This window comes from Camelus dromedarius, chromosome 18, assembly GCF_036321535.1.
Source record: "Camelus dromedarius isolate mCamDro1 chromosome 18, mCamDro1.pat, whole genome shotgun sequence".
In the NCBI taxonomy this organism is placed as follows: Eukaryota; Metazoa; Chordata; class Mammalia; order Artiodactyla; family Camelidae; genus Camelus; species Camelus dromedarius.
The window spans coordinates 5881311-5952692 of record NC_087453.1 but is presented as its reverse complement, the minus strand read 5'-3'; the positions used below and the strand labels follow the sequence as shown (position 1 = coordinate 5952692).

The 71382-nt window shown below is 44.8% G+C and overlaps 2 protein-coding genes across 2 annotated transcripts; one reads left to right on the top strand and one right to left on the bottom strand.

Moving 5' to 3' along the window:
• Window positions 1-28762: 28762 nt before the first annotated feature.
• LOC105098859 (1,25-dihydroxyvitamin D(3) 24-hydroxylase, mitochondrial) lies at window positions 28763-44384 on the bottom strand. Its single transcript, XM_010991619.3, has 12 exons — window positions 43762-44384; window positions 43360-43550; window positions 42117-42210; window positions 40180-40276; window positions 38004-38095; window positions 37274-37385; window positions 35831-35976; window positions 32602-32768; window positions 31681-31759; window positions 31005-31202; window positions 30754-30907; window positions 28763-30193 (listed from the first exon to the last, which is right to left on the bottom strand). Exons 1-11 carry the CDS (start codon window positions 44017-44019, stop codon window positions 30797-30799), a joined length of 1545 nt encoding a protein of 514 aa, XP_010989921.1. The 5' UTR covers window positions 44020-44384; the 3' UTR covers window positions 28763-30193; window positions 30754-30796.
• Window positions 44385-60532: 16148 nt separating this feature from the next.
• On the top strand, window positions 60533-69341 carry PFDN4 (prefoldin subunit 4). The gene is made up of 4 exons (XM_010991617.3): window positions 60533-60765; window positions 66559-66666; window positions 67413-67553; window positions 69158-69341. Exons 1-4 carry the CDS (start codon window positions 60742-60744, stop codon window positions 69287-69289), a joined length of 405 nt encoding a protein of 134 aa, XP_010989919.1. The 5' UTR covers window positions 60533-60741; the 3' UTR covers window positions 69290-69341.
• The last annotated feature ends 2041 nt before the right edge of the window (window positions 69342-71382 follow it).

Sequence of the window (71382 nt, the reverse complement as noted above, 5' to 3'; positions counted from 1 at the left end):
TCTGTGATCTGCATGCTTTTGGATAGGAGACCTCCCTGCCAGGGCAATCCCTAGAACAGCCAGGTCTCAGGTTGGACTCCAGTTGCACGCGTAGGTAAAGGGGGCACGAGCCGAGTCCAGGGACCAGCGGTTTTGAACATGGGGGTTTGTTAGAAATGCAGTCTCAGGACCCGCCCAGACAAGCTGGACCAGGGTATGCTTTGTAACCAGATCCCCAAGATTCTGCACAATCGCTTTCTCTTTCTCCTTTTCACCTCCTACCCGTCGCCTGCCCTTGGCTATCCCTTTTCAGCAACAGTTCTGACTGTGAACCCCCAGAGTGCTGGCTGCCAAGGCGGGAAAGGACCAAAGAATGGAGGAGAAAAGACCTCTCCACTTCGTGTCCAGAAAGAACTTGTTAAGAATGGTGTTCCTCACTTGGAACTGAAATGCTCTCTGATTCTGCTGGCAGGGAGCCGGGGCGGTGGTGACTGCAGCGGGCAGCCGACAGTTTCTGCCCGTGTCTCACGCTGGGGATCTTGAGCCACAATGTGCGTCAGAACCTTCTGGGGACTTTGTTGAGCACAGTCTCTTGATTCAGGAGGTCTGGCGTGGGCCTGAGAAGTTTTAACAAGTTCCCGGTTGCTGGAGGCTGACGGTCCAGGAGCTACACTTTGAGAACCACCGACACATACTTTAGATTCTAAATCATCCTCGTGATGCTGAGGTGTGAGACTCAAGCTGCTCACAAGTGAAAACCAGTGACGTACAAAAAGAGCGGTGGACAGCGAGAAAGATGCGGGTGATCGTGTAGAGTGACCTCGACTTGGGTTTCCAGACGCTGCCCCGCTGCCACCTTCTCTGTGAAGCCTTCGGACATGGATACTTCAGCCCCAAAGGGTCCTTCCCTCCTCGTGGCCTGCAGCTCAGGGCACACGCTGTCCTGTGTTGTATGTTTAGCTCCTCGGAAAGAGCAGACCCTTCCCCTGGCCCCAGGGGAATGAACTGTGATGGGTCTAAACTCTGTTTCTTCTCTGGCAATGACAGGTTGTCGCAGATCAGAGCCCCAAGGAGCAACAGGTGGCACAGTCAAAAGACAGTGGTTTAGGAGGGGTTTGCTTCAAATAGGACATTTATAGAGTTGTGAACAGATGGGGACTCCAAGGGATAGCGAAGCGATGAAGACCAGCAGCAATGGAGCTGCTACCTTCCTTAGGCGGAAGGGATCAGACGAACATCACAGAATTTAGGAGAGAATCAAGTCGGGGGGACCCTCTTGAGAAGACAAAAGTCCACAGCCAGCCTGAGGTCACGCCCAGAGAAGACACCTGGGGGACTGTCCCCGTCCCCATCACTGTGTTTTCCCCCTCCGATCTTCTGCTGTGGTGCCCCCTTGGCTGCACCAGTCAGGGAACACGGGAGCCCTGTGGCCCTCACAGGTAGTGCTTACGGGGCTCCGTAGGCTGTAGACACAGAGGATACAAAGCTGAGGGAAGCGGAAGACGTCCAGCTGACTGGGCTGGGGGTGGGCAGGAGGCCCAGCCTGGCCAGTGAGCTGTGCGGGAAGCTCTGCTGGGCGCTCCCGGGGCAGACCTTCTTCCCTGACTGTCACAGGAAGGAGGCCCTTCCCCTTCCTTTCGGCTTGGGATGCTGTTGAGAGGATGTGCGCTTTGGGCTTCTGCAGCCGACCTGTGGCTATGAGGGGGATGCCAGGAGACGGGAAAGAATGCAGGAGGGGAGGTCGGCAAGGCGCAGAAGAGGCCGGGTAGACGAGGCGGGGTCGTGCGTGAATGTCTGCTGCTTCCACCCACGTGGGACTAACCTCTCCATCCTCTCCGCCTGCCGGCCTCAGTCTGCTCCACATTGTAGCATCGACGATGCTGCATCCAGCCTCACATCTGTTTCCCCTCCTTGACTGTGAACACCTTTACTGTAGGAAAATCTACGTAAAAATCTTGAGTTACAGTGAAATTATTTTTTGATGGCTAATTCTGTTTCTCCGCCCATGTCTCCTCTCTGGGACTGAACCACGTGGGCCACGATTTAATGTGGTTTCATTGTGCTGTTTCCATCATCATCAGTACAGACAGTAAGAATCCAATCTATGGTTGACTCCCTGTGATGCAGACTGTACCATGGGGTGAAAGAATTTGGCCTCTGTGTCATGTAGACCTGGGGCCAAGTCCTGGGAACCTTGCTGACTACCTGGGTCCTTACTTGACTTCTCTGAGCAAAATTAGGATAATAATACTGCTCCTCCCACAGTTAACGTGAGGATTAACTGTGTGTGGTACGTTTGTAGCACAAAAACCCACTGATGGCCCTTCATAAATACTTCCCTTTTTCTCTCCCTCCCTTTCTCTTTTCATTAAGGACATAACAAAGCCCTAAGATGAATCTTAGAGATTACATAACAAATAAAATTAAAAGCCCAAATGCCAAGTGAAGTCTCACCCAAAAATACAGAAGTGATGAATGTGAAATTTGCACCAAGCTTCAAGCCGAGTGAGTTGAGAGCCAATGTCCCGTCAGACACTGTGGCATGAATCACTTGGATAAGCTTAAAACGTTAGAGTAAGCAGATTTTTTTTTTGCAAATTCCAGGCAGGCGACTCCTACAGAACCAGGATCAGCACCGGACAGCCGTTGAGCTTTCCTTCGACCTTTGGATGCTGGTTGACACTCTGTTTTCCTCCTGCCGGTGTGGAGCTGCGAGGCCAGCGAGGACTTCCTGAGGATGGATGTGCTCCGGCTGGAGGGCACATCCCCAGGCGGGGTCACTGAGAGCTTCTGAGTCATCGTTTTTCTCCAGGTCACCGAGGGCATGGGTGGTGAAGCGCCCCAGCCTGTAACTGGTCTAGATTGCTCAGGTGAAGAAGCACACCTGTCATCAGTGCCCACAGGCTGGGGTGGAGGTGCCAGCTGGCTGGGGCCCTGCAGGCAACACCAAGGGGATGCTCCAGTGAGGCAAGGATCACCAGGTGCATCAAAGGAGAAACAGCTACCATTTACTGAAGGTCAATTATGCGTCAAGCATCGCAGTAGGTACTGCCTTTTGCAAATAAGGAAACTGAGTCTCAAAGAGGTTCCATAACTTCCCCAAGAGCACACCAGTAGGACGGGATGGCACCAGGGAGCAAGTCTAGACCTACCACCAAACTCAAGTTGCTTCCACAACGTGATGCTGAACACTGGCCGGGAAGATGGCAAAAATATGGCTTAGACGGCCTGTCAGGCTGGTGAAGTAGAACTTCCAAGCAAGAGCCAGGCTGTGCCTTTAATGTTCGTGAAACCTCGGGACTGGCTTCCTCTCTCTGAGCCCTTACATCACCTGAAAATTGGGATGGCATTCTCTTTGCGTGGCAAAACAGCTAATAAAAACTGTAAAGTTCTTTGCCTCTTCCAGAGGCCTCTAGTAGAAGCCTTCCGACCCATCACTAATAAACAGACTGAGACAGTTTTGTGCCCTACAGAGAAGGAGCAGGGCTTTCAAGGAGGCCCAGGAGGATCTTTAGAGGCCAGCAACGAGATTTTTCTAACGATGACTTGAGGTTGTTGATAAAGCAAAACCTCTTTATGTTTTACCTCTGGCGGCCCATGCAATTATTTAGTTCTTTCTCCTCCTTTTGAACCGCGTATACACAACTCCATCACCTGTTCCTGCGGATCTTAATGGTAGCGGTGCTCGGAAGAACCAGAGAAGAGGGTTGTAAGCCAGACTCAGAGTGAGCACCGTCCTGCACAGGGGAAGACACACCGAGACAACAAGACGGCACAATTATTTGAAACCCGTAGGCCAGGACCCTTGTGACAGCAGAAGTCTCCAATTTTAGCTTTCCATTTTTAATATTAAGTTTATTTATAATATCCTTAAGCGATAGAACTAATAAACAAAGATAATGACAGCTAATAGTAGCTGAAGTGCTCACTATGTGCTTGTGACTGTTCTGTATTACTTGTGTTGTATCATCAGGTCCAACCTTGGGAGACAGGTCGATTATTTTCCTCCTTTTTGCAGGCGAGGAAATGGAGACAGAGGAAGTACATTTTCTGAAGTTACGCAGCTTGTAGGCAGATGGTCCAAACCCTCCGTTCACCAGTTCCTAGCCACGTGGCTCTGGCCAAGTAGCTTATCTACTTTAAGCTTTATTAGGTCCTTCACAAGATTGGGATTAATAATAACAGTATCTAAATAAGGGTGGTGGTGAAGGTTCAAGGAGATACTGCAGTTACTGAGTGCAGAGAGTCCCTTCCTGACACAGTCAACACCCAACATACGTTACTGCTGTTTTTAAATGATTATTATTATCATGATGTTGCCCTATGTGTTAGAAGGCTGTTGTCTTAAAAAAAAAAAAAAGGCTGTTGTCTTACTTCAGAGGTGAGTGCTTTTTATATAAAATGTAAATATAATTATGTGTCCATGGGATAAGGGATAAAAGGGATGCTATTTTAAGTTATATGTTTGTATTGTTTTCTTTCCCCCAGCGAATTAAAAATGTTCACTGAGTTGAATGTCCAGCCGTGGGAACTCCCGGAGTATGCAGGTGGCAGCCAGGACTGCAATCACCTTGGAGAGTAACTTGACAAGATCTAATCAAGATGAGGATGTGCATCCCGGTCCTAGCAGATCTGTGGTGCCCAGAGGAGCCCTCACACAGGTGCGCAAGGAGTGTGCACAGCAGGACGATATGAAATGGTACAAAAGTGGAAACAAACTGAAGGTCCAGCGACAAGATGATGGGTAAACAAATTGGGATAAAGTCATCCAACAGAATCTCATACCAAAGTGGAAATAAATGAACTGATGCTCAAATGAACTGTAGCAGCAACGCAAAAGCTCAAAAGCATAATGTTGAATAAAAAGCAAATTACGGAAAGATACATGTAGGTTGAAATCTACACACAATACCATATATTGATATGAATATGTTTATCTACAGTAATCGTATCAAACATGTTTGGAAATAATGGATCCCAAATTCAGGAATTCAGGATAGCCATAATTTCTGGGAAAGGAGGAACAGGGGACTAGATTTGCTGAAAAGAAATCAGGGCAATTCAACTCCACTCTTAATATTTTATTTTTTATAAAAGTAGGACCAAAGTTAAGATTTCACCAAGCTGGGTGGTGAATGCTTTTCCATACGCTTGAAAGGTTTCAGAATTTTAAAAATCGTGTTTTATTGCTTGTTTTGTCTGCTCGCTCCTCTTTTTCTCTTTGTTTTATAGTTTCCACACATTTAACACCTATGCGGAGATGTGCATTTTTCAGAACAGTGTTTTCTTCCTGCTACGAATCTTCCATAAAAGGTTTTGGGGTTATGGATTTCAGTTTTGAGTGTTAGAGCTTGTTTTCTGCTGGGTTCCGATGAGAGGTCCTAAAGTGCAAGCTGCAGTCAGGGTTGGGTTAATTATTCAATACGGCTCCTGCTTGGTCTGTGTGAACCCACTCCTTTCCACACGGGGGAGGGGCCGAGGAGAGGGGCCAGGAGGTGACATGGTTGGCCAGCACTAAAGGCTCCCTGACCCATCAGTGTTTCTGCTGCTTGCTTCAAACATCAGCAGCGTCGATAAGACTTGTTAAGGGAATCAGGTGCTGGTGGAGTTATCACTGACCTACTGAGAGGGAAGGTTCAAAGAGGCCAAGGAGGTTTGTGACCTTCCAGTTAAAGTATGACTTCACCGAAGGGAGGTGAGTGGACAACGAGGGCAAGAGAGGCACCGAGTTCATGGATGAGATCAGTGTCAACGGGGACAAATCCAGCAGGTGACTACGTGCATGTGTGTGTGAATTAAGTGAAGCAGGGTATTAAAATACATGCATTAAATCTAAAGCAGATAACATCGTATACAACATCTTATAAGTTACCAGCACACATATCGTGAAATGTGAGATGGCTTCCAACGTGCTGACACTTAAATGGTGAAAGGACTCAGCTTAAAGAGCTTATATTCCCAGGAAGCCAGGTAGAAACTCAAAGTCATCTCTGTGGATGGGTTGGATTAAAAAAAATTTTTTTTTAATTGACTTGCAGTATGAACACTTAAGAGGGGATCTACAGTGTTACCAGATTTTTAAATGTATAATACCACACTGTTATCTCTAGACCCAACATTGTACAGCGGATCTGTAGAACTTACTCATCTCGCAGAACTGAAATTTTATACCCATTGGGTAGCAACTCTCCATCTTGCTCTCCCCCAGCACTTGGCCACCGCCACTCTATCCTTTGCTTCGATGCCTAGTTTAGATCCCAGACGGAAGTGGATCATGCAGTATTTGTCCTTCTGTGACTGGCTTATTTCACATATCACGATGTCCTCAAGGTTCACCCATGTTGTTGCATATCGCAGGATTTCCTCCTTTTTAAAGGCCACATAATATTCCACTGTATGTACCTACTACATTTTCTTTATCCAGTCATTTATCCGGGTGCTTTGAAAATTTTTTCAACTTTTTATTTTGAAAAATCTCAAGCTGCAGAAATGTTAAGAGGAGTAGCACCATGAGCATCTTTTTACCTTTCATCCGGATTCTTCAAATTGTTAACCTGTTGCCATATTTGCTTCCTCTCTCTACAAGCTATACTATATATGATGTAACATATACAATATGTAATAATAAAATACATACATACATTATTTTTATGCTAAGTCATTAGAGAGCAAACTGCAGGCATCATGCTCTTTTACTCCTAAAAACCTCAACAAGTATTGCCTCAGAACGAGAGCATTCTCTTATTTAACTGCACGTGCAATCACCAAATTCTGAAAATTTATCATTGAGACAGTACTACGGGCAGCATAGGCCATATTCAAATCTTCTCAATTGCTCCCCACCCACAAATGCTATTTAAAGGGCCCAGGGTCATATATTGTCTTATTATGTCTAGTTCCCTTTGTTCTAGAATAGCTCCTTGGCCCTGCCCTGTCTTTCTAGATAGGGACAGTTTTGAGAGTGTTGGCCAACCCTTCTGTAGCACGACTCTCGGTTCGAGTTTGTTTTTGTTTGCTTCGTCCCAATTAGACTCAGGTTAAATATTTTGACAGGAGAACTCCACGAGTGGTGGTGTGTTCATGTCATGGGCATTGTATCAGGAAGCCCATGATGTCAACTTGTCCCTCGATTGGCGATGTAAATTTGGATCGCTCGGTTAGGTGGGGCTTTGAAAATTTTAAGATGCAATTCACTGGAATAAGTTTATTGCCGGGACTGCTTCCTTGAACGTGAAAGTTGCTTTTGAATATGTCTCTCATAGGGAGGGCCCTTCTCTCCTCTTACAGAAGAGATCCAAGTGCCTGCCAGGCCCTGGTTTAGCACCTGACAGGCCACCTCCTACCAACACCCACCCCCGCCCCCAGGGTTTGCCTTCTGGTGGGGACGGACAGACAGTAAACCAGTAAACACTATGAAATAATAAGTCGATTTGAGTTGTGATACATGCCACGAAGGAAATGAAACAAGGAAATGGGTCAGAGTCGGGCAGGGACAAAGTCACTCTGGATAAAACAGAGTCACTGCTCTCCTGGAGTGCCCTTTGCAGTGGGGGAGACCAAGGAAAAGCCAGTGAATAAATGAAGAGTGAGTCAGGGAGTGATAAATGCCATGAGGAGATAAGGAGTTGGTACACATGGAGAGTGTCCTGGAGGGCTCACTGCATGGGGACAGAAAGGACCTGGCTCAGGAGGGGACGCTTGAGAGGAGGTTGGGATGAAGTGAGGACGTGGCTATGAGGCTCAGGGGGAGAGTGGTCCAGGTTCGGCCAGTGCACTGACTCGCAGGCAGGGACCAGCTTGGTGCGACTGAGGCTGGCAAGGGTGCGAGCCAGAGTAGAGGGCGCCAGCTGGATCAGGGGGAAGTAAGAACCCAGAGGGAGCCAGGGCCAGACTTTGGAGGGTTTCTAGGCCATCGTAAGGACTTTGGATTTTATCTTTGTTGGAATGGGAGCCATTGGGAGGTTGAGTAAGGAGTGGCATGATCCGTGCTTAAAAGGATCCCTTCGGCAATTTTGTAGAGAAATTGTTGAAGGGGGCTGGGTGGTGCCCAGGGAAGCGCGGCGGCCGGGAGAACCATGACCTTACTTTGTTTGCCTGTGTCCCCCTCGTGCCTAATAAAGGACTCTCAGCATTTGTTCAATGGATGAGTGGATGGATGAAACTATACCTTTGCTTCTATTGTTATTAATTTTCAAGTATAGAAGTTCATCTGATGGATGGGAGATTTGCACTGTGTTGATTTAGCCAAGGTAGGGCATTTCCCTGAATTTGCTTTCCTATGTGTTTCCAGATCAGGATTGTCTGCAAGAGGAATCTGCACACAATTTAGAAGAGAGAGACTCCTTACTGCGCTCCCACGGTCGGATAAAGTCTCATCTCATCCAAAGTCCCTTTTCTAGATCCCTCATCATGGTTCTGCTTCCCTGAACAAACCCTAAATGAAACAGCCTGAATTTGAGGATTTATCCACCTTGGGGCTTCTTGATCTATTCTAAGTTCTAGGGCGAAAAAAACCCTATTATCTCTAGGTAAATTGATGAAGATAACTGATCAGTCTCTTCGCTACTCTGGTATAAGTCGTGCTCACCTAAACATACAGGAGAGTTTTTAAATGGATGAGCCCAGTTCTCTGGGTTTTATACCTGTTCAGTGAGAGAGCAGTTTCTTAATTGTTTGTCTGCCTAAGAGGCTAGGAGATGTCTCCGATTCGATGTTGTAATATGCGAACCCAGTGACTTCGCAGCGGGTCACGGAGGTGGTGAAGTTCAGCTGGCAATCATTGGCAGACCCTCAGCATCTCCGCCTGGGAGCTGTGACCTTTAAATGAGTTCCTGAGACTAAAGTTCAGTTCCAGTGTGAGGCCAGATCTAAAGAACCCTAATTGTTTGAATTTACGAGAAAAAGGGACGTGGAAGAGGGGAGAGAAGAGGCCACTTGCGATCTGGGCCATCAGGACAGGGGGAGGAGGCCACTGGGTTTTGGGACAGTTAAGGGTCCAGCTCTGTGGTCAGCCACAGCCAGATCCGAAGCTCAGTAACACCGTGTAATTGCTGTGTACCTAGAAGCAATTTACAGCATGTCATCAAGTCTCAGCGCCCTGATTTATAGCACGGAGTGATAACCCCTTTCTCCTAGTGGTTGCAAAGATCAAATGGAATCACATATGGGGGAGTCCGTATAGTGCCCGGAGCCCAGGGCAGTGGGTAAGAGACTGCTTGACCTAGGTGACCTGGGACAAGTCACTCAACTGTTTGGTGCCTCAGTTTTCTCATCTGTAAAATGGGGCTACTAATAGCACCCACTTTATAAAGTGTTCATAAGCATCAAATGAGTAAAGAGTAGTATGGTTAGGGTGGCAAACACTAGATTCAAATTCTGGCTCCAACAGTTAATTACTGTGTGACCTTGGGAAAATTACTTAACATCTCTGAGTCCATTTCTGGTTCTCATTTAAAAAGCGTGGTAATAACAGTACCCACTGCACTGGGCTGTTGTGAAGGTTAAATGACACCGTGGGTGTAAAGCAGTTAACAGTACTGAGCATTACTAAGTGCTCAGTAAATCTGGTTATTTTTGCTGCTACCTTGTCGCCATCCTTAGCCATATTCCAAGGTCTGAGCTAAGTGCATTGCGTGCCTAGTCGCTTTTGACTCTTACAGCCATCCTGCTGGGTAAGTTTTACACTGTTCCCATTTGATGGAGAAGCCACTGGAAGGTTCAGAGCACGGGTCAAGGCTATCTTTTGGACTGTTTGTTCCTCTTTGGACTGCGGAGCTGAGCCCTGATCACTTTCCCACACTGCCTCCAGTGATTTTTTTCTAAGAATATATCTGGAGGAATGAATGAGCTGAGCAGCTCACTCCCCCAGGGACCATTGTTTCTCTCAGACTATTTGATAAGTGCCTCCAGGCAGCCTGGGGTTTGAGCTGCGGTGAACAGGTTGGGGTTATCTCCCAGGACACATTTGAAAGCAGTAAAGGACAGGGAAGGTCTCTTTGTGTTGGGGGTGGGGGACTCTGCCCGATCTTCTCATTCCTACACTGACAGTGGGAATGCTGAGGGGCCTCTCAAAGGAAGAACGCAAACCCCAACCCTTCATATGCATGAAGCAAGACTTTAATGAATACTTGCTTTTTGACCAGGGAGGAGAGCACAGCAAAAGAATGGGACCATTCTTCATGGAGGAATCAACTGAAATTTGTATCAGTGAGGATGCCTGTTGCTAACAGCTGGGAAAATGAAACAGCATCTAAGCAACATAGTAACTGTTCTTCTTTGGGGACTGCTGGTAAGTAAGAAGCAGAGGCTCGGGGCGCTGAGCTCTGTTGATTGCTGAGGCCGACACTGTAGGACAAGAAAGTATTGGGTGGGTGGTTCTTCTCTTGCCGAATTTCACAGCTGAGGAAAACCAGAGAGATTTTACTTTTACCATTTTTTTCTTTTTGGAGGTAAACAAATGGGGACTGGAGTTAAATAAAGGACTTGCCCATGGACCTTAACACATGCTAACCCCCAAATGCGTAGAAGGTGGGGCAAGGGTTTCAACGACTGAGGGAGACCGGGTGGGGGGCAACAGGGAATGGCAGAGAGTAGGGCAAACCAGAGAGGTCCCGCCCTCCTCAGAGGGGATTCCGTTGCCCAGCTGTGGCTAGCTGTGCCAACCAGGAAGCATGCCCACGGGGACAGAGCTAACTTCTGAAGAGACGGGGGCAATTTTTGAAGAGAAGTGAAAATCCCGATTTGGAGGATGCAGTCTCCTGAGTTCTAGAAGCTGTTGACGAATCCAGAAGTTTAAAGCACTCCATGCCAACCAAACAAAGCACTTCTCAGGTCCACATCTGGCTCGAAACCTGCCTGTTTGGGACTTGTGCTGAAGAATCTTCCAGCACCCCACACATTTCCTGGCAGCGTAATTCTCACCTCACGTCCTGTCAAGTGTTGTTTTTTCATTCCAAGGCAGCACTGTTTACTTAGGTCAGGAACCCTCGGTGTGATACTTTCTGAATAAGGGCCTCAAGTAAAGACAGTATTTTACTTGTATTTCCTCCTGACCATTCACCCGTTTGTGCTTGTTCAGCCAGAAATTCAGGAACTACAAAGAAGGCTATTAAGAACTGAAGAACTTTTTAAACTCTCGTCCCGCCCCTATTTTTTCTATTAAAGAATCTTCTTTTTCTAGTAAACTAGAAAGAGGATGTGCAGAGTCCGGGTTCATAAGGTACAGGGGTTTCGCTCAGCAAAGCTCAGAAATAGAACTACAAAAACACAGTTCGGTAAATCTTTAATGCCCAGATACTACTCCTTCCCCTCACAGAAGCAGCCACTGGAACCAGGTCCACCTCTGCACTTAGAACAAGACACTGACCGGGAGGCTAATTCCATTTCTCGTGCACGCTTGACTCTATGCCTCCGTTCCGTCTGAGCATCTTTAGGGCAACAACAAAAAAATAGCAGCATGACATCCAGCTTGGATGTAAGTCTTTCTCCTGAATTTCCAAGCAAACCCAGAGAGTGAGTCAGAGATGAGTCAGAAACCCATGAACTTCAGTTTCGGGTTAAGTCCTTCATGTAAAATGAGGCAATTCCCCCAGATTATAGTTTTTTCCTATTTAGTGAACAAGAGCGTTTACTTTAAAAGACTAATCAATAAAGTCATCACACAGATAACCTCTCTGGAGGAAATGCTGAAATAGCTTCTGTGTTTCAAACAGTTTAAGAAAGAAAGATACATTTTAATAAAATTATGGGGGATAGAAATCTGAGTTTGCACCTATGAAAATTTGGGCGATAAATTAGATACACACGTGCACACACTTCCAAGACACAAGCTAGTGAGCAAAGATTTCGTGTGACTGGTCACAGCAGTCATTTCATGGCCTGACCTTTGTCACCTGTGTGGCTCTAGTCAACTTCTTACTCAATTTCTAGCTGCCTCTGTTCCTTATCTGCAAAGCATAGGTTAATAATAGTACCTCCCTAGGAAAGTCGTGAAGATAAAATGACATACAACATGTAGCACTCTTATCACAAAGTCTGACACATAAGCCAGGTCCATAGTGGTTAAAAATACCGCTAATGCTGCTAACGCTTCCATTGCTAACGCTTCCAGGTACTTTGCTTCCAACCATGGAATAACACAGACAGAACAATCTGATTCCAGAGCTCCGACCCCTCCCTCCAAGCCCATAACCAGGATAAACAGGACAAAATGTATGACCTGTGTCTATGAACAACCTCACCTTGGGAGAGAAAAACGGTGAACCCAGATAATGCTCAGCTCATTAAACATAAATGTTTTTATGCCCATGAAGCCCCATATCCCTAGTTGTATGCGTCCCTATAAAGCACATATTCTCTGTGACATGCCAGTGGGGAGATGGGTGTCTTTGTCTGAGGACGCTGAGGACCCCAGGGAGGAAACACAGTGCCTAGGGGTGCTCAGTGAATGTTGTAGGCAGCTGTTGCTCATAAGATTTTACAGAAACTCTGCCCATAAAGCACAGGAAAGTTTGCTAAATAACCTGGTAGTTTGAAATCAACAAATAGCCCACTAATTCACCATTTCTTCTTTGTTGGGTCTGCTTTTTCGTCATAGTTTCCCACTCAGACTAGGTGCAGCTAAAACGGCAATAAATGAGTCACTCCCCCCCTGTTTCATTTCAGGAGGCAGAGCAGGGCCGAGGCCAGGAGCACGGGTGCTCAGACCGGAGGCCCTGGGTCCGATTCCTGGTCGTGCCACTTTTATTGGTTGGTTAACCTGAGGTTGGTAAGCTGGAGATAATGAAAATAGTAGTGCGAGCTCCTAATTTGGTTGGGAGGACTAAATGCCTGGCTCCAAGCACCAATTCAAGCAACATGAGCCCTGCCAGCTCGAGCAGTTCGGAGAACGAGCAGAGTCTTAAGTTTGAGCGCCTAGCTATGAACCCTGTCCCGAAAAATCCTTGGGCACACATACACCCAGATGTTGATGGTCTCCCCTGCCACCACCTCCCAGGTTTAGAACCTCCGTCTAGGAAACACCCACGAGAGACAGGGAAAGTGTGTTCACACGTGCAAACCACGTCCATCGCTGTCAGGATGCCTTTCGCCTTTTCTGAAGCATGGCACCACCGGCAGGTACACAGGCAGTGTCGGGGGAGCTGTTTAATGGGGCTTGAGAGTTCCATTCTTGTTTATTAGGAAGGAAAGGACAGGATCTTTCAAGCTGGTGATTCATCATCTGGTTCCTTCAGGGAAAGTAAGGGAGGGAGTGACTGGAAAGCACTCCTCCGCGGCTGGAGTGGGGTTTGCGCAGCGGGGACCTGAGGGAGGCAGCCTTCCCCCCCCCCCCCAGCGTCTTCCAGCGCTCCTTACAGGCACTCCTAGAGGGGCCTTCTGAATCATCTCTGTGTCTAGACACATCAAAAGGGGAAAACTGCCTGTTCATCAGGCTCACCGAGCCCGGTTAGGAGACCCAGCAGGCAGGTCTCCGTCTGAATCACTCAGACCAGAGAGCGGGAGTTGAGGTTGACAGGTTCATGGGGCGGCATTCCTCACCCTCACCGGGAGAGGAAGTCAAGCTGTCTCTTGCCAGAGTCGGGCAAGAAGACACTGTTGATCTTGTCTCATCTCCTGGTGCCAGAGCAGAACCCACGAGGGCTTGGAAGACGTCGGTGAGGCTTAAGTCTGGAAGAAGAATGTGATGGTAGGTGCTTGGTGAATACCTGGGGCCTGAATTCAAGGACCCAATTGCTGGGGAAAATTGGCCACTCATTTCAGATACTTAATTAAAAGAAATACATTTACAATCTGATGAGTAGAAAACAGAAATCATAGCTTTGGGTTGTTCTTCAGAAGCCTCATCCAATACACTCTCATGCCTCAGTTCACTGCACTTCATCTTGTGAGCTGATCATCTTCAGGTCAAGGATGAATTCCTGTCCCTACATGAATATTCCAGAGTTGGCCCCAGCGTCCAGGAGGAGAGAGAGAAGGGAAAGCAGTCTCTGTGTTCCCAAGACCAGACACGACGTCCTTGTATGGAATTCCTTGGAGGAGCCACTTTATATGCAACACATTCCTTACCTGAGGTTTTTCAGGACATTCACAGAATATCCTGCGACTCTCCCAACCTGCGTTCAGGAAACAGCACGAGACACCGTGACGTCACCCCACCATCTCAGTTTACGGCAGGCGGTAACCGGCCTTGGGAAGGGGGCCTCAGGGATTCCTGTGTGTGGCGGGCTGTCATGAACCTTTGCCTCAAGAGAAACAGGATTGCTGTCAAATCAGAGTCTTTTTAAGCCTTTAGGTGCTCACTTGGTCTGACACCAAAAAAGTCCTCAGCCCAGAGAAGCAGTGGCAAGTCTTTATCATATTGTTTCCCAAAGTAGTTACCTTACTGGTCTTCAAGTTTCTCTTCCATTGTCTCCAGCACTTACTGCTGGTCAACTGACCACTTTTTGAATTGGTTATTTTTATTAGGTCTTCTCAAAATTACCAGCATGAGGTAATAAACTTTTCCTAAGTCTGTGATGTTGTGAACCCCAGAGTTCAAATCCAGTATTACCTGCGGGTGTGGCTGATGTGAAAGCAGGTCATCTAGCGTGTGACAAAATGCTCAGAAGAAGGGATCTGAGCCCCATCCCCTGTGGACACTTTTCCTCATTCTGACTTTGTGTGTGTGTGTGTGTGTGTGTGTGTGTGTGCACGCGTGTGCGCTGTACACAAAGTTCCTGGTGAGTTTTATCACAACCCCAGTTGGAGATGGTGATTCCTGGGCCATAACTGAACTCAGCAGGTTTGTAACTGGACTATGGGCCCAAACACATGGGAGAAAATCTCTCACCGGTGCACCAGAAGACCCTTGGTTTATGTACTTTGGCAATAAAATGCTTAGCAGAGGAATTCAATGCAGTTCTTTGGTTTCTCTTTCTTGGTTGCTTCTTTTCTTGGCTTGAGCAATGAGTTGGTCTGTTGGTCTGTGTGTGTGTGTGGTTCAGAGAAAGGGCCTAGGATTCCACTCAGGCTTCGTGGAGGAGTGACTCTATCACCTTTCAGCCTGGGCTTCTAGTTCACTCCATTGCTTTACTTCCAAGTTTTTTTTTTTTCCTTCACCAAAAAGCATTTCCTTCTTCTTAGAGGTCATTTTATCAGGGCTCAATGGTAGAATGCTTTGTCTTTACTTAAAAAAATAAAAAGAAATTATCTTGCTGGCTTGGTGCTTAGTGTGTCATTTACCTGCCATTGTAGGAAAAGGGAATTCATTCTTTAAAAAAATTCTTTTTAGGGGGAAATGAGTTCATTTCGGGAGTACCTGGTAGGATGTACTTACTCTGGTTGTCAGAAACAAACATTTCTTTCTTTCTTTCACTTCTTTCACTGACTTGAGAGGTCTTTGTGAAACACTAGCTGAGCTAAGGACATCGCCTGAAGGGGCAGGAAGGTGCCCAGTGAGAGCTGAGATGGTGGAGGCTGGGCTTCCTGGAAGGAGACGTCATCCAGGGGGATGAAGCTCTCAGCAGACACGTGGCCTGAATGGTGACAGAAGCAACACTCTGACCTTTCTCACTTCCCATCCCCTGAATTTCCTGCTGATGCTTGCCTCCCATTGGCTGAATCCAAATGCAGCCACTGGCAAAGGATCTGGAGGTCCGTGGGGTTGAGCCTCTCAGGAATAGAGGAGGGCAGGGTGGATCTGGCTAAGGAAGCCAAGAGATGAATCAGGGTGTTGGGACCCCAGAGAAGCCCTCCCCATAGGCCATCCTTTCCCAGAAGTCTTCTCCCAGCCAGTGGACCCACCTGCATTCACACGCCAGCTTCTTCGGCTTCGTGCGGCGTCTGCCTGTGTGTCTCCTCTCCTGCTCAGTGTCCCTTCTAGTCTCCACTTTTCTTCTCTTCTGTTTTCCTATTCTTCCTCTTCTCTCACTCAGCACCCCTCCTATTCTTGGAGCCTTTCTCAGTCTAACAGAAGCCCTAAACTGCCACTGAAAGACACGAAGAGCTCTTTCATGAACACGCTTTTTTCCAAGTGCAAAGCAGGATTCTTAGGACAGTTATCTTGAAACGAGGAAAACTGCTTAAGACTTTCTTTTCAGGGTAGGAGTATTGGTCTTGAGTATCAAAAAGAACCAAGGATTTGGGTAAAGTTCTTTTAGATAAGTGAGTACTACTTACATCATATAGTAAGAGAAAAAAATTTAAAAAATGAAAACGAAAAGAAAAAAGAAAACCCCCTAAACACTGCAAATCTTTTCTCAGATGATGGTCCTTGATCTATTTTCTCATTTCCTTTAATCGTCTTTTTTGTGTTTGCTGTTTTCAATTGCTAATATTAAGCACTGGTTACACCACTCAAGTGACTCTTGGGACCCATCCCAAGAGCTGTGTTGCAGGTTGGATAAAATGAAGCCATTCCAACTGCCATACACAATGCCTGTGGGCTGATAAAGCTGCCACATAAATCAGCCTATTAAGAATTGTGAGAATAATCAACCCCCGTCCCTGAATAAGAAGATGAATTCATTATTGCTCTGGCAACAATTTTCAAAACATAAACTTATGCCTTTCATCAGAAAGAGGGAAAACTGCTTCTCTTTCAAAACAGGAATTTACTTCCCCAGTTAGGACATCACCCATGTATTTAACGGTCCTACAATGTGCTGAGATATCTTCTGAGGGGACAGTGATTCACGCAGACATGGAATTGGGTTTCAGACCCTTTGAAGTCTAAAGCTGCCCAACTGTGGACATTGAGCAACACACAGTTGGGCATAGAATCCAAACCATTCCTGGGTTGGTCTTTAATGATTAAAAATGCCTGCATGTGATGTATCAACAGCTCATAAACTCGTAATTGGGGCAAGGCTGCTGTGGCTCCAGCTGCCAATCATGTGTTAATATCAGGTTCAGAGTGTCCAATTAGGGTTGAATGTGAAAAAATGTGTAGTAGCAAATGAATACAAGATCACTCATGTTTTGGCGGTATTTTCTTTGAAGCTGTAATGTGTTCTACAAAATCAGAGGTATGGCTTCCCAGATCACATTGACTTCACCAAGTGGCCATATTTCAGAGGCTGAAGAGGAAGTCATGATGGAGCGAAAAGTGGGTGCTTCCCCAGATAAGATTAGATACAGGGTAGGGATGGAGGGTCGGTCAAGTATGAGACTCCTCCCCATCTCATCCCTGATACACCTGAACCCTTATTAATGTGGCCGGAGAGCCATTTCCACACATAAGCCAGGATCTGGTTTCATTGTGCTTGGCTTCCTTCCCAGGAATGAGTGGTGAGTCATGAACGGCAGGTTGGATTCCTCCAAGGCTGAAGGTGTCTTTGTGCAGCCTCTTGGCTGCTGCTTCCTCAGTGTTCCAGGTTACAGTCTAACCGGCACTTCCTTGTTGTCAGGACTTGTACTGTTTGCGTAAGTCAGGATTCAAGCTCTTCTTTCTATCTGCCTCTTTTTATCCACCCATTCATTCAGCAGCTCTATATTATGATCCCACTATGGCCAAGGCACTATTTAAGACACTGGGGAACACAGCAGTCAGCAAGACAGATAAGGTCCCTGCTCTCTTATCTTTTTGTTGAGGAGATATGCAAAGAAGCAAAGAAATAAAATCATTTTAGATAGTACTAAGGAATATGAAGGAAATAAAACAGGGTGATGTTACAGAGTAGCTTAGTGGGAGCAGGGGGTGGCAATACTAGATGATGCCGTTCTCTCTGAATAAGCGATTTTTATTCTGGGTCTTAAAGAACGAGGAGGAGTCAGCAATGTAATGATTTGGAAGGAGCGTGTCTTAGGTAAAGGAATTGCAATTGCAAAAAGTCCTCAGGCAGGAATGAGCTTGGTTTATTGAAGGAACAACAGCATCAGTGGAATCAGTATATGACCAGGCTCAGTGAGCAGGAGGGTGAGGAATAAGAGTTTATGTCAGAGTGCTTCAGGGGCTGGGTTTCATACACCATGGTGAGGACTTGCAGTTTTATTCAGTTACATCCATCCACTTGTTCTTGCACATGCTTCACTTCCCTCCTTATCCATCTTAGGTTTCATGGTTCATCATTATAATCACTCCCTTGATAACACCTTCCCGTTTTATATCAGTTATCTATTGCTGTGTAACAAATGACACCAACATATTTTAGTGGTTTTTTGGGCAGTTTTGTCTGAGGGTCTCATGAGATTACAGTCAAGATGTTAGCCAGCACTATAGTTAATCTGAAGGCTTGAATGGGGCTGGGGGATTCACTTCCAAGTTGACTCACTCCCATGCCTGGTGAGTTAGTCTAGGTTGCTGGCCAGGGGCCTTAGTTCCTTGTCATGTGGGCCTCTCCATAGGACTTGAGTGTCCTCATGACCTAGTGGCCGGCTCTCTTCCCTCCCTACCCCCTGGAGAGAGTGATCCAAGAGAGAGCAAGGTGAAAGTCACAATGTCTTTTATGATCTAGCCTTAAAAAGTCACACATCCCTATTTCATAATCTCTATTGGTCACACAGGTCATCTTGCTTCCTAGTGTGGGAGAGGAGGGACCCCACAGGGTAGCTCACCTTTCCATACCTTCTAAGTATAAACTCAAACTTATGTGGTATCTACTATTTTCATGGGTTTTTTTCCCCAGAGAGTCATTAGAAGACATACATTGTACTGGTTGTGAGCCCATGCTCTGCATTTAAAAAGAATGTTGAGTTCAAAGACCAGATTTACCACTCATCAGCTCTGTGACCTGTGGCACATTTCTTAACCTTTCTAAGCTTCTATCTCCTCATCTGAACAACAGAAAGAATTCTAGCTCACAGCTTATGATCTATGTGAAAATTAAAGTGAGATAATGCTTATAAACAAACTCAGCCATAATGATTTGTCACACAGATTCTCAGTAGATGTTATCTACCACTACCCTGGATCTTACGCCTTTTTTAAAAATTATTACTACCGAATGCAGTCACTCCTTGAAGTGTTTCATAAAGTTTGGTGATATGCTAACACTTCCGGGAAGCCAAGCCTGCAATCCATTTAGATTGGAGGGGTAGGGAGTTTGGTGATCTGGATAATCCCTGATAATGCATGTTCAGGATGCCAGGAGTTCAGACTTGTAATAGAAAATTCCCCTTCGGTGTGGTAAAGATTGGCAGGCTAACCACCTATCCTCAGATGAGCTGTGAGTCCAGCATTGTTCCCGCTCTATAGGAGCACCTAAGTTCAACCCCAGTGCAAAATCTAATCAACCCTCAAAGTCAAAGAATGAGCTGATGATTCAGGTATTTATATCAAAAAGTGTTAAAAGATTATTTGGAACATGGTAAAGGAGAGAAACAGGATTTCAAATCCATTCCAGAATTACATTTCTTGAGCATCTTCTAAGAAAGGAAGCTAACGAACTCTTAAAGATTATTCATCTTTCCAGCTAAGGTTTTTTGAGCGCTTACTGTGTGCCAGATTCTAGGCTAGGTTTTGGCAGAGTAGCTGAGAACAGGACCACCTGCACCCCGACCCTCATGCTGTTCAAACTCTGAGTCAACAGTTAGACTGAGCACACAGCCCTTATTATTGTTTGACAGCTTAATGTTCCACAAGTTGCCAGAAATTGCTCGAAACCTGAGGGATTTCAATCTATACATTCAAATGAATAATAGCATTAGTAGTAGGGATAACATTTGTACCCAGTTAATCAGCCTAATTATTCAATAAGAGATAAAAATGCATTATTAACGTGTTGAGGCAAAATGTTTCCCAAAGCCGTTGTTCAGAACTGAATTACCAACAACGTGTTTTGAGCAATAGTGTCATGATCACAAGTCATTTTTCTCAATTGACTTTCTGAGGGCTGAGACAAGATCTCTGGGAACCGTTCGTATTGCAACACAAATATGTTGGTAATGAACAGATTCCCAAGGCAGTTTCAATACTGGCATGGAGATCCATACCTTCCCTAAGCTTTGCTCCAAAGGCAGGTAAAATTCCTTCTGAATTGGGTAAATGGAATGCATTCTGTAAACTGCACCTGTTGTTACAATTAACTCAATTGCTCCTGTGGTTCCTAATTTGGTCAGCCTAATCTGACCCGACAAGCCAATTCTTTGTTCGATTGCTAATCCATAGTGGAGATTTCAATCTCCACTTAATAACTTATTCCTACATATCTTGAAAAGTTCACGACTGCCAATGTAGGCATTTTTACAGTTGTGTGTACAGGTCTCTAGGGAGACAATAAATATTTGTGGAATGAATGCATGCTCCTTTTAATTCTCATTTCAGTGAATGGAATTTGCATTCAATGCTTGAAATATTACACTATACTCAAATGACATCTCAACAGAGAAAAATTCAAGTGAGAGATCTAGTTCTTGACTGGGATGTTTTCACCCCCGTCCCCCAGGGGACATCTGGCAACATCTGGTGACATCTTTGTTGTCACAACTGAGAGAGGATACTATTGGCATCTAGCAGGTAGAGACCAGGGATGCTACTAAATATTCCACAATGCCCAGGACAGCACCCCACAACAAAGAATTACTTAGCCCTAAATGTCAGTAATACTGAGGCTGAGAAACTCTGATGCACCACGGTTGGTCTAGATAATTCTGTCGAAAAACTCATATAAAAGGGAAGACAAATTTCTTAATTTATCTAAACCTGTTTATTCATTTATATCTGGGGTTGGTCATAGTAATGACTTGTTATCACTGTGCATTTAAAATGTAATAATGTTCACAGAGTCCTGGTTACATTTTTGCCACATAGTAAGCACTTTGGTAAATGACAGTTACTATTATTATTATCACTGTTATTATTATTATGTCGCATGGGACCTTGAGCTCAGACAGATGCTAGTTTAATGCCTTGTGCCACTTGAAACTCTTAAAAAAATTTTTTTAACAAGATAGTCATTTTTACTTTATACTGGACCCTGCAAATTATGTAGCTAGTCCTATTCATACCTGTAGAGTTTTAGAGGTGAGTTTTCCAACTAACTTTTAAGGTACTCATAATACAAAGCTTTTCTGAAAACAGGAAAAGCAAGCAAGTCACCCAGTTCATTTTAGAGTAACTTTTCAAGCTTCCAAGATCTCCTGATCAAAGTCATTCAGAAATTTAGGGGTAATATGTGATTTTGCCAAATCTGTCAGAACATGAGTAACTACCGTGGTCACTCATTACCGAAGAAGTTTGATATTGACTTGAACAAATGAATGGTCCTTTCCTCAAATGAAGTTGTTTTTTAATTTTTTTTTTCCTGGTCCCAGCACGGAACATGTTAGACAAGCTTACCCCAAGTTCACTCTGGGCTGGTTGATGAGTTAACTATTTTAAGCTCTTCCGGAACTTGTAGACTTTTAAAGCCTTAATACGAATTTTTTTTCCAGGTCACTTGCTGGTGAACCTTGGAAAAATCTGGCAAATTCACTTACGTGCTCATCCAAAGGTGGACTCAGCACCTTTCTCTGGAAACTCGAAGAGAAAAAAACGGATGGAATTAGTCTCAGAAATTTCATTAAGAACACATTGGCCACATATTCTGCTGTGTCTATGGTTCTGACCTAGCCAAAACTGCCGTAATAAGGCAATCCTGAGCGAATCTTTGTGGCCTTATGATTTTAGATGCTCATTTTAATTAATAACCTGTTCTGTTATTTAATAAAAACCAGAACCCACTTCAGTGATGGCTCAAAAACATCAGTGCCTCCCTTCTTACTCACTTGCGTGTTTGCTTCCTTATTTTCGTTTATTCATTTTCATATGTGAATACACTTCATATCTTCATTTTCAATGAGAAGTAAGATAACTCACATGTGAGGTTTTCCCACAGTCAAAATGTACCTGAAATTAAAAATCTTCAAAGTGTTTGAGAACAATGACGGTAGATAATTTCCTTATTAACTTACATGTCAAAAAAGAACTAATCAGTCCAGGCTTGAAAGATGGGATGAGCTTGTCTCCCTAGTGAATTACATTATGGAGAACAGATAATTTCCAGAAGGGAGTAAGTGACAACTCTCGTAACGTGAGGATAGAATTTCTTTATCCTTAAAAGGTATGCAATTTAATAGGATTTAATAGCTATTTGTTGTATAAAACAGTGCATGATGCTGGTTCTTCTTTGTAGTTGTTGTCATGGGTTTTGTTTTTTTTTTTTCATTTTTTTGTAATTGAAGTATAGTTGATTTATAAGGTTGTGTTAGTTTCTGGTGTACAGCAAAGTGATTTAGTTATATATATATATAATATATATATATATTATATATATATATTCTTCCCCATTATAGGTTATTACAAGATATTGAATATAGTTCCCTGTGCTCTACACTAGGACCTTGCTGTTTGCATGATGCCACTTCTGATGGTTAATTTGGGACTTACTAGGTTCCTTTTTGGACTTTCCTTTTTCGTAGGAGGCTGCCCTCAGTTCCTCGCCACGTGGGCCTCCCAACATAGCTGCTCACTCATCAAAACCAGAAAGAAGAGAGACTCCTGGGAGAGTAGACGTTCCAATCTTCCGTAATATAACGGGGGGTGGGGTGGCATCCCGTCACCTTTGACATCTCTTATTGACTAGAAGCAAGGTACGGATGTTGCCCATACTTATGTACATAGAGGGGGTTATAAAAAAAAATGTGGCTACCACGAGGTGGGAAACAGAGGCCACCTGAGCGTCAGGGCCCTACAGCCAGACTTCCTGGCTTCCAATCCGGACCCCACTGCATACTAGAAATGAAACTTCCAAGTTCGTTTCCTAGAAACTTATGAGTTTATTAACCTACAAGCCTCAGTTTCCTCATATGTAAAATGAAAACTCACAACTTCATCCTGTGGTGACCGAATTCCAGCAATTCCTGACTTCCAGATACTCTTACGCCATTCTCTTGACTGTGGCCTAATTTGTATGCTTCAAGAAATATCACTCACTATCCGTCTCCTCTTTAAAATATAAATCAAGGGGGAAGCGTATATAGCTCAAGTGTAGAGCGCATGCTCAGCACCCCAGAGGTCCCAGGTTTAATCCCGGGCACCTCCCCCACGCAGAAATCAAGGAAGAAACCTAATTACTTCCCCCTCAGAAAACAAATAATACCAGTAAAATGTAAATCAACTTATTTAAAAAAGCAAATTTAATAATACTATTAGAATTTAAAAATTTTTAAATTAGTATTACAGAAGATAATTGTAAACACACGTCATCAGTAATGAAAACTATTGGTCTGCGTACCTCCAACATTGCTCCTGCGCACGACTTGCGAAGGGGACAGATACGCCCTTGAGAGGCAGGGCCACGGTGGCAGAGTGGAAAGACCCTTGGGCTCCCCTCCTCTCATGAACACACCGAAGTCACAACTGCCTGCAGAACAACCACTGGACCCTGCATAGAGTCGGGACCCACAGCGCCGGGTGGGAGAACCACAAACCGGAAGGTAACTGCACCGCAGAGCTTTGCCCCGCGTCTGAGCGCCACGTCGCGCTCCTCAGCCCGGGCCCTGCACCGGGAGGATGAGCCCCCGGAGTGTCTGGCTTCGAGGGCCAGCGGGGCTTGACTCCGGGAGCCCCACGGGGCTGGGGAGACGGAGGCGTCACCCTTAAAGCGCGCGCACGACGCCTCCCGCACCCCGCGACCCTGCGCAGAAGCAGTAAGTCGACGGGAGCCTGGGCCGCACCTACCTGCTGGTCCGGGAGGGTCTCCCGGAGAGGAGCGCGAGGCCGCGGCTCACCCTGGGGACACAGGCGCCGGGGGCAGGCCTCCTCGGGGGCGCACTCCCGCGCATGGATGCTGTTGGCGGCTGCTGGCCGCCATCGTGGGAGCCGCCCTCGGAGGAGACTGGTTAGCGCAAGGCCTGGCCCCACTTGACGGCCTCTAGGCGCCGTGCTGGACACCTCACGCCTGGCGACTACCTGGGCGGGGACACAGCGCCAGCCGCCAGCTGATAGGCTGGCTGAGCCCACGGCCGCCTATAGACACGGCCCTGCCCGCCAGGCGGCCTATGACCCAGCTCCATCCACCAGTGGGCAGGCACCTGCTCCCCGGCCCAGCTCTCCGGGAAGCGTGCCATGGCCTCTGGACTGGCCTCGCCCACCCGGGGGCGAACACCGGGCGCGAGAAAACCACACTCCTCTAGGCTGTGGCCCCAGCCTGCCCCTAGGAGGCCAGCCCCCGTCCTGAGACCAGCCTCACCCCGGCCCTGCCCACCAGCAGGCCAGCACAAGCTTCAGGACACCCCAAACCCCATACTCAACTGTGTCAGGGACCAGCAGCCCCCACCGGTAACCTGACACCAGCTCTGGGATCCCTGGGTCCTACAACCAGCCTCCAGGACCTGGCTCTTTCTGCCAGAAGTCCTGCACCAACCCCAGGGCCTGGCTTCACCCACCCATAGGCAGGCAATAGCCCCCGAGCCTTCTCCCAGCCCCAGACCCTGACTCCACCCACCAGTGAACCAGCACTCGCCCCGCGGCCCCCTGCGGTTCTGCAGTCAGTCGCTCTGTGACGTGGTCCCGCCAACCAGAGGCTGGCAGCCTTCTCACAAGACAGAGCCTGGCAGCCAGCTGGACCAGGGGCCAGCCAAGCCTGCGTGACCACCCGCGTAGTCAGCCCACCGCGACAGAGGGACCCAGGCAGCCCTCATAGGGGGAAGCCCTGGAGCACATAACTCGGGTGATGAGAAGGGTGCATGCTGCTGGGACACGTAGGACATCCAGAGAAGGACACTTCTCCAATGTCGGGAAATGCCACCGACCTGCCAGATACACAAAAATAAACAGCAACTTAGGCAAAGTGAGGCAACAGAGGAACGTGTTCCAAACACAGGAACAAGATAAAACCCCAGAAGAACGAAGTGGAGCAGAGATGGGTGATCTACCCGAGAAAGAGTTCAGAGTAATGTTTTTTGTTTGTCTGAAAGGAGGTAGTGGGGATTGAACCCAGGACAAAATGAAAAAGCTCGTTGGTGAAGGCAAACATACAGTGAAGGTAGGAAATCATGCACTCACACAGCTAGGAGGAAGGTTAAAAGGCAAAAGGCGTAAAGTCATCTGTGTCCCTGATAAGCCGTTAAGGGATACACAGAACAATCAGATGTAAAGTATGGAGTCAACAGCAGTGACTGGGAGGAGAGGAGTGCACACACACAGGGCTGTTAAAATGCATTGGGCAGTAAGAGGCCAGCAACTTAAAATAACCGTGTGTATAAACCTCATGGTAACCACAAACCAAAAATCTGTAATAGGTATGCAAACAAAAAAGAAGAAGAAGAAAGAAAAAGGGTATATATGCATCCTTAATAAAAACACTGATAAAAAAATGTAATACACATAAGTGCTTAAGATCCAGATTTATCCAGATATATGTCCCAAATATATTGTGTGTAGGGTGTCTAACACAGGAGAGGCTCTCTTTAGGCGCCCATGGCCGACACTGTCGGTTAATCATGATTCTGTCCTTGGACTCAACTTTACAATCTGGACTCAGCTCTAGAATCCTTCTCGATACGGTGTTTCAGGCAGCCGTCACCCATCCACACCAGGAGACGTGGACTAGCCTCCGGCAGATGTCGCCTGGTGCAAAGAGATGAGGGCAAATTATAGCTAAAGAAGCATCAACGATAAATGAACTAAAGGAAGGAATCACCTTAGTAAAAAGAAGGCAAGTGCAAATGAAAAAACAAAACAAAACAATGACAAAGCATGTGTCATCTAAGTATGCGCGGTTGACTCCTGGCTTCATTTTGACTTCCAGACCTCCTGCCTCCTCAACAGATGTAAAATGTATCTCACGTTCGTTTTCACTAAAGCAAAACAAATTTGGGAAGAAAAAGCATACACTGTGCAAATCTTTTAATTAACTCTAAAGCATCAGTACTGGGGTGTTGACGCCCCATGGAAGACTCAGGTGCGAGGCATCCGGATGATTGAGTGCTGCAAATATGTTTTTGCTGATAAAGGGAGGTTCTGCAGGACAGAACAATCGCGGACAGCAATAAAAGATTGTATCATTTGGGTCAATGTCCAATTCAGGAGACTAGAGAAAGCTCAACGAATCAGACTATAGCATAGATGGGGCCTTGGCTTTCAACCAAAGTAGTTCAACAGGCTTTACCAAATACCTGCTGATAGATTAATTGACTGACCTATTATAAATTCTTTGAATGCCACGAAGTGTAGGGAAATGAGTAAGCCTGTGGAGTCAGAGAGATTGGAGTTTAAGTTTTCTGCTTACTGTGTTTCCCCGAGCAAATCTGACTTCTCCAAATCTATTAAAAAATGGAAAGGTTCCCAGCTCCCTGACAAGGCTGATGGAGGATTAGTTGAGACAAGGTACAGGAAAGGGCCTTGAGCACACTCAATAAATGTTAGTTGCCCTCATCAGGTTTTTGTGCGTTTTAGTGAGTTGGTGAAATCCAGCGAGATTCCCTGAACACCAAAGGGGACACGCAGTCAATTTCTAGGGGGGAGCAAAACGGAGTCTGAAAATGAGGTGTGCGGATAATATAACTGAGTGGCGGCTGGGTCACTATCGGTTTGAGAGAATAGTGTTTTTTAATTGTCTTAGTAATTCTCCATCAGTCTCATGAAAACCCTGAAGAGGGAAAAAAAAAAAAAGGTAGTATTAATCCCCAACCCCTGCTAACCCCTGCCGTCCCAAATCTCCTAGGGTCTGCTCTACAGGCAGGAAAAACTAACTCCATTTCCAGAGATTGTTGTCTCCCATTTTCCCCATCTGGACCCAGGACATTTAATTTGACCCGCTCTATCCTTATAAAGGGGGCTGTTTCATTTTTGCTCCTCCAATCCATACGTATGAGTTCTGACACTACCCCTGCTCTGTGCCAAGCACTGAGTTAGGCACATGTCCGGTTTTCTTGTCCTCACAAGAGCACTTGTACATGAGGTATATTAGCCTCTTTTTAATAGCTGAGGCCCAGAGAAGTTGAGTAGACTCCTGAAGTCACACAGCTAGGAGACAGCGCTGCTAGGATGAAAACCCAGCGGAGGTTAGTATCTCCAAATGTGTGTGTTTTCCCCCTACACCAAGGTGGAGTCTGTGGGGCACGGAACTCACAGGCATTTCACTAGAGGGAGAAGCACATTGGAGAATTGGGTCTTCAAGCCAAGCAAGCAATGCAAATATTGCTTATCGTTCCGATAACCTTCACATCTCTTAAATCATCTTCAGGCTAAAGTGACATAGTACCATCTCTCCTAAATCCCCCCCGCTTCCAGTGTTGGAAGTGTCTGCCCTTTTGGTTGAAAACAACACGAAGTGCTTAGCTCCTGTCTAGGGGCTGCGTCATAAGACAAATGCACACCTTAACTCCTAGAACCACATGCAGGGCGGCAGGAGGCTCACGCTTTGAGATGCAGGAGAGAGACAAGAGCTGGACCTTGTCCCCATCCTGTCACCCTGTTGAGTGAGGCTGTTGGAATTATCTATGTTACCTTTGCTCGTGGCCAGCCCTCCGGCTCTAAGCATGGTTGGTGGAGTTTGCATGGGTTAAATGTGCATACAATGTAACTCCACTCCGTCACCTGCTAATGCATAATAGTTGCCCCAAAGATGCCCCAAAGATAATTTTTGACTATTCAGGGGAGCAGCACTGGGGGTGGAATCTTTGCCACAATGTCGAGGAAATCCCTTGATCTCTCAGTTCTCGCCTTCCTTCCCTCCTTTTCCCTTCTCTCTCTTCTTCCCTCCCTCTCTTTCAAAAAATTATCTGGACATCGCAAAAGCCAGGTGGACTGCATTCCCAGTCGTGTATCCTCGTGAACTGGTTTCCCATAAACATGTATTAGACTTTTGTTCAAGCTGAAGAATGGAGTCGACCTTGCGGGAGACAGAATTGGGACTGGAGGAGAAATAATAATAAGCCACAGGCCCTGAACGGCAGGTACTGTCGGTGACAGTCACGACAGGTCGGAGCTCTGTGCTGCTCGCTGCCCTCATGGGGAGGAGCTTTTACGACTTGGCGTGAGTCCTGGTTCAGCCATCCATCAACAGGATGATTGTGGGGAAATTTGCCTAGATCTGTTGGTCACCATAAAGTTCAGGAGCGTTATTTATATAATCAATTAAAAAAAAAACTTTGAATTGTAAAAAAATGAAAGTTTGTGTGTGTGTGTGTGTGTGTGTGTGGAAGAGAGGGGCTGGGGAGACAGCCTCTAGAGGATTTTGATCATCCAGGAAGACTTCCTCCAGGAAGCTTGGGCTGGGCTCTGATTGGCACACAGGAGGAGAAGAACAGGTAAAGAGAGTCCCAGGAGGAAGGATAGCAGGTGCAAAACCTCAGGGGCAGAGAGCATTTAAAGAATAGAGGAGACTGGCAGAAGCCATCATGGCCAGAGTCCAGAGGAATCCGGTGGGTGGCTCATGTGGGCTGGGGCCTGGGGGTCAGTGGGGCCATACTTTACAAAACACTGAAGTCCAGCTTAAGGAATTAGATCTTCATGTAAGAGCAATGGGACGCCACAGAAGCAAGGCTGAGACACGATCAGGCTAGGGTTTTAAAAAGACCAATAGAGCCAATGGACAAGGAACACTCTGGAAGGAAGATGGACATCCATTGGCAGGTTCTGCAGGGGTCCAGAGTGAAGGGGGTGATGGTAGAGACAAAAGTAAATGGACTTGAGAAATTTTTAAGCAGCAAAAAAGGGAACATTATTTTGCCATTCAAATGATCATCTTTTGGTAAAATTGCTATAAAATATTATTGTAATATTATATTGTAAAATAGCCACATGAGGAAATTTTCGAGTGAGACAAAGCTTGAATTTTTAAATTTGGTTGTAATAAATGCAATGAAGGGGAAACATCTCTCATATGTTTTAAAACTTTTATTCTTGCTTTTAGAGAATTCAAAGATACACAGATGAAATCTGACAACACATGTGGATATATAATTCTAAAAAAATTTCACAGCGGGGAGAAAGCATATACCTATTTTTAGTGATATGTACATTATTTGTTCAAATATAAAGATATAAATGTATACTTCTGAAATATTCTAAAAGATATAACCTAAAAAGGAAAATCTTTATCAAATATACAGAAATGTATCGTATGCTTTTAGGAAAAGTAGTAGTAAAAACATGTGCAAATAAACTATATGTAAACACCATTTTAAAGAAAGTTTTATAAGTATTGCATAAATCTATATGTTTTCCATTTATGAAATCACGTTTTCCCAAGGAATTCACATCGCATAACATGGGTTATGTAGTTAATCTATAATGTATGCACACTTTACTAGTGACCCATTCTATAGTCGGGAAAATTAAGGCATGGAAAGCCACTGAATATGTTTAAATTGTGAACTTTAGAACATTGCCCTAAACCACAAGTCCTAAATCAAATACCATATACATATTTTTAAATGATGTAAGCAAATTGCCATTAGAACACAAGCACAAACAATTTGAAAACTGTCGGTCCATTCCTTAATGCCACAGACTAAATAGAGTCAAGGCCATAATTAAATAAAGAATTTCAGGATTTAACACAGTGATGCCTCAGTAAATCATCAAGGTATTCTTACATAGGAGGTTTTGACTTATTTAAAGTACTTCTTAAAATAGATATTTTCTCTAATTTCCCAGTAGTGTTTCTATTTCAAAACAGGAAAAAAAAAACAGTTTCATAGGGACCTGAAAACCTTAACCGACACTTAGTTTTGCTTACATTATTAAGCAAATATTTCCCCTAATATTATATTAAAAGCAGTTACAATAAATGGATTGTCAGCGTGACCCGGGGTCCCTGACAAGCTCGCTGTGGTATGTCTTTCACTGTGAAATGTAAACTTTTGAGAAGTAAAGGTTCAAGCGGTGACTCTGGTAAGGCAGGGCCAGAAACGTTTACTGACTAACTGGTAAGTGCCCAGCCTCCCCACCATGTCATGAAAAGACACAAGAAAGCACAGGAGGACGGAAAATTCTGTAAGTCAGGCGGCCCTGACCACAGTTCCGTGAGCCAAGCAGCACACCCTGCAGAGCGCCTTGTGTTCCGGCGCTCGATCCGTGCTCCCCAAGTTGGATACGGTCCTGATAAGTGCCATCATCTGGGTAGGCAGGACAGCTTGTGGAACGGTCGGACAGAAGAAAGACTACAGACACCTGGGCTGAAACATTCTTCACGTGCTGTTTCACTCTCTGGCTTTTGACGTTTGTTTGCTTTCCGTTAATGCACAAGCCATAAGCATCGTTCTTGCAGGACGGTAAAAATTGCTGCTCTTGGTCTTGCTAAAAAACAACCTGGAAAATAAAGTATACCCCGATGACGCATCAGAGAAGTATAATGAAACAAGAGGAATTATTAGCGAAAAATAAATGCTAAAACAAGTGCCCTGGGCTTTTAGCACAGGTGTGTTTCACCAAGATAACTGTACGCGCTGTCCTTGCTGAAGGATGGGTGTTTCAAAATTAAGCCAGAATTCCTTCATTATCCTACTTGATTCAACTCTGTTTGTTGGGATGATCAGAAATCAACAGATTGCCTAATGGTACCAGACACTTAGGGAGGAATTCACTGGGCCTCATTCAGAAGATATTTGCCAACTGGTCCTTTATAGGCAAGTTTGCCCCCCACCCTGATATTTACATGCACTTATGGACCACTCAGTTGATGCCAGGCTCTGGGCTAGCTACTTTGTATTTGTATCAATTTTCTGGATGGATACGATTTTGGTCCCCATTTTACAAATGAGAAGAAGAAATGAAGGCAGAAAGGTTAACTAACTGCTAAGGTCATCCCATGAATCGGCAGTGAGCAGGGATTTCAACCCCGGACTGGCTGACTTCCAGGCTTGGCTCACCTCTTGGCCATTCTCCGCACCCCAGAAGCTCCCCTGAGGCCTCCTATCGCTGGCAGAGAGCGATGGGGAGCTGCCGGCTGGGCACCAGGATGCCCAAGTGAAGCATCTCCACAGGCTCATGGTCCGTGGCCACGATGTCGTATTTGCGGACGATCTGGAACACAGGAGCACAAAAAGGCAGAATTACCCCTCTTCTCCTGCCCTGAGGAATAGCCCAGAACACACCTGCAGAAACCCCAGCCGGGTCTTACCCAGCAGACAGCCAAGTGGAGCTGGAGCTCAGCCAGGCGGCGACCAATGCACATTCTTTTCCCAATGCCGAAAGGAAGATGGGCGAAAGGGTTGATGTTCTTCTTCGCCTGAAGCCATCGTTCGGGCCGAAACTGACTTGAATCTTCAAAATTTTCTTCATTGGATCCCAACACATGCGTATTTAGCATCAGCACTGTCTAAAAATACCCAGGAACACAAAGTGCTTAAACAGAAGAAAACATTTGAATAGCAAAATTTACAAGAGCCATCACCTTACAAATGTGAAAGTAGCCAACAAATTTATAATAATGATGGTTGCTAGCACATATCCAGTGCATGAAATGTGCCAGGTAATAAATGAAGGTCAAGAATCTCAACATTTTACTTCACATTCTCTTAGCAACCCTGGGAGGTGAGTTCTGTTATTATTCCCATTTTACAGATAAGAAAGCTGAGTTTCACAGAGATGACGGAACGCACTCAAGACTATACTTGAATCCGGGTTTCTCCGTCTCCGTAGCCATGATTCCTAATATTATTCTATGCAACATGTCAACCATATACTGCAATCAGCGTATTTCCAAAATGAACGCTCTCCCAGGAGAAATGTTTAGAGAGAGCTAATGGATATCTTTCAAAGCTCTGTAAGGCACACTCTGTCCAAGTTCTACTTACTCCTTTGGGTAAAGCGTATTCCCCCAGAACCATTGCCTTGTCAAGGGTCCGAGTTGTAAATGGCACGCTTGGGGTAAGCCTGAAAAAATAAAGTCAGAGATGTAAAGGTGGGCACTGACCAAGCTCTAGCTCCAGGGAATGCAGATTCTGTTTAAAAAAACTGCTGCCTAAGTTCTCAAAAAAGGAACACGATCTCAACCCTTCATAAAGAAATTCTATCCCTTTCTTCCCAGTATTTACACCTCTTGTTTTTTTATTCCTTATTGTGTTGGTGAAGACCCCCAGGACAAGGCTGCTTCATAGCTGTTAACAGTGGTTTTTCCCCTATTTCATTTTAGACTTCAAAAGGGTAGGTTTCTGTGCTTCGCCCTTAAGCTTGCTGTTTGTTTCAGGTTTCTTCTATCTACCCTTCATGAAGCTAAAGCTATTTCCTTCTAATCCTCAAGTGCTGTGAGTTTTGCTTTCCAGAAAAAGAATTTTCAAAGGACACTTTATACAGAGGCTCAAAAACACAGACGTCTCTGCGTCTTATAATAATACGGTTCCTTGCTGAGTTTTCATCTCATGGCCTTCAATCACGCCCCTCATCTTAATCACTGCTTACAGCATCCGCTCGAGTATTATTATTACTGATTTAAAGGCAAGGACTCTGACTTACCAAGATTTAATAGAACTTGCCCAAATGATTTAGGAAATGAGTAATAGAGGCTTTTTTTTTTTTCCAGTTTGATAAATGCTTATGACTCAACTATGGGAGATGTTTGTAGGGGGAGACCCCTGATTTTGTACTGATACTGTATCCAGGCAGCCTTGCCTTGCCTTGCCTTGCCTTCCCTTCCCTCCCCTCCCCTCCCCTCCTCTCCCATCCCCTCCCCTCCCCTCCCCTTCCCTTCCCTTCCCCGCTTAGGCACATGTTCTTACCTCATGGATTCTTTCAGACAGGCTTTTAAATACGGCATATTCCTCAAATCCTCTGCCCGTGGCATTTGGTTCTCAGGCAGTACACTCTGAATTTCCCTAAGAAGCTTTTGCTGCACGTGGGGATTACGGGATAGATTGTAGAGAATCCACATTAAGCTGTTTGCTGTCTGAAAGCCAAATGGACATACACTTGAGTTTTCTGCAAATCAACCACCTTAAAACCAATATGAGCTCAACAAACAGTGGCGCCTACCACCTTGTTCTGTAAATATATTAGTGATGCTTTTTCCCATGTCCTTACTGGCTGTGCCTCAAGCAAAGACCATATATGAAAAGTCAGATTTAGTTTATAAAACACATCAATCATAGCTTATTTCCTGAGGGAATCGAGACAGAATGCTTTAAATAGTAGTTGCATCAGGACACAAAATATGGTTTGGCACAAAAATTGAATACAAATGAGGGCCTGTAAATCCAGTGAAATGAAAGTCAGATGGGCAATTGCATTAATATCAATTTCCAGGTTGTGGTGACGTTTTATTGTTTCACAAGATGTTACTATTGCGGGAAATTTGGTGAAGGATTCAAGGGGCCCTTGCTATTTTTTTCTTAGAACTGCATGTGAATCCATAATTATCTCAAACTTCAAAAAAAATTTTTTTAATTGTTTAATATAAAAAATTAATATGAAAATTGAGCAGAGAGAGAAGGCTGGAGCTCCCATGTGTGTTGCTAAGAAAAGTGGTGTTGTTTTTTTAAATTTTACAGTGCAAATGCACAAGAAACTGCATTGCTGGATTTTAAAAGAAAGTTGGTTTTTTTCCTTTGCAACACCCTAAGAAGTTACCACGAAAGTAGAAAGACATTATCTATACCCAGAGTTTCAGCCTCATGCAAAGAATCCTGATAGGAGGGAGCTAACATCAAAATAAGAAATTCTAGCATCAGGTTGAGTATTTCAAGGAACTAGCCACAATTTCTGACAAAGACTCATGGCCTTTTAAGTGGCATCCTTTATTCTCTTTCCAAAGGCAACGAGAGGAGAAAAAAATACTGGCAGCAAAAGCCCATGCAGCTTTTAGCTTCATCATATTCACCAACTGGTAGTCTTATACATTTGTTTTTTAGGCCTATTTTTGGTGAATTTAGGCCAAATATTCCCGTAAAAATGGTCATTGTGCCCTCTCTCTGCAGACATGAAGACGCTTTTGCTAAGTGCTATGTGCCACTCACATCAATGAGTCAAGTGCAGGACAATTTGGAGCCAATGGTATTTATTATTTTTGGAAGATGCCTCCAGGCAGCCTTCTTCATGTCGGAGGACTGGCAGCCTCCGCTGCAAATAAACTGTGGATGTCATTATTACAAGAGTCCAATTGACAAAACAGGAAGAGGGCGTAGCCACCAAATTAGATACACCTTCAAATTTCTCTGATTCTCCAAATGTGACTTTCAGCACAGCCAGGACAAAAAAAGAAACAGATTGAACCATATCAGTAGGTCCCTGACCGCAAGTACCAAATAGGGTTTCCAAAAGACAGATAACTGTAGCTTTCACCGAAGCCCTGCAAGGCAGCCCTGGCCTGTTGGCCTAACTGCAGGGGCTGGACAGAGGGTAAGTGGCCTGGGAAACCTCACGGGCACAAAGTATCCCCACTCGACCTCCATGGGGAGACCCATCTCAAAGCTGGCCTTCCTGCTTCTACTCTGTCTCCACTAGGTCCCCTCTCCATCCGCCAGCCAGAGCCCACTTTACAAATCATAGATTTGATCATGTTATTTCTTTGCTTAAAACATTCCAAGGGCTTTCTGTTACAAGTGTAATGAATCCAAATGCCTTCCTAAGGCTCCTGGTTAACAGGGCTCACTGACTTCTCCAGTGTCAACTCTGACCACAGAGGCTGGTTCTCCAGTCATCCCTGTTTCTGCCCCATGGCCTTTGCACTTGCTATTTCCTCTGTGTGGCTTACTTTTCCACCAGATCTGCCATTGGTTGACTCCTTCTCAGTGTCAGCTCCAGGATGACATCCTTAGAGAGGGACCACCTCCCCTACCTCTCTGTTACTTCACTCTGATGGCATCCTCCATGTCCTGAAGCACTCTCTGAAATGATCCTATTTCCTTGTTTGTTTTCATGTCTATTGTCTGTTCCCTATGACCACTCAAGTTCCAGGAGGGGAACTGGTTCATTGGTTCATCACGGTCTCTCGAGTACCCAGGACAATGCCTGGCACATAGCAGACCCTCGATAGATCCTGAAATCTTTCATTTACTAAACAAGCATTTATTGGGCACCTAGTATGTGCCAAGTGCTATTCTCCACCCTAGGAATACAGCAGGGGACAAAACCAAGTCATCATGGTCATGAAGTTAACATTCCAGTTGGAAAAAAAAGAAGAAGAATGGGTGAAGCTTAACTTTGAACACCCTAAGGAGCCTCTGAGGGTAAGGGATTTAATACGAAAATGAGTTGAAATAAGTTCCCACTTTTGATAGCCTTCTGGAGCATCCTCACTTTGTGTTCAGATCAGAAACACCACGGAAAGGGGGAAACATGAAACAGACACGACCTAGGACACACTCTTCTGAGAGATGATGGGTGAATGAGGGCTATTAATATCATCACTCCAATGACGGCTCAAAAAAATGAGCCAAAGAAAGTTGAGCTCGCCTGACTCCTTGTCAGCGTTTGCGTTTGGAGTCTGGTGGGGTTGTGTACTTACTAGGGGTGTCAACCATACTGGGGACAGAATTTTGGTATTAAAATGAACTGTTTCACTTAAATTGAAATCAAAGTTTTCCCGAATTCACTCTGTTGACAATTTTAAGCAGAAAAATAAATTATTGGACTAGCAAAACATATCCCAATATTTTTAGACTAAATGAAAACCACTGCTAGGCACTTGTGGGTAATATGGATAACCATCTAAAATATACCCAATTTTTAGAAGCCTGGATTGTCTACCTTGCTACTGTGTAGGATTTTACTGCCTCTGAATTCCTGTAGCAGCTTGCGTATTTGTCATGGCACTGATACCCTGCTCTGGGATTTTTCCATCATATGTTTAAGCACTGGGTATCCCCCACAGTCTCGTATGAGACTTTTTATTTTTGCTAAGCTAATGCTCAGTGAGTCCTTAGGGAATGGGCAAGTTGAATGACGGTAAGATTCATGAAAAGGATTTTACAGACGGTTGATAGAGCAAACTGAAATCGGACCACCCCTTACCGTCTCCACCGCAGCCAGCTGGAGCTCCGTCACGGCAGCATACAGTTCTTTCTTTGAAAGCTGATTGTGGTGATAAATATCACACAGGAAATCCATGCTGGGCTGCTCCGCATATTTCTCTAACCGGTTGTCGATACAAGATTTGACTGTTGGAGACAAAAGAAGGGGAGAGGAAGTCGGTTGGAAATTAGGATAGGGAAAAGAACAAAGGGAAGCTAGGGTCAAATTCTCCTTGCAGCATCCAAAGGGGCTTTGCAGGCAATCTGACGATTTGACAGTTTGTTAGATCAGCTCATACTGCCTCGTTCTTAGGTGGGCAAGGACTGATCCAGGCCCACGTGAACAGAGCTTCTCAAATATTCACGTGCACAAGAGTCACCTGGGCATCGTTTTAAAATGCAGATTCTGATTCAAGCATCTGAACCAGAACTTGGACCCAGATCTAAGCATCTAGCTGAGATGGTCACTGACACTGGCAAAGTGGGATCTGGCTCCCAAATTTTGGCAGCAGAGGAGAGGGGAACCTCTCCCCCATTGCTAACACACACACACACACACACACACATTCAGTGCCCACCCATGTGGACAATGATGGCAAACATTTCTGATGTTTGTAAAGTACATTCCAGGCATGTGTCTCTCTCACTTCAATCCATTATGCAAGCCCCTGCCACAATAGTAATAATAATGGTGATGAGAATGATGATGACAGTAAATGGGAGAGCAGTTAGAATTTGATTTTCAGGAGCCCTTCTGCCTGGCTTCACATTGGCTTTGCCATCACCTAGCATGTAATCTTGAGAAAGTTATTTAATTTCTCTGTGCCTCAATTCTGTCACTTGGGCCTCACAGAAGGACGCATCTTACAGGTTCTTTAAGAGAATTAAATGAGTCTCTGTGTGTGTGTGTGTGTGTGTGTGTGTGTGTACCCACAGAACAACGTGCAGCACCAGAGAGTCCCACCGTAACGTAGCAGAAATAGCTCTGATCTGTTGAGACGTTGTGCTATGCTAGGTTTTGTGTTATCTATATCAGACCTAAACACAGGTGCATTGAGGTATGTACTACTACAAATACTATTATTGTTGTTGTTGTTGTTTTAACCCATTTTAGAGACAAGACAACTGAGGATGAAAAAGCACATTTGGCCGAGCTGCCAAACCCAATGGCAAAGCTGGGACTTGAACCCAGGAATCTTTGAGTCCAGAGCTCTTGCTTTGAACCACACGTACTTCCCAAAGAAGATTACAGAAACCACCTCAGGCCTCTTCCTTCGACTTCCTCGGTACCAGGGCAATGCCCAGACCCATGGGTCTGCAAAGGCCAGAAGAGTCAGGAGGAGCAACTCCACCAAAGGATGGGGTGCTGAGGCCAAGAGGATCATCCAGACCTTCGGGCAGCAGCTCCGGAGTCAGGGCTGCCGGGCACGTGGGGCCGGATTACCTGACTTGAATATGGTGTCCCAGGCCTGCGTGTGGGCCTGCCAGACCTTGGTGTTGAGGCTCTTATGTAGCTCGACCGGGGTGACCATCATCCTCCCGAACGTGCTCATCATCTGTGAGGAACACAGGTGCCTTTTCATTCCTGTTTCTCTTTCTCTCAAAGGCAATTTGCACTCTGCAAGGGCAGCGTTCTAAACGCCCACACCCTTTACTGCCCCAAAGGCTGGAACTGCAGGGCCTCCCCGGGGTTCTCACTCCCACTCCCCAGTGACGTGTGAAAATCATCTTTGGGATGCTTTCCCACTGAATATATTTAATTTAAAATTTTGATCTTATGACCTAAATGTAAAAAAAAAAAAAAAAGAAAAGAAAGCTACGAATCTCATATCTACTTCAATTGCCAATAATTTCCAAACTTCAGCCATTCCTAAAACCAGTTTCACTGCGTCCACTGTATCCACATACAACCAGCAGACTGTATTTTGATCAACTGACCTTTAACTAGAATACCCACTTACACCTTGCCCAAACGATGATTTAATGTGCTTTTACATCACATGTGTGTACATGCACACACGTTCATGACAATACATCACCCACGTTAAAATGAACACTTAACTATTGCAATAAAACGCGGGAGGGTGCCACTCTTGGGAAGCACTGGGATCCACATTTGTTAAGTTCTGTAAGTGATTTATAAGAAAAACTGCTCTCCCCAGGGAGACACTTACTGTTTTGATGGCCATGATGAAGTTCAAAGCTTCATCCCCTGCGTTCTTCTGGAGGAGCCCGAATCGCTTCTCATACAGCACAAGGCAGATGCCTGTTATTTAACATAATCAACACGATTACCCATTCATAGCGACCCTGGGGTCTATGATTAGCTGGCCACTGAAGACTCGATTCTGTTTCACGAAAGTGAGGTCTTTTTTGAGAGCAGATGAGAGGCGAAGAGTCTGAGCGAAAGGGGCCTGATCAGGTTTTCCTCTCTTTCTGGAAACTGTCTCCAGGTCCGATGACTCATCCCCTATAGGACCTCCTGGTCAGAAAAGCCAGCTGTGACGATGCAGCCATTTTTATGCATGAACGAATCTCTCCTGTAATGTCTTGCTTTTCTCAGAGTTCACCCTTGAGATCATTAGACATTGTTAATGCCTACCCAGTTCTCACGTTCCTCCATTTCTTTCCTAAGAGAACCCTGATTTTATTGAGGTTGTCAATGTGTCAGTCCATAGGCAATAAATCAGGATTGAACTAAGACAGCCCTGCTCCCTGATTTCTCAGGCTTCTGCAAGAAGCCACACGACCCAGGTCTGGCCAATGAGACCCGAGGGAAACCCTTTTGCTTTCTTGATAAAGGGGAAGGAATAGCTGGCTTAGCTCTTCCCTTCTTGTTTTTGCCTGGAATGCAGACAGAGGTGAGGCCAGGAGGGGCAGTAACCATTCTGCAACCAGCCAGCTAGCTCAGGGTAGATGAGAAAGAAGATGGAACCGGCTTGGGTCCCTAGTGATATCACCGAGAGCCAGCTGGGGACTGTCTTCCTCAAGACTTCTCGTAAAGCTAGACAACAATTTTTAAACCACCATGGTCAGGTTTCCCTTGACTTGCAAAGAAATGCATCTGATACTCCTTAATCTGAGTATTTACAGTGGACAATTTCCAAAGCGTACTCTCTTTTGTCCTCTATAATCATTGTCTCCTTTGACTCTGCTCCTCTGTCCCTTAACACCTTCTGCCGGTTTCTTACTGGCACGGAGCTTTCTCATGTGCTAAGATGACTGTCCATAACTTTAAAGCCAGGTCAGTCTGACGGGGGAGACAGATCAGGGCAGAAGCCTCCATCCCGGGGTGCCCTCGCCAATCCGTCATGTCAGCAGCCAAGAGCAGTCCTTCCAGCGAACCGGACCAGGACACCTTCCTGCTGAAAGCGTGCTGCTGTTGCTCCCAGGGACTCTGGGCTCAAAGCCAAACGCCCGTCCCTGACTGATATGGATTGACACGGGCTGGCCGCTGCCTTTCTCCCAACCTCTGCCCTCGCCATCCTTGACCCTTGCAGTACATGCTCCAGCCATTCTGAACTCCTTTCTTTCCCCTCTGCATAATACTCTCTGTTCCTTCTGCCTGGAACGTTCTACCTTCTGAAGGCGAACCTGGCGAACTCCTACTCACCCCCAAGGCCTTGGCTGAGATGGCATCATCTTGAGAAGTGGCCCCTGACCAAACTCGGCTGAGATGGCCATCTCTGATTAACCCCCAAGCTTGAACCTCCTCAGCTCCGCTTTGTTTGGAACCTTCCATGGCTCAACATCTGACTCAAAGTAAAAGCTCTTGCGAGGACTTACAGGTGGTGGCTTAATCTTTATCAGCTCCTCTTTCCCCTCCCCCTGTAATCCACCCACGCTGGCATCCTCGAAATTCCTCGAAGGCATCCACCCCAGGGCATTTGCACTTCCTGTCTCCACTGTCCCAGCGGTCTTCCCACAGATACACCAAGGACTTGCTCCTTGCCTTCCTTTAGGCCTCACCTCAAATGTCTCCTTACCAAAGCAGAATTGCCTCATCTAGGAATCTATATTCTAGAACCCAAAATACATATTAAAATATGTTTACTTGGTGATTATCACCCCTACTAAAATCTGAGCTCCATGGGAGCAAAGATGTTGCCTATTTTATTCACTGTCGTGTCCCTAGTACAGTGCCTGGCACCTAGCAGGCGTTCAACAAGTGTTTGTTGAATGACTACATAAACAACTGCATGTAAAGCGTCATTTAAGTGCCTGAAAGCATTAAGAAGGCTGCTGTGGGTCAGCAGTAGTACCTGATGACAGATGAGCTATTGACAGAGCCACGTTTGTCCTCAAAATCACTTGCAAAATCAAACCAACAAGTCGGTGAAGACAACTTACTTTCAAAGGACCATTTGTTCAGCTCGCTGTACAAGTCTTCAATGCGGCCCTTCTCATCACAGAGCTCATCTATTCTACTCATAAAATCAGCCAAGACCTGAAAAGAAAGAAATCCCAAAAGCCACACTTCAGTCATTGAAGGAAAACAAAAGTTCAAACCTCAGTAAGCTGGCTTCAGGTTTGGCTACCGTGTATATTCACTCACTGCTCATAATGTTATGCATTCTGAATCATCGCTAATTACAGATTCTCCTTGGGAGTTCGCCTTCTGCCCCAGCACCCTTGTCCTGGGCTATTTCCTGAGCAGCCTCCCCGAAGCTTAAGTTTCAGCTTTTGATCTAAATTTAAGCGGAGAAAAACATTTCTTCTAATCAAAATGGAGAATAAACCACGAAGGTGGAATCAGCCAGCTGTTCCCGTTGGCACAATGGCTCCAGGACTCTTGCTCTCCTGAGGTCTGCCACTTCCGCAGCTGGGCGAGCGAACCTCTCTTTACTGGTTGGTATTGTGCTAAGCGTGTTGAATTTAGATCCAGCAAATCTGTAAATTCTGGGCGCAGCTTCTTCACTAAACCTCCCTGTCACTGTGGGGCAAGTCGTGAAAGGCCTATAGACGCTGGTTTCCACAGTCAGAGTTTTAGGTGACTAATGCTTTGCATTTAATGAGGCTTGTATGCAACCAAGCACTGTACACAGTGTGTTACCTTAGCTGGTCCTCAAAACAACCTCGTGAGGTAGGAAGGACTGCCAGTATTCCCATTTCCTCGGTAACAGATGAGAAAGCTGAGGCTGAGAGAGTGGCTAAGGCACTCTCCCTCGGACACATAGCTGATCAGCGGCCGTGCTGGGGTCTGAAATAGGGTGTATGTGACTGCAAAGCCCACGGATGTAACTAAGGGGCATGTTTAGTTTGCTCACATAGCTCATTAAAAAGCGCTTTGAATTGGTTATCAAAAAAACCCTAGAGATGTCACATGAACATCTGGGTTTTCCTCTTGTTATCAAAAAATAATAGTAATGACTAGATCTGGTGACCCTGGGTCTACATTTCCATGTGTAGGCATTTGCCAGAGCTGGGGCAGCTGTCCCCTCTAGAAAGGTCATGCACTATTCTGTTTGCTAAAATCCCTGCTGGATCTGCCTTATACACTTGTATTAATCAGGTGGCCCCTGGAAGCTAATGAATTTTGCAATCTTTCACCTATACCATCTTATATGGGTTCAGTTCAAAATAAACACTCAGAGTAAACTGGAGTAAAAATAGATCACTGTATGCTTTAATCTCTCCCCACTTGGCCCCCTGTTGGCTAAAGGATAATGCCGCATTACCTTAGCGTGGCACAAAAACTTTATCAAGACTGGCCCTCTGCCCAACATCATTTCAGAGAGAGCGTCACTTCAGCTGCACTGAATGTACTGTTCTCTGAACACACCATCTCATGCCACCATATTTTCAGGAGGCCATTCTCTCTGCCTGAATACTTTCTCTCCCTTCTCTGGTTTGCAGACTCCTACTCATCCTGCAAAACCCAGTTCAAATGTCGCTACCTAGGAATTTTATGGCATTATCTCATTTAATCCTCACAGTAAACCTATGGAGTGGGAATTGTTACTCTCAGTTTATAGAATGGGAAACTGAGGATGTTAAATCGTACAGTCAGGTTACATAATTAGGGGGTATGTCAAAGTCTATGCTCCAAAAAAAAAAAAAAAGTCTATGCTCCTAACTGCTCCCTCATGGAGATACTACTTTAAAAGACAGGGAGGAATAAGGGTTTGGGGGGGAGGATGTGGAGAGGAATGAGGAGAAAAGGAGACCCCTGAATCATCCCAATTGCCTGCTTTTTCTTGTACACTTTTAGCTGCGACCTGAGGCTCCATTAACATCCCCCCCCCCATCCCCAAGGGAACCAGAAAGGCTAACTCCAGCCTGCAAACCTCATTGATTTTGTTGTCCAGCTTCATGACTTCCACTGGTTTCATTAGTTTCTTTTGAAAGGCACTCCTGACCCTCTGCCAGTCTTCTCCTTCCCTGGGAGAGAAGCAGAATTTAGAGCAAATTGAAAGGAAAAGAACAAAGAAGCAAAGATACTTCTAGCTCTGCAATTGCTTGAACTATATAATCAAATGAATGAATAATCGTGCCAAGAAATAGCCAGAGAATATTTGCATTGGAACATTTGGGAACATGAATAAGCACCTTTCCTCTGGGCCAAAGATGGCGCCTGAAAGATGAAGTCCAGATAATTCAGGTTCAGGGCTTTTGAGGTGCTCTTGCTGGGGTTGAACTGGGAGGCCAGTGGCCTCAGTTCCCAGCAGTAAGAGTGGGCACCTGAACATCCCCCTCACCAGCAACCCTGACCTATTTGAGGAAAAATCTTGTCTTCTTTCAACCCATTAAAGACACATTCACAGAACACCTCAAATTTAGAATTTTGCCATTGGCTTCAAATAACACACAGAGATTCACTGTTCTCATCAGGAACCCTTTTGCACTTGCCCTAAGGCTGACCACGCAGCGTGTGATGCTCCATGCATTAATACTTTTTTTTTTAAATTCCAATAATGATATCCTGAAAAATATAACTACTAGGCATTATAATTTGGGGGTAAAAAGAGTGCTAACTTGTTAAATAGTAACAATGTTAAAGCCGAGGAATGATACCACATTATAGCATTTCTCTCTCTCAAACGCAACCTCCTCATCCCAGCTTTCCAAGTAGATCTAGGTCCTAACCTCCCAGTCCCCTTTAGAAAGGTCATTGCCAAAAGCAAAAGGAGCTAATTTCTGGAGTTTGAGCTTCCAAGAACGGGTGGTGGGGTGGCGGTGGTCACAGAGAATTTTAAGGGATAATTTGTTTGTATAACACGTTTTCCTGGCACTTTAGCTTGGCAATCTCATCCTGCCCAAAAGTCTGAACACCACAATTTGTAAAACATTTGTTCGGCGTTTCTTTGACGGAAAGGCCTGGCCCAGCCCAGTCCCCGGAGAGAAAACAGGTATTGGATGCGCAGTACAGCTGCGCCGCCCCCCACTCTGGTCCACGCCAGAGCCCGTGACGGCACCAGGTAGGGGCTTCCGCGTTCACCCTGCATTAGAAGGACCCAACCTCAGGGAACCCTAATTCCCGCCCCTTCCCAGTTTCCAGCCACCGGCCCCCGTCCTGCCTCCCGGACTCACAGGATCAGCAGCCCGTAGCCCTCCGCGCGGTAGTCGCGGTAGGCCTTCCACGGCTTGATTTCCAGCCGCTGCGGGTACGCGCTCTCTGCGCGGTACAGCGCTTCCAACAGGCACGGCGAGCCCAGGTGCACCGAGTCGAAGGAACCCAACTTCATGCGGAAAATCTTGCCATACTTCTTGTGGTACTCCGCCTGCAGCCGGCGGGCAGGGTGCCAGATCAGCGCGCACTCCCTGCAGCCCAAGAGCGCTTCTCTTGCCTCCCGCCTCCTTCCTCCTGGGGACCGGGGACCGCGGCAGCGGGGACACCCAAGCGCCCGGTGCTCCCAGATCGCGCACCTCAGGGAGGGTTTAGAGCGCAGGGCTGGGAAGGGAGAGGGAATTGGGATGAGGCGAGGCATTTACCAGTGTGTCGTGCTGTTTCTTGAGTCCCCCTTTCCAGAGAATTTCCAGGAGGCTGCCCAGCAGTGGCCACTTGGTGGGACCGGGGAGAGCTGCCGCGTCCTGCGCCTCGCCGCGTTCCGTCATGGGACAGAGGGGCACCTCCCGCGGCCGAGGCGGCGCGCACGCGGTGGATGTCACGGGTCTAGGGGGCTGCCCCGGGCTGCGCAGCTGCTGCAGGAAGGCGGCAAGGGAGCGGCTCTTGCTGATGGAGGAGCTCATGGCAGCGGGAGAGACCCGGCGCGTGGGAATGTGCGGGGACTGGGAAGCGCGAGGTTGTCAAAGAGGCTTGGGTGGGTTTTGGAGGCTTGATGATTGTAGGAAGGAGAGGCAAAGAGGAGCAACAGATGTGATGGAGCGGGCAGAGGAGAGACAGAGAGGACCTCGGCGAGGATGCTTGACGCGGTACTTCGCGACCGGCTCAGTGAGCGGATGCCTGCCGAGCTCTGGCCGCAGGGGCTGGAGGAGCGCAGCCGGGAGTTGGATGTCTCTCGGAAGAAAGGAAGGGATGTGGATCCGCCTGTTGGTCTGCGGGTCTGACTTCCAGATCTGGAGCCGTGAAGTGGAAGTGTCAAGGAGGACAGAAGAGATGCTGGCGCTGAGCCTTCCTCCTGTCCCTCTCCAAGCTCCATGGCCGGGGACCATGTATTTATGGAGACAGGGCAGGCCCTGAGTGGCCAATGAGCACGCTAAGTGGGGCAGAGTGGGTTGCGGCTAAGGGACGCGGGACCCGGGTGGGGTGGGGTGGGAGTGGAAATAGGATGGAGTCAGCGAGGTGAGCGAGGGCGCCCGGGCCTCGGGTGACCGGTGCGCCGCTCTCCGGGCGGGAACGCCGCGGACTCCACCCCGGAGATAACCCCCGGGGAGGGCACCCTCGCCGGAGTTCACCGGGTGTGCGCCGAGCGCGCCTCCCCGCCCTCCCCCGGCGGGCAGGAGCGGGCAGTGGCGGCCGCGGCTGCAGCCCCGCGCTTGCACAATCGCCTGCGGGGCGGGCGAGGTCTCCGAGTGCGGCCCCGGGACGGATGCCGGCGCCAGCCGGGGGCCCGAGAGCCCGCGCGCCTCCCGGAGCCAGTTTTTGCCAGCCTGGACGGAACTGTTTTTGCTGGAAGGCTGGCTTTCTGCACCTCCCAAGGTGGGGAGGGTTTGAGACTTAGTGAAAGGCCGCCAAAGAGAAGATTAACCTGGGGATCGCGTCTTAACTTGGGCAAGGACCTGAGTTTGGGGAATTTCCTCTCTAGCTGCTCCATTTGGTTTTTTTTTTTTATTCCTTTATTAATGAACGAATGCAGGTAAAGCGCCTACTGAATTGTTCACAGTCAGCACTCCTCCTGGTTGTTGTTACCTCTTTGGATAGTTGTGAAATGAGCGGCTCAAGCACAGCTTGCAGTCGAGCCCGGGCCTCCTCTCCCCCTTCCACCTGCGCCCTCCCTCTTTCTGGACACCGACCACCTTGTGCAAAAGATACGCATCTGCAGCTTCGAAACGCGGCCCCCACCCACTCCTGCAAAGTCCATCTTAAGCAAGCGCGGAAACACGCATTGTACACGCATGCACACTTCCCAGAGTCCCCCTGGCTGGCAAGACTAGACCTCTCTGAGGAAGAGAAGCCGGAGATTTTTGCCGATTGTTTGGAAGTGGTTCGTGTTCTTTTGTTTTGATCCAATACAAAAACCCCCGCCAGCCAGGGAGGAGGTGAGGGACGTTCTGTTTCCCCCCAGGGCTTTTCAGTCACGTGACTGCGTTCTTCTATAAATTTTTTGACCCTAATGTTAACAAAACAAATCCTTCCCTGGTTAAGTTATTGTAAACTTTTAGTTTGTTTCTTGAAAACCTTTTGCAGTCCGACTTGAGCATGAACTCTGTTTTTTTGGATGTATCTTGAGTAAAGAATTATATCTATTTATGTAGACACCTCTATATACAATACATAGTATATATTATGTAGCACATGCCATAGATTATATACTATATGTAATGTGCACTATACCGAATACACCATGTGTTACATAGTATACAAATATAAGCTTTCTAGGGCTATATGATAAGCCAGGCACTGAGCAAGACATTTACATAGACTTTCTCATTTCAGCACAATGACAAAAAAAAAAGTAGAAATTTAGAGGGTTATATAATTTGCCCTATGTCACAGACCTCATAGGACTCGTGGGAGTCAGACCCAGATTTTCCAGTTTTAGCCTTTGCTATGTACATCCATGCATCATGCTATATTACATGACCTTTTCTTAAACCAGGAGTATCTCAGAATATTGGAAATATTCCTTAAATGGGAATATCTCCAAAAGGGAGGTGGGCAGGAACAGTATGCATGGGGCTGTGGATACAATGTTTTATGTGCTAATGGTGGCAAAAAAAATAATAATAAAACAAATAAACAAACAAACAAAGAATAAATGGTCCCAAATAGAAGATCCATTCCGTTCACTCCTGTGTGCCTTGCTTCTGGCGCATGGTGCTTGGCGCATGGTGCTTGTCACATCGTAAATGCTCAAGAAATGCCAAGTACTTTTGTTATGTCAGCTATTGAGTTGTTCCCCTCACCTTGTTTTCTCTTTTCTTTCTCTCTCTGTGGGTGTGCTTAAGCAGAAAATTTCAGATTTGCTAGATTTTCATATGAGCTTAGCATCATGTTGCTTTATAAACTCCAAGTGGATACTTATAAGTGCAGACGATCACTGTCTCATTTTAGCCAGCAAGAAAATTCCTCTTTCGGGGAAATTGCCTTCTCATGACCAGTGGAGAAATAATTTGTATACTGGATTGCAGAGAGGAAAACAGTACTGGTTCTTAGAAACCTGGTTAACATCAACACATACCCATCCTTGATGAGGTGCAGCTAAATTCAAAATGACTATGCCAAGCCCTGTCCCAGAAACTCACTCTTCCTCACTTGGCCCTCCTCCCTCACTCATTACTTTGTCCCGGTGAGTCATCTCGACAGGCATCCTGCTGGGACTCACTAATGAGAGATCTTGCAGCGCCTCATAAATGCCCAGCATCATTACTGAGACGGGCCCAGGCCCTCTGTTTTCTTCTGGGAAATCTTACCAAGTCCTGAAAGGATAATTACACTCCAGCCCGCGCACCAAGCAACTGCAGATGACAAAGTGTGTGTATGTGTGTGTGCATGTGTGTGTGCGTGTGTGAGCTTGTGTGATGAGGGCGAGGTGGCGGATTCTGAGGAAGGCAGTGGCTGAGTTCTCTGTACTGAAAAACACACAACCCTCGAATGTATCAGATGGTAATACATCGATTTGTGCTTCAAAGCTTTGGCTAAACTTGCGTGAGTCCTAGATCTACCTTCTGATTGTGGAACCTTCAGACAGAGGACTTACTTTCCACATCGGTCAAATGCACAGTGTTTAAAACCAACCTCACAGCAAAGATCACGTCTCATGGAAAAAGTAATAATAAAATAGCCAATGTCATGGGGTTACTCAAAAACAATCCATCTACAGTTCTTAGCACAGTCAAATGCTCAGTAAATATTACTTACAATGTTACTGAATTGTATGTCTTAGTTTTTGCAAACTATGTACAGGAGAGGCAACATAGATGCCTCAAATTATTATACCTAGTGTTCAACTTAATGTTGTAATCTTGACTCAGGAAACTGCATAACTGAATGAAGCCAACGGAAGACCAGCAAAGAAATGCTGGGGAATTCAAATCCCAGCTCAGCCCCTTGATAGCCAGGTCAACCAGGGATGATTTCCTTTTACCTCTGTAAGCCTCACGTCCTCATCTCGAAGTGCTGTAATGAGTACCCACCGAGTAGGGTTTTTCTGAGGATGACAAAGCACTGAACGTCCCTGACATAGACTAAAGTCTCTAAAATGTTTATTGTTAACATTATTAAGAATTAACAGGGATTGGGCTCTCAAATAATGGTCATAATCTCTATTACATTTATGTGGGTTCTCTGCGTAATTAGGCAAAAACATTCTTGAAATTACAGACATCGTCTCCTTGTTTTTGTCCCTCCTAGAGCATATGACACAGTGGTGGCAACCTTGGCTAACATCCAATAAGCACATAATAGGCAATTGATTATTGACAATTTCCTCATTGCTGGATAAAAAGAGAAAGGTTTGTATCAATACAGTCTTTGTTTTCTGAGGAAGAAGTTGTTGGTAAATCCTGGAGGGTTTTTTCTCAGCGTCATATAGGAAGCAATTCTATATCACAAAAATAATAGCTTGGAGTACAGCCAGGGTTTCATCACACACTAGCTGTGTGGCCTCAGGTGAGTTATTTAACCTCTCTGAGACTACTTTCTTCATTCATGAAACTGGGGTTTACCTAAGGCTCAGGAAGGTTAAGATGAGGATTTGAAATATCAGGTGAAACACAATCAACCATTGCCTTCACAAGCATCTGTTTGGCCTCTGAATGCTTGATGATTTCTGAGTAGAATTCAGCCCTGTTGGTAAATTAAAGTTATACTCTGAAAAAATATATATCTTAAAGCCTCCAACATGCAGTTACATGGGGAGAACTTTTGTAAAGTTTCATCATTATAAGAGAAGCTCCATTTCTAAGGAGGTGAAAAACACAGGGTACACACTCAGGTTTATGAGTCATTTTACTCTCACTACAAATTAGAATTTATTGATGATCTACTACGTGTGTGTGTGTTAGGTATTTTGTATCTCTACCCACATAATATGTCAGTTCTAAGTATTACTTCCCACTTTGTGTGAGTAAATTTGTTTCTTACAGAGTTTAAGTCAGACCTGAGTTTGAATCTACCTTGCTACATATGCCATATTTTACCAAGTAAATTCACCTTGTCCTCATCTGTTAAATGGGGATAATAGTGGCTTTTATATATTATTATAACATTGTAGTTTTATGTTGTAACTTGAGTTCTAGATTGCTTCAGGAGGCCAAGTCCCTGAGGGCAGGAAGACTGTCTTGTTCTCTGCTGTATTCTCAGTACCTGTAACTATGCTTGGACCAAACTATGCTCAATAAATACTGTTTCAATAACATGTTGCAAAATTACAAAGATCAAACACCTTACAGGTCTCAGGTGGATGATTTGGTGGATTCTGTGGTTGTAGTGAAACACAGTTGCTGTGTTTCATTACAAACCTTATATATATAGGGACATTTTATTTTGTTGTTTCTTTTTTCAAAATGGAGAAATTGGGATCTGTGTGGAGAAGATGTGCCCTCTTTAAAGTAATAAAGCATCTCCACATGAAAATGGAGGAAATCAATTAGAGGAGTTAGTATTTCGAACAGTACTTTTTACATGGTAAATACTCAGTAAATATTAGTTATCTTATTATTAATATTATTTTTAATTTTGGAAGAGCTAAATATAACTGGCTGATCCGGAATCAAGTTAAGCTGGCTAATAAAAAAAATCCATTGATTTTGAAAAATTCCATTGGTACCACATATATTTCATAATTCACTTTTAAAATTACATCACCACATAGATACCCATTCTCTGCTGTCTTGCATGATATAACTTGGCTAATTCCATCAGGGTGAAAATTGGGGAAATTCCATGACAAGATTATTATTGCAAATTATTCTCTGCCCAAAGTACATTCTGTTACGCTCCTGTTTGTCAAGAGCCTGTCTTGACATATCTTATTATGGCTGTGGACTTGGATGAAGGGTTATCGAGCTCTGACTGTGTTTTGCCAGCGCTTTAATGTGAACCACCAAGTGTGTACTTCCATAAGGGACTGGCACCTTAAAGGGAGACGATAGAAAGTATCTCCGTCATCAGGGCGAGTAAACTGCAGGGAGAAGGAAAGTGGATACGTAGGTATTTGACAATATTCATGAGCCGGGCCAAGAGAGCAATTCTAAAGAAAATTCTAGAAGAGTCCTTTTATCTTTGGGAGAAAAAGTGTTTAGCTAGCAGGGTATTTAAGCAGACTTTGTGTGGCACAAATGTCAAATAGCCCTCACCTTTTACATCTTATTACCTGATTTTCCCCCCAGCAGAGCTCAGCTATGCAGCCTCCTGTGTTGTAGTTCTTGGCGAAATCCAGTGACGATGTTTGCAGCAGGGAGGAGGAGGGCAATCAGAGTCCAATCCCGCTGAAACTGGGAAGAGTAATTTGGGCTCTTGTATGTCTACATGAACACTCAGATTCCTCCAAAAGAATGGGCTTTTCCATTAAAAAATAATTTAATGTACATTTCCAGGGGTCTCTTGATTTGTTTTTTTATGCTACCCAGGTAGAATGGAATTCTTTGGAAGGGGAGTCATTCAACCGATGGTTACTGAGTACCTACAATTCTTGGCACCATTCTTGGCCCTGGAGATACGATAATGAATGACACAGACAGACTCCGACTTCTTGGAGCTCACACTCTACTGGGGGAGATGGAAGACACACATGTAATCAAAGAAACAGTACAATTTCAGATCGACATAAGACAGGGGGATGGAATGGGGGTATGAATGGTTACCGTGCTTCGGCTGTCTGTCAAGGCCCTTCTAAAGGACCTGACATTTGAGAAGTAGTTGGCCTCATTAAGACCTGGAGGACCAGGGACAGGGGCTCATTAGCTTGACAGCTAACAGCTTAAGGAGCCCTGCACAGAGAATCACACAAAGAATCCTCATCAGAAACACAGAGATGTTTTATTCACCCTAAAGACAAAGGGACAGTATTCCCTACTTTTGTCTCTAAACCTAATTATCAAATGGTTCCTGGTTGCCATGCTCTGGTGTTACAGAGGCGTTTTTATTATTCCAAGTTGTTTAAAATACAAGCTGCTTAAAATAAGAATTAAACTGAATAATGCTATGAGGACTACCTTGCATATATTCACCAGTTCACAGGTGGAACCGGCTTCTTCTGGGGATCACACATTTTCATTAGCATCGGAAGGGAGTGAACTTCAGTCAATTTCTCAGGTCCCCAGATGCGCCACATAGAAGTTACTTGCGAGTCATCTGATCCACCAAACACTGCAGAAAATACTCTTGGGCACAAAGTTTAAAGGCATGGGGCCCCTTAGAAATCTAATTGTTCTGAAGGTGTGTTTAAAATAAAACAAAACAGAGCTAAGGATCAGAAAGATGAACTTTGGTTGGTTTGGCCTGCCCAGCCTCCAGGCTGTTTTCTGGCTTCTGTTGGGGGCATTGCCTCTCCCACCGGCACTCTGCATGGTTCTATGGGTTCATCTCTTCCTCCAAGGGAAGGCCCATGACTTCAAGGGAGACATGTCAATTCTGGAAGCTTTAGAAAAGGAGGAAGGTATTAAACACGCATTGATTAAAATGATCAAGGGTTAGGAAGAGCTTGGAAAGAAACTGGAGATAGAGGTGAATAGGCAGAGAAATTATCTGGGGTTACACTCTGGAGAGCAGAAACAGCACAGGAGAAAAATCATTATAAAAGTAACAATGGCGTCTTGGATGGAGTGGCTTTTTTGGCAGTGTTAGGCCAGCCTGTTAAGGGGGATGTCTCCCTCACCCCACAGGTCTGGGCCCTTGGCAGGCTCCATGGTGCAGCAGGACGATGGGTTCTGGCCGTAGACTGGCCAGGAGGGGTGGACAGTTGACCCAAGTGGCCATTTGGAGTCTTACTCTGAAGCATTAATTGGGGATTTTGGAAACAGCTAAACATATCACATCAGTGCAAACTTGTCTCTTGACCAGGAATTATGGGGAGACCATCTTATGCCCCCACATAACTGAAGCAGAAGAGGAGGAGGTTTTTAGAGATAAGGGAAGGTGAAATTGCTGAGCAGAGAGAAGTGAAGCGAGGGCCCTGCCGGCCTGACAGTTCCCACTGGCAGGCCTGAGACCAAACTTGTGGATTTGGTCGCAAGTTAGAATCTTTTAGTTACAAGCAGCTGAACTGGACAGGGGGCTTGCAAAAGTGTGGCTGGATGGCCAAGCCTGGGGTGTGGACAGATTCCAAAACGGAAGCCCACTGCTAAAGCATCGTCAATACCAGCATGGCAGGACCCAGCGACCCAGACTGTACTCAGCTGGTATCGTCTGAACGCCCCCAGGCTATCTGAATAGCATTCTTGCTTTCAAATTCTCGAGCCTCCATTCGCTCCGGCATTTTTGTTTCTCAAGCAGCTGTGTGGGTCACAGATTTTCATCCCTCTCTCGGGCACCCAAGATCGTTCACAAAAGTCATCCTGGTTCTCATTCAGAATAAATGATGTTCTGCATTTGGATACTAACCTCGCAGACTTTACCTCCCATGAGTCGACTCCAAACCTCTTAGCCAAGACAGAGGAGATAACTAAGTGGAGGAGGGTTTATGATGGGTAAGCATTTTCCTTTAAAACGGTCTCGGCTAAGCGTCCTTGTTTTGTTCTAGGTAACTTGGAAGCTTTTGAAACTGGTTTATGTTGCCCAGGAGAACAATGTTATCTCAGTGTGTGGGTCCAAGGAGGCAGCTCCTTTCTGGTGTGAAGGGCATTTGTCCCACAGCAGCAGGCAGTATGCTGCTTCAGTATGTGACCATTGATTTTGGAAGAAAGTTTACGTGGGATTCAGAAAAAGAATGAAAGCTTTAGCAGCTCATTCCTGGCAGTTCAGAAATGCAACAGAATTCAAAACAAACAATCATAACATCCAGGAAAAAAATAGTGAAATTGTTTTAAAAAGGAAACTTTTAAGTATAATATACATACAAAAAAGGAATCCCTTTTGAAAAGTAAAAAAAAAAAAAAAATCCACTCCTTAATCATGAACTGCCTTCAGTATAAAGCCTTATACTTTTACATATGAAATTAGAGGTTTTTAAATGAAATGTACCTTCCGATTCCATTTTTATTCTTTTGTTAAATTTTAAATAGAATTGCTTAGCAGCATTTCCAGCAGATGAAGATTCTCCTTTAGAAGTAAAATCTTCAGAGAAGAATTCCTGCAATCTTAATCATTAACTTACTGAACCCATCACAACATAAGCCAGGTAAGAACACGGTAAGAGCAATTCATGCAGCCCAGTGATGGGAAATACAAGTTCCTGTAATGTACACAGTGTCGCCCACGGCAGAAGAGGCACAGGAAGGCCCCGGACACCTGAGTCATGAATGGCACTTCCTGCACCTGAGCGCCCCTCGCACCTTCCATATGGCCACACCTGCCTTTTGTTCTCAATTTGGGAGAACTAGTCAGGGCTGGAGCTGGTTTTGGCAGCTCTCATCCCCTGCGCCTGGCAAGCTCGAGAGGCTGCAGAGAGATGTTCTCTGAAAATGTCTCGGAGGAATATTGTAACTGTTAGTGGGCGAGTATCGTGGATTTCAGCAGTCCTGGACTCAAAATCTTCAGAGATGGCACAGACAGGCTAGCTGTGTTAAACACTTGGGTATAAAGACCATTAGAAGCAGTGGGAACTTCCTGTGTGTTGAACTGGGAGCTCCACGGAGTCACAGATAAACTGAGCAGTTAGGTTGTAAATCAGATTATAACTCAGCTGTTGCTAATAGTTAAAATGATTCTTGACAATCCCTTAGGAAGCCGCTCCTTGGAGACCAGCGTGCTTCCCAGGGACACACGCGACATCGCTCAGCATAGCCAGACTGCCTCCCCGGCACCTCCCCCTCCCTGAACTGGAATCTATCGCTGATTCTTCCTCTGAGCTCCAGAGATAGAGGAAGGAGACTGCAGGAAAAAGTATTTAATTACAAGAATCAAACTCACGACAGCAAGTGCTCACACTGTGAAAGATACCCAGGACAGAGTCCTGATGGGGGGAACAGCATGGATCCTAGCCTGGACTTGAAGGTCCATGAGGTCAGGGGCCATGTGTGTTTTGTTCGCTGCTGTTTGCCTGAGACTTAGCAGGATGACTGACCCCCAGATCACGTGCAGGGGTCACATTTGACCTGTGTGGCCACACAGGGCCCCTTGTTCAGAAGATCCTCATACTTGGTTTAAAGCTCTGCTGTTGCCGTAATGGAATTTTTAATAATGTTTGAACAACCTTCTCCCCCTCAACACAAACATTTGCACTTTGCACTGGGCCCCGCAGATACGTGCCTGGTCCCAGTGACATTTAATAAAAGTGTGGAGAATGGATGAGGGAGTGAATAAGGCCAGGGTTACCCCTCCCACCACCTGACACTCAAACTCTGGGTTCAGGTGAGAAAAAAAGTTTTTGCTTCACCTGATCTGAAGTTCTGACCTCTTCCAGTGATGAGTGGCAGTACGGCCATCCCTGCATTTCAGGGAAAGCCCGCCTCTGGCCACACACCTGGTCTGACTCAGTCCTTCAACAGAACAGTTCCCTGAGACTTTAATCCAGGAAATTTCCCAAAGGGGATTATTTAGTCTTATGTAATAATGGGGGGAGTTAGTACTTAGGTGCTGGTTGGGCTCCACTGGATTCAGCCCTGTTCTTTTGTTTTTGCTGTTGGCAAGTTGGACACCCAGGGGAGCCAATGTTTTAGTTCAAGTCTGAAAGCTGGAAAAGACTAATGTCCCAGCTTAAGCAGTCAGGCAGCGGGGAGTTCCCTCTTACTCAGCCTTTTCGTTCTAGTCAAGTCTTCAACTGATTGGACGAGGCCCACCCTTGTCAGAGAGGGTGATTTTCTTCACTCGGTCAACCAACTCAAATATTATTCTTACCCAGAAACAACCTCACAGGCACACCCAGAATAATGTTTGATCAAATGTCTAGGTGTCCTGTGGCCCAGTCAAGGTAACATATAAAACTAATAATCACAGGGAGTAAGAGGAAGACCCTTAAATTAAAACCAGGGCTATTGCCCAATGAGGGGAAAGGCATGTGGGTGGGGAAGCAAATACTTCACATCCAGGAGGAGTAATTCCTCTTGGGCAGACAATCACATGGGGTCTGATGCACACAATTTTGTTTTTTTCCTCTCCCTAAGCAGAGACACTATTATAAAATGAAGTCTGTAAGAAAGAGTTGCAATTGGATATGAAGCCTAACAAAGAGAATCAATGCATTACATATTAATTATAAATTAATTCCCATTTATGCATCATTCAAATGCATTTCTAATATTTTTCATTTTATTTGAATGGGATCTTCAAATACAAAGGGAAATTTTCATTGACATGCTGTCCTATATATCTTGCCAAATTGCACAAAAAATACAGGTAGAATCTGGTTTTATAAACATAACCAGATGTCATAATTACTTGGCAAGTATTAAAATTTATTTAAACAGAGCTGGTTCTATAGTAAATGGGACAGGATTGTTTTTGAGAGGTGTAATACTTAATATTTCCTATGAAGAATGGGAAAATATAGTATAGTTGAAAGTAACCAGGATTTGTATTCTCATGTTATCATATAATAGCTGTATCAGCTCTAGGAACTTGGAGAAATGACCCATTGGTCCACATCTGTGAAATGGAAATCATACCTGTAATTCGGACAGAATGACTTTGCAGAAGTTAAGAACCCAACGCATATGAAGTGCTTAATAAAAACAAAGCCTCTTTTCAATGTCAATGCTGATTTAGGGGCTCTCTCTCTTCTCCCGTGTCTTTGCAAAACAGCTCTACCTCAGCTCTGCAAATAGGAACTCATACATAAGTGGAGATCCGCATCCTACAGGTAACTTTTGTCTGAATAATAAAGCACAAATGGGTTCTTGTGGCATTTAGACCCTTCATAATCTGACTTCACCTAAATAATTCCACTGTTCCCTTAGGTTGAGCTCCTTACGTGATGCTAATACTAATAGTCTTAACTTTTTCCTTCTCGTCCTCACCAACACAGGGCTAGCTGTAACGAATCTTAAATGTACTAGCTGTTACTGTCTCTGGTCATCCTTTTTAACTTAAGAAAGCATATAAGAAAATCAGTTTAATGAACCTGCTGTAATTCACGTGCACACGCGCAAGAGCAATTCACTCTCACGACAGTATTGTGGTATTTGTTCCATGTTTGGACTTGAATCTGCTAGAGGCACCCTTTACTCTGAGCAGTGTATTGGAGAAAACTAGACTCAGGGAGTCTGAAGCTTTCTTACAAAGAAGAGACCAGCTATCAATCTATATCTGTATCTCCACATCCTTCTCTATACTGTGGGCCTAATTATCAAAAAGAACATCAACTTAGTTACAGGTTAAGTGGGCAAAAATCAGTTCTTATAACAAACATTTACAGATTAAGCAAATAAATGTAATTTCTTCTAGCAGTCATGTTTTATGAGATTTGTGCTCATCACATTAAGGATTAAGTTTGCAGAAATTTTAGAAAAATGTAATTAACTGCTGAACATCTCAGAAAGCTTCTTGTTCCTTCTCAAAAACTTAGGACAATAATGCTGAGGACCTATTTAGACTTACATCCTTTGCTTCTGATGACTGAACAGCATCACAGATGGGCGGAATGTGAGAATTACCTAACCTTCCTTATCTTTACTGAGAAAATGAACGCACAGTCATGTCTTAAAAAAGAAGTCTCCCAGATATTATTAAAGTAACACGTAATCATCAAATGAAACCTGAGAAAGTACAAATGAGAAAAAATAATTGCATTTCATGTCACCACCCTGAGAAGAGTTTTACATATTTCTTCCTATATATTCTATCTATGGGTAGGTTTAAAAATTCTAGGTAGAAACACAATGTGTCCATTTTATAGCTTGATTTTATCACTTACCACTACGTCTGACATTATTATACATCTGTTAACGTTAATATTGGGGGGAAGGTGTAGCTCAAGTGATAGAGTGTGTGCTTGGTATGCAAGAGGTCCTGGGTTCAGTTCCCAGTGCCACCTCTAAAAATAAAGAAATAAACCTAATTACTTCCCACCCCCCCAAAAAACTAATATTGATTTCTACCTGAGTAAAAAAGTAGTCCAAAAACTTAGAAAAATGTAGAAAAAGCTGTAAAGGTCAAGTAAAAAATCACCTTGAATCCCTGACACGCAGCTATAAAACCACTGTTGTATATTAACATTTTTATGTGTTTCATTTCTATATTTTTCTAAGTATATCCATCTATATCCCTACAGATGAGCTTTTGAGAACAAAATTGGGATTGGAATTTTGCATCCTATCTGTTTTTCAGCTTGGCTCTCCCATGTCACTATTTTTCAAAACCGACATCATGATAAAAGCATATTATTGTGGGCATCTTATGGGCTGAACCCTTAGGGTTGTTCAAATGTTTCATTCTTATAAACTAACTGATTTAATAAACACACTTGTACAAAGATTCTATTTCTGGTTTGAGACCTATTTTCTCAGAACAGGTGGCCAGAAATAGAATTATCCTTAAAACAATAAAAGTGCCTATTCATTTAATTAAACTGCTCTCTAACCGTTTCTAAGCATCCATCTTTTTTCCGAGTGGCCGTGTATGAGTGTGAGGTCAGGGGCTGATTTTTTATTTCTCTTTTGCCCTGGGAAAGACTGAAGAGACATCAGTGATTGACAGCAATGGTTTCCATGACTCCTTCCATCTCATTCTTCGCTTATGGCTGAACGTGAACCGCATTTCTCCAAAGAGATTAGTCATGACGCTTTTTGAGGTTTTACAAGCATTAAGCAGCAGTTGAGGGATCACTTTTCTCTGTTAATTGTTTTCTGTCTTTCATTTACACGTGTAACCCCCACTAGCTGATGGTTACATGATGGTGGGGGGAGGTCGTGCTGGTTTGTGGGCTTGAGCCGACTTCGTTGTGGTTTTAATATCCCCTCAGCCTTGTTTCTTCATTGAAGCCTGTGCCAGTTTGACACAAATGCAGCCTGCAGGTTACTTGAGTATGTGATTTACACGATCCAAAGCCTTGAAAGTCAGCACCAGGTCCGTGATTGTAATTGGTGTGTCCCATGGCAATATGGTAAGGGTGTTTTTCTCCGTCAGCTAGCATTTTGCCTCACAACAGCCTAAGCAATATTGCAGCTTTTTGTTTGTTTTTTTGTCATTCCATCCCTTCCTGATTGTCTTGGCTGAATTTGCCATGACAAAGGAATAACTTTTCTCTTAAAATAACATCTTTTTAGGTTCTTTGTGGCAAATAATCTAATCCTGTACCAGACTCAGCCATTGAAGAATCTGAAAAAGGGGTTTGGAATGCACACAGAGCCTCTGTGAGGGCTGAGGAATCTGCAGTGAAGGCAAGCATCTAAGGATGACATTGAGATGACCTTGCAGGACTGTTGGCTGCGACCATCTCAGCACCTCTGGGACTGAGTCACTAAGGCCAGGACCTCCTGCTGGGACTCCCTTCCTGCTCCTCCCTCTGCCAGGCTGCCCCCATTACCGGGAATGGATTCCCCAGGCACCTGGCACCTCTTCTCACTGCTCTCTTAGAGCAGTGTTTCCCTCTGCTGAATATGATTGTCTGGACCTAGATCCTCAGACCTGCATCCCAGCTTCAAAGATGCTAGGAAATTGAGTTCTGACCTCTAGAATGGAGAAGTGACACCTGTGACCTGGAAATTTCCCACAAGTATAGAGAAAAGTATTCAAGAGAGATTTGATGGTCACAAACACGTCAGTTGCCCACTTCACTGCAAAACAGTTCCTTGTCTGAGCAGCACCTGTGTGAAGAGGCTGCCTGGCTGAACACTAGGTGTGTCCCAGCTTCCGGGCAGATCCTTGCTGAATGAATCACGCTAGGAAATTTATATTTTAATTTGAAGATATGCTGTGAATGCTCCTTATAACAAGTTCTGACTCCTTTCTCAAGACCCAAATTACCTTTGAAACAGTTTAGTGAAAGTCTCATAAAGACTTTAGAACAATGCATATACACTGGAGGGGTTGGGGAAAATGTGACGCTTTTTTCCAGTAAAAACTAAGGTGAGAATTCAAACTTGAGAGAGATGATTATATTTTGGCTCAGAGACAGAGCGGTTTCCTTGCTCTTGTGCAGTCTTGCTTGGTGCAGAGTAGACAAGAATGTGGACAGTTTCTGAGGGTTTGTAAAAGGAAAAGAAAATGTCAGAATCTGGAGTCACAGCGCCACCTGGTGAAGGAGGAGAGAGCTATTCAGGCCACGAGTCCACATGATCACTGTGAGGCACATAGTACTAGATCTACCAGCTGGGAAAAAAAAAAAAAAAAGTGAATGGAGATATTCTATGGACTCTTGTACATTGTTACTGAATGAATCCACCAACAGCTATATTGTATCATACATTACGGTGTGAATTCCTAAATACACAGTCACTCATTCCGTACACCATTTATTCATTCGCTAATATTTGTACCTACTTCCCTGCGATTATTGATGCTGCGATTACAGAGATGAAGGAACAAACTTTGTTTCCGTGGATGCTCCCAATGTAACAGGGGAGACAGAGTTCAAAAGGAAATGTCCAGGGGGTGGGGGGCTACAAGGGTGCTTAAAGAGGGGTGCTGCTCTTTCTGGGTCCTGGATGTGTTGAAGGAAAGCTTCCTGGCTGGGCCTCCCAGAGTGGAGATTTACTTAAGATCTCCTCCCTTAGCAAGTGAAGCTGGTATTCACTTTAAGTCGGAGATGTTTAAATGCTCTATTAAAATATATTTATTCTAAATTTAAAAGACAGATTATTTTTTTTTAAATTGAGAAATCCCTCCTCCTCCCAGCTAAGAGCCTCTCTCCAACCCCTCCATTCTGTTCTTCTCTGTCTCAGCACCTCATTTGTTTTCCCCTTCATGCCCTTGGCACCCTTTGTAATGATTTTGCACTTTTTTGTTTTGTCTCCCCCTCCGCTGTCCATTTCTGCAGTGCCTTTAAATTTTGCTAATTTGTGAATTTTTCAATGAATGAGTATCATTGATGGAGCTGCCAATATGAACCAGATCCTTTGAAAAGATTTAACCCTGAAGAAACGTCTTTATTCGACAAATGTATACTTAGAGCATATGAGCTGGGCACGGGGAAGATATAATGCAGCAGGTTTGGGGTCTGGAGCTGGGACCGCAGCAGAACTGGCAATGCCACGTGGGGCAAGTGCTGTGGAAGGGAAAGCAGAGGGGGCTATGAGGCCCCGCCCTCCCACTCACCAAAGAGGAAACTGGGACTTTGAGAAAGACTTGTCTAGAGCAGTTCTCAAACTGTGGAGATATTTTCAGGGGATCCCGGAGGACCTCCTATTTTCAATTACATATCTAGGTGAGATCAGATTTTCTTCATATATGTCAATTAAACAACATATTGTGAGAGACTGACTGCAGAAGCAGGCATGAGAATCTGAACTTCCATTAAGCCACACATTACAGAGATCTGCAAAAATGTAAAACTATGCCATTCTTTTCAACATTTCTTTTTGTCCTAGAAAATATGTTTATTTTTAATTTCAAAATGTCACAACATGCAATGAGTTTTTAAATTATCTTTGATTAATAAATACATTCAAAAGTTCTGCTCTAATTGCTAGAATGATAAACATCGATGAATATAGAACAGAAGTTCTTTGGCAGTCCTCCATAATTTTTAAGAGCGTAAAGGGATCCAGAGACAAAAAAAAAAAAGAAAAAAAAAAAAATCAGGCTGCACACGTGCCAGAGTAGAGTAATTGCTGAATAGTACTGTTGAATAAATTAACTTCTGGGGGTACTTCCTCCTTTATACCAGCTGAATTATCAGGGCACAAACAGCTCACATGCTATTGCCAAGGTCATTCGCTCCCAGCTCTTTTTTTAGGGAGGTTTGTGGGATTGACGGAAAGGAATTTCCCTTCCGTCGGTTTGCGGTCTCTGTGCGCTGGGCGCCCCCTGCTGGCCGCTGCAGGAACCTGCGGCCGTCCGCCACACCCCCAGTTTCTGTCGGCCCACAGGGAGACGCCTGTCCCTTTAATTGGCATGTACCAAGTCCTTCCAGGATACATTTCCTCCCCGAGTCCCCAGACGTTAGGAATCACTGATCGAAGATCCAGTCGGAGGGAGTGTGGAGGCCACGTTTTGTTCTGCGGGCGTCCTCGGCCGACGCGGAGCGAGGGAGGGCGCGGGGCCGGGGCGGGCCGTGAGGACCCTCCCCGCTCGCGCCGTAGTCCAGTCCCAAGATGGCGGCCACCATGAAGAAGGCGGTGAGTGGGGCGCTCGGCCGCGGGATGCTCGGCGGGCGGGCGGGGTCGGCCGGCGGGGACCCGCTGTGGGATGCTGGGGGCGCGCAGCGCGGGAGCCCGGCGTGGGGCCCAAGGCCGAGGCTCCCGGCCCTGAGGGTGGCTCCGGGGCGAGGCCCGCCCGCGCCCGGCGCGCTGGGGTCTTTTGGGGCCGAGGCGGGGCGCACGGGCTGAGACCCTTAGAGGACTCGGGGGCTCCTGTCGCGGTGCCGAGGATGACCCTGCAGAGTCCGAGGACCCCGCCGCCCAGGCCTCGTCCTCGGGGTATGGGCAGCCGGAGGGCCGGGCTGACTGCGGTTGGCCACAACGCTGGGCGCTTTACCTGGGTCATCAGTTTCCCGCACAGGTTCACGAGGATGGGTGCTCCTCGCACCTTCATTGCAGACGGGGAAGCTGAGGCCCAGAGAGGTGGAGTCACCTGCCCAAGGTCACGCAGCTGTAAGGAGCAGAGCAGGACCCCGCGTCTCCGGAGTGTCTGGCCCCCGAGCCCCAGTGCCCAATCCTGAGCCACCCATATCCACACCCGATGCCCCTGCGCCCTCCAGGCTAAAACCATGTACACTGAGGGTAGACGATGGGCCAGGACCCAGAAGCCGCCCGTTTCTTATCTCTGATCCTTCCAGGAACTTAGCTAGGGACGTCCCTCTCCCACCTCCCCCCACCCCCAACTTTACAGATGGAGAAACTTAGACTCGGGAGTGGTTAGTGGCTTCAAAGTGACTCAGCTAATACGCAGAGCTGGAGTTCAGACTCAGGTTTTATTTTGTTTTTCCCAAAGCCCACCTTTCATCGTCCTAAGGAAGCAAAACTCCCATTTCAGAGCTTATAACTCAGTAATTCTACCTAGATGCGTGAAGGTGTCTAGATAGGAGAGAAGTAAAATGGAGAGAGCCAAGGAAGTAGTGACATTGGACACCCGATATTTCTTGAGGCTTTACCGTGCTCTGGGCACGGTTCTAAGCACAGTGCACATACATTATTTATTTTAATCTTATCCTCCTTTTTAGGATGGCGCTGGTTTTATCCTTATTTTATAGATGAGGAAACTGACGCATAGAGGCAAAGTTAGGATTTAAATTTGTAAACACGGGCATTGTCTCTGCAGAGCCTCTGTTTTTAACATCCATGGTGTCTGATGAGAGTCCCCTGGCTGAAGGGCTTTGCTTTGTAGGCTTCCTGCATGCTTGCTTTCATTCCACTCCTGAGACCAGCCCGGAGCTTGCTTCCATTGCTTTCCCATCCACAGCACCTGATCATCTGAGCCGCCTGCTCTCGGTGTAGGGTGACTAGTCCGTCCCAGTTTGCCTGAGATTGAGAGGGTGCTAAAACTGGGAAAGTCCCGGGCGAACAAGGATGAGTTGCTCATCCCACTGGTCTGTCGTCCACAGATTCTTGCTGCGTTCCAGAGTAGAGTTTAGGGCCATGGTGATTCAGACAGGCATGAAACTACATGAGATTCACCTGGCCTCCTCTGTTTTGTATTTGAATTGGGCCCTCTGTTAGGTGTGGCCTTTCCACAGAAGACAGTAGTTGTGGTTCATCCTCGTTTGACAGATGTAGAAACTGAAGTCCAGAGAGATGCGGTAAGTGTTAAAGAAAATAGTAGAAGAATAATTCGAACCCCGGGCTTGATTGCAACATCTTTGATTACCAGCATTTTTTCCTTTTATTCATTCGACCAACTTTTGGAGCATGTGCCACGGTACAGTCTCAGTTTTAGGCGATGGCAATAACATAACAATGGTGAGCAGTGATGAAGTTTTCTCCCCTGATCCTCAGAGCTGAGCATTGTAGAACTCAAACGCTCTGGGGAGAGGTGGGCATTGCTCAGTCGTCACACAGAGAACTGCAAAATTGACAACTCCAGTAAGGACTATGAAAGAAAGGTGCTTGTGAAATGTGAGGGTTGGAATAAGGTCGGCCTTGAGATCAGAGAAGGCTTTCCTGAGAAGGTGGGATCTCTCTGATTCCCTAAGGAGGAGAAGAGAGTGTTAGAAAGGCAGGGAGGCATCCCAGACGGGGAGCACAGACCTTGATAAAAGGGTGGCCAGAAAGGTGGTGGGGAAGAGGTTGAACCACGGTAATAAAAGAACTTGTGGAGGGGTAGGTGGCAGCCAAAATATAAAAGAACATCTTTATCTCAGTAGGGCTCTCATAGATGCAGTGTCTTCCTGTAGATGATGTTTCCGGTGCTCTGCACAATTTCTGATAGGTTAGTGGCGGGTGCCTTTTCCTCCCTCCCACTCTAAGGGAAAACAGAGGCATGCCAGTGAGTGAGACTGAAATATCCTAGGGCTAGCCAGCCCTTAAACTTTAATAATAAAAATTGTTGGCAATCTGGAGTCCTTCATATCTATAACCCATCGCTTCCCAGTGGGTCATGACTTCTTCTGGAGAAATGTGAAAGTGAGAGGGTTCAGTCCCATCGTCTCTGAAGTTCTGCTTTCTCAAACCTGGTGCTTGGCCGTGAGGGAGACCGAAGAATGATTTCTGTTTGTCATCGGGTGTAAATGCCTCCTCCGAGAAGCCCCCTCCACCCCCTGCCCCCCAGCACTTCTACCCTCTCACCTACTTTACTTTCACCATCAAAGTATCCCACCTAGCAAAAAACCTTGCTTTTTGCTCACCTCCTCTACTGGAATGTAAGCTCGCCGATATTCACGAAGGGAGGACCCTTATGAATCCTCTTTTCACAGTGCCCTGCACATAGGAAACACTACATAATACACATGACTGTATGCATGAAAGGTGAATAAAAATACTAAGCAAAAATTTCTACTGTAGAAACTGGGTAGGTACCTTTAAAAACCAAAAATACAAGCAGGCTAAATTGGCCAGAATTGCCTTTTAGGTTTTTAGAACCACGAGGGACCCAGCTGTCAGTGCAGGCTCTGCAGGTGAGACCCCGACTCGGTGTGGAGTCTGACGGAGTGGGGTTCCCTGTCCTCCCAAAGTCCCATGAGAGACTGATTCTCCAGATAAGGGTGCAATCAGGGTGCAGAGAATTTACATTTTCACCTTGAATCTTGAGGAGTCCTATTCCTCTGAGACCTAGCAGAATTTTCTTTCACATCTGGGTCTGTTCTTTTTGATGATTTTTGGTAAATGTCATTCAGGAAATAAAACATATAGCTGTCATTTATTGAAAGGCAAAGTCCATCCTCAGGCCCTGTGCCAGAGGGCTCATTCTGTCACCTCTGCAGGGTAGAAATGGCTTCTCTATTTTTACAGATGACAAACTTGAGGTGGTTTCAGAAAATCGAACAATTTGTGCAAGGTTCCTGCGTGCTTGGATTTGAATACACTGTTTGCTCGCTATGTGCTTTCCCAAGTGCTAAATAACGCCTTGCTCCTTCAGTTATTTTGGCTTTGTGAGCGGCAGTAACTGCATCTAGCTTCTCTTAAAGCAGGAGTTCCTAATCTTTGGGGGTGTGGGTCCCTTTAAATATCCGATGAAAGCCATGAAGACTCTTCCAGAAGAATGCATGTATAATACACACCATTTTGCATACAGTTTCAGGGGGTGAGTGGACCTCTCAAAGTCTGCGCCCCCCCCCCCCCCGTGAGGAATTAGTACCCAACCCCCCGCCCCCGCCGCCAGCGTGGTGCTTCCAGTAACTCAGGAGTGTTCTAGATCAGTGAGATGAAAACGGAAGCCGCTGCTGCTAGTCATGGAAGGTGCTGGCTCCTCGTTTTCGGGCAGCGTGCAGTGTAAGCGGCGACCACGGGTTTGCCTCCCACTCCGACTTGAGCCCTTAACCCCCGTGAGGCAGCCGCCGCCACGGAAGTGAGCTGCAGGGCCCGCGCGTGCTGGGGCTGCTGTCGGGGAGGCCACAGGAAAACGCCTGCTTTGGAAAGATAGAGGGCAGGTGGCCAAACTCTCTGTGCAACTTTTCAGAAAACGTGCATCAGTGAGTCTGATGGAACATGATTTGGATTCCGATTCAGAAACAATTGGTTAAGCCCCCGTTGCGTTTCAGGCAAGCCCGGAGCTGGGTGCTTTCACGGGGATTGCCCCGTTAAAGTCTCGCGATGACAAATGCATCTATAAATACATCTTCAGGCTTTCAGGGACTGCGTGTCTAAATTCTGCAGGAGCCGGAACGCTGGAATTCTCTGTTCTGTGTTCCTTTAGGGAACTGAAGAGTCCTTGTGTAGGCAGGTGACTTGAATGCCAACACACCCGGTGCACATGGACCTTACTTTGGCTTCTGTAGTGTAGCTCAGTGTTTCCAACCTCCATACTCATAAAAATGATGCACAAGGTTGAACATTCAAAATTATATGTATATTGTGATGTAAGGATTTTTTTGAAGATATTTGCTGAGTCTCTGATGATAATAAGCCTGATGCGTACTTATTGGCTGATGAGAGCCTGGGACAGGGGAGGGCTAAATTCTAGGTGAGTGTCTTTATATCCCGACCACTAAGCTCCACGTTGCTTGAGACAACAGGTTGCCTTTCAAATAAAAGAAACGGAAGTGTGCATATTTTATGTTGTTGATCATGAGAGACCAGGTGAGAGGATGGGGTGTGGTTATTGTGAACCATTACTGTTAAAGGCAAGAGCTAAAAATAGTGCTTGTGGAAGCTATAACTATATATCAACTTCCTCCTTTAAATTATGATCAAGTGCCCTTGTTCCTGTTTTATAAATGAGGGGAAACTCTAAGGTAATCTGGTATCTAAAAATTGTTTTAAACCATATGGTCCCTCTTTGAGAATCTGATGAAAGTCATGGACTTCAGCTACCTCTTGCAGATACGCATGATTGAGTGTGAACAAACACACACACATACACACTCACACTCTTTCGCCTTTATTTCCAAGAGCTCATGGACCTGTCTGGACTCTAGAGCCAGACTACGCGGATTGAAACTGAGCTTTACCACTTACTGGCTGTATGGCTTTGGGCAAATTACTTAACCTCTCTGCGCCACACTTTCTCCAACTGTAAAATAGTGATACTAATGATCTACTTATTAAGGTTGATTGGAGGATTAGCAGAGATGATACAGGACTTAGAAAGTTCTTCTTACATAGTAAGTGCTCAGTAAATGTAAGCTATTCATATGATTTCATAGATGCTTTGTCATCTCAGCAGCCTAATTTTATTTACAAATTTAATCACATAGTTTAAAAATATTCAGTTTTTATCATTTTACAGTGAGTTATACTTTATTCGTAATTAAGACACATAAACAGGTTCTACATTAAAATGAACATAATTTTTACTATGCGTATGTGGAATACAGTCACGAAATGCATAGTTTCCCTAAAGCCAGTGTATCAGTTGGATTAAAAATGATAGAAGCTGTCAGATTGCCTCAACAAGCAAAGCAAGTTTTACTTTGAGAGACTAAACTAGTCAGAGGCATTTACCAAGCTTAAATACCACATCACTTTTGCTCCCTGGGTTATTTTAAAAGAATGGTCTGATTTGAGAAATTCTGCTTGAGGCCAAATGTTGACTGACTTGATTCAGGACTTATTCTTAATTGTTGTTTACATTTGAAATGTTTTTGCAGCCTAGGCATTATTCCATAGAATATCAGAAGAGGTTATATGTTCATGAACAAATCTTAAGCTCGTGGAGCAGAAACTTAGTAAGGCATGTGCTTGTGATAATCTGAACTCCTTGTGATTCTGGACTCTGAGGGCAAGTAGTTTACTGAGTTATTTCAGAGTTATAGTAAAAACTAACCTATAGCTTCTCCATTAAAATCAATTCTCCAAAAATTTCAATGTTTTTTTCAGGCTGCAGAAGATGTCAATGTTACTTTTGAAGATCAACAAAAGATAAACAAATTTGCACGGAATACAAGTAGAATCACAGAGCTGAAGGAAGAAATAGAAGTAAAAAAGGTAATTGAAAATATGGATCTTATTTAAGAAAAATAAAAGTTCTCCATGCTATCGCTTTTAAAAACTAAATTCAATGATACGTGATGATATTTGTGGTGGACGACATGATACACTCTAGTTAGGGAAGGGAGACACTGGTTAAGGGAGGTGAGATGACGTGTAGATTGTTGAGGGGTGTGGCTGTAGGCTGAGGGTCCAGGAGCCACATCTCAGAGGCCTGTGCTGGTGATGGAGCTGCTGTTGTCACCCAGCTGCCTCCTCCATGATGCGGATACTGTCCCACCCTGGATGTCAGGCCTTGTGCCCAGCCTCTTCTCATGCAGCTCTCTGAGCTGAAGTCAAGTTCAAGTGCATTTGATTAGGGGAATTTATGTTACTGTTTGCTTTCCTCCTATCATCAAGCAAGGTTGAGAAATGCAGGTTTGTGTTTGTGTTTTTATTCTGTATTGGAAGACAGGATTCACAGGAACAAACTAAGATATTTTAAGTGGCCATGGGTACCCGCTGTCCACTACAGGAGGCTTACAGCAGTCTGGAACTATGTAGAGGACAGTGAGTCAGTGAGCTCTTAAGTGCTGCCTTATGAAATGCTGTCTAAAAATGTAAGGAAGTCTTAGTTTAGTGTGATAATACCTTTGTGGAAGGGTCCCTCAAAGAGTTGATATGCCCAAATTAAAATTGGCTTTTAGCCTCTATTAGGGAATTTCGAATACATTTTTCATAGCTGTTTACTTTTGCATTTATAGAAACAACTCCAGAATTTAGAAGATGCTTGTGAGGACATCATGCTTGCAGATGACGACTGCTTAATGATACCTTATCAGATTGGTGATGTTTTCATTAGCCATTCTCAAGAAGAAACACAAGAAATGTTAGAAGAAGCAAAGGTGTGTTGAAATTTTTTCTGGGTGATGAAGTCTTAACTCTTAAACTAGGATTTATGTCATTGTAAGGAATGTGTAATTCTAGGTGGAAGGGAAATACGGTGTGCTAACTAACATGCCATGGGTTCTTACAGTGTCCCAGGCCTGCTCTGAATGCTTTGTAAGCATGATTTTATTTAATCCTAAGGATGACTCTATGGGATAGGTACCTGGAATCCCAATTAAGCGTTGAAGAATAGAGGCTTAGAGAGGTTAATGGGTCTGAATCATAGTGACAAAGGAAATGATCTTTTGACTCCAGAATCTGTGCTCTAAGTAGTAGTATTTAGAAAGTACAGACTATCATAAAGTAGAAAAAAAAAACCCACCTCTAGTCCCATTACCAGGGATAATCATCCATAATGAACGTTTTCATGTATTTCTTTTACGTTCTCTCCTCCTATTTCTCTGTGTATTTTTGCTCACGTTTTGGTCAGTTAACATCCCAGGAGGAGTATTTTCTTGTTCTGTTCAATGTTCAGAATTTATGCGGCAGCCCTTCACTGGGAGTCTGCTCTGGGCCAGCCACATGTGCTTTACAAACATCATTTGTGACGACTGTTGAACGTCATGCAGGTGGACGTTGATTCAGCTCACTGTCCTCCTGTTGTTACGTTCATTTGTTTTCCTATAGTAATATATTGTGCTGAGCATTCTTCTACGTAAATCTTTGTTCACATTTAGGCAGTTCTTTTAAGGAAATAATCAGAGGAGTATAATTGCTGGGGGTCAGAGTGTGAACTGATTGACAAGCTTTGGGCTTGTTAAAAGTTCAGATTGTTGGGCCCAAGCCCAAGAATTTCTAATTCAGGAAGCCTGGGGTGGAGCCCCGAAGTTTGTATTTCTAACAACTTTCCAGGTGATCTGGAGGCCACCCTTGGGGAACCACTGGCCGGATTTCTAAAAGAATAACTGTGTCAGTAGTAGGCATTCTTCTTTTGTTCCTGATAGTGGGTACATACAGTATTTGTGTGATTTTGTTGTTTGTCACGTTTAGGAAAAAGTCTTTTTTGATCCTGGCCTGGAAGGATTTCTGACATTCCACATGTTTCGTGTGGCCAATCTGCTCTTTCAAAGTCTAGTTCCAGGAGCCTTGTAGTTAGGGGAAAATGTCTACCAGATTTTGATGATAAGTTGTTGTTCTTAATTATTGGTGGCAGTGTGAGTTTTTACCATTTCCTCTAGTTTCTTAGTTATTTTTGTGGAAGTTGAAAGAGGCTATGCCAGAAGCCAGGCCTGTGATAAACTGTTTACCCCAAGTGTTTGTGTATGGTTCTTTCTTTATTAGGATATGATAATTTAGGAATTCATTTTCTTTTGCCTATTCTGTTTTTCAAGTCAGCCAAAACTGAGAAAAACTTGATTTTCTGTAATAAGCAAAAATAGATCATGAATGAAAAATGCCCACATTCAGACTTTTGGTTTAGAATTAATTATCAGTGTTATTTAGCTGCCTGTCCAAGTTTAGAAAGTTTTTAACCTAAAATTCTTCCCAAATATTATTTCACCCACAGATGCTCAGAAATCATCCAGTTGAATAGAATTAATTTAAACTATTTTTTTTCCAGAAAAATTTGCAAGAAGAAATTGACGCCTTAGAATCCAGAGTGGAATCAATTCAGCGGGTGTTAGCAGATTTGAAAGTTCAGTTATACGCAAAATTTGGGAGTAACATAAACCTTGAAGCTGATGAAAGTTAAACATTTTATAATACTTTTTAAATTTGTTTAATAAACTTGAATATTGTTTAACATGATAATTTCCCTTCTTCAAATGATATGGAAAGCAAAATTTTTTTTAAAATTTTCTTTTATTTAATGGAAACTTGCCTATTTTCACATGTCTTGCTTATTTATTTTATATTTTTAAAAGAAGACAGTATTCATCTATGTATTTTGCATAACAATTATATCAAGTGTAGGGGCTTTATGTCATGTTATTAAAATCAGTTAAGCAATCGTTTATGTTTCTATATTATCATTTAGAATATTTGTGCAATTTTTATTTATAAGAAAATTTAACAGTTGACGTGCGCCATGTTGTTGATGGATGTCTATTTCAGTTGCTATTTAGAGATGGTGAAAGCACCCCAGGATCCAGCCCTTACATCTGTCTGCTTTTACTCACCTCACAACTAAAACTGTGTCGTGTCCTAAAGCACATGTATGTCTTTACTTAAATATGTGTCGTATATATTGTATCTAAATACGTATCTTTCACATATCTCTCACCGTGGTAAAGGTCCACAAGAGGCAGAGACAAGTTGAGGCATATTGAGCTTCATACATAGAGCAGGACAGTGGGAGAATATTTTAGAAACCAAGGGATGTTTCAATAGAAAGAGATATTTAGTGTTTTTTAAATTATAAGTTTTAGACTTTAGTGCTTTGTAATTAATGGGAGTTTGTACTGATAACGATGTGGAAGTTAGGTAACTGGGTATTTAAAAATAAGGCTTTTTTTCTTAAATGAAGATTATGTTTACTCCCTACTGCCCCCCCGCCGAAAGATAAACTGGGATTTGGAATACCTAATTGTATTAACTTTCCAGCAGATGGCACTGATATGCCGGAATACCAATGGAAGCATCATAATACAAACATGGCAGTATTTCTAGGATTAAATATACATAATTTTAGATGAAATGCCATTTTTTAACTTTCAAGGCTAAGTATTGCATATGTATTTTTTGGTTAAGTGTTTAGAAACAGTTCAGGCTTAAAAGTAGACTATTTAATTCTAAAATTCTTCACTACTTAAAGGCAAACTTTTAAACTGCTGCAAATTTTCCCAAATAGTGATACTTAAATTCTAGAAAATGACTCTTGCAAGGATATTTTTTTCTTGCGTGTATTTGGTTAGTGTTCAGTTACAAGTGTGAGACTGGAGAAATGGATTAGTGAGGCTGTAGTAGCAAATAGATAACACCCCCAAATTAGAAAAGTTGGAGAAGATTGGAGCCAAGATTCTAAAGGTGGAGGATAACCACTAGGAGTGTTTTGTACCCACAGAGGCCAGGGAAGGGAGTAGCCACCCGCTTCACTGAACCCAGGGAAGGGCTGCCTTCATTTGAAGTGCAGCACAGCCAGCCTGAGACATCCCTTCTGTGACTGAGCTCGGGGGCTGGACATCCTGACCTCACCCTCCCTCCAAAACCCAGCTGGTACCCACACTGGCCAAACCCAGCCAGAATCCAAAGATGGCCCTTAGACGTTGGTCTTTTTGTAGGGCCCAAGGGGAGGTGCATGGGTGGGTCTGGAGGGCCATTTGGACGATCTAACACAGGGGTTGGCTAAAGCTGAACCATTTAGAAATGTTAACAATGAAGGCTCACCTGACTTACGAATTATATAACTGGACAGGACTTAAAATTTGTGAGCACATTAGCAAATAAGCCTAATACAGGAAACAAACACTTAGTAGGGGAAGGGCGGGGAATACATTATACATTTTTGCTTAATTTATACCTTTAAAAAAATTTACCTGTGAATTAAATTTATGAATGACATCAGAAACGTTTGATCCCCTTTTAAAATTCACTTCTGAAGTCTCCAGAAGCCTTTCCTTATTTTTCTTAGTTGGGCTAGGTGAAGGCTGTGAACAGAAGGTACTATATCTGAAGAGGCAGCTAACATTCAACTCCAGCCACATAGAAGTTTTGATCTGGATTTGTCACCATTAACTTTTTTTTGGACAGGAATCCTGAGTTTTATGTTCAATCATAGAAAGTTAAACTTTCTTTCTTGATTTCTTTCTTTTTCTTTTTCTTTCTTTCTCTTTCCCTTTCTTTCTT

Bases quoted from the DNA above. Each gene is read 5' to 3' on its own strand.
- LOC105098859 (XM_010991619.3), bottom strand. From the start codon at position 44,019: ATGAGCTCCTCCATCAGCAAGAGCCGCTCCCTTGCCGCCTTCCTGCAG. The intron at 37,386-38,003 runs GTAAGTGTCTCC...TGTTCCTCACAG, and splicing joins TCATCATGGCCATCAAAACA to ATGATGAGCACGTTCGGGAG. The intron at 30,908-31,004 runs GTAAGACCCGGC...CCTGTGTTCCAG, and splicing joins TCCACTTGGCTGTCTGCTGG to ATCGTCCGCAAATACGACAT.
- PFDN4 (XM_010991617.3), top strand. From the start codon at position 60,742: ATGGCGGCCACCATGAAGAAGGCG. The intron at 60,766-66,558 runs GTGAGTGGGGCG...TGTTTTTTTCAG, and splicing joins CGGCCACCATGAAGAAGGCG to GCTGCAGAAGATGTCAATGT. The intron at 66,667-67,412 runs GTAATTGAAAAT...TTGCATTTATAG, and splicing joins AAGAAATAGAAGTAAAAAAG to AAACAACTCCAGAATTTAGA.